A 72,089-nucleotide genomic window follows, 5' to 3' on the forward strand; every position below is an offset into this window, starting at 1 on the left:
GTAAACTTACAACTGCAAGCTCAAAAAGAAGAAACTCTCAACTATTTAAATCTTCAAACTTCAATTCTTCAGCTAAATGTAAACAGAATTTAAATTCTCAAACTTCTGTTAAGATTAGAGAATTGAGAAACAACTCTGATAATAAACTAGATATAATGTAAGCAGTTAAGATTTCTACTTTTTAAAATAGTTATAATCTACTATCTGATGATAGTGATTAGATTCTACTCTATCTCTACTCTCTTTTAGTATGAATATACAACAAAAACAATAAAAAAAGTTTAAAAACTCTTCAAAAATCACATTTATTCAAAATAATGTGAATAGAAACTCAAATTGTATTTATTATTATCTTCAAATTGCATTTGAATAAAAAGTTGATTTTATACTGCTTCAGGAACTGAATTTTGATGCTGTGTAACGTGGCAGAACCGAAGCGGTAGCTAGTCAGCGGCGTCACGTAGAGGTAGTTGTTTGAGAAGTCATATAAGTGTGCTTGACTATCTTACTTGAATAGCAAGCTCATAGACTACAGAATTATTACAAGAATATCTCAGATATGATACTTAATATACTAAGAAGATTGTATGAGAAATGCAGAAACTCTTATATATATTTCAGTAGAAGAAAAACAAATCACTAACTTCTTTAATGAGAAGTCAGTATCTAGCTATTCTATATAGACAATGAGTAAATACTCTTCTCTCATTTCATGAGCAAGAATAGCTGAAGTAATACCTCAGTGATATCTCACTATTAAGAAAGAGTAATCTGCTGACCTTGTATAGAAGTGAGGTTCTTATATTCATTAATCAGATCTTTCTATGATATATCTGAATAATGTTATAGAGTGGTTGAAAACTGGTTTAAATGAAATGAAATTATTCAGGTAAAAGTAATGAGCTATGTGAAACTGCAACAGAGTCTTGATATAGCTGAGAGTATGATAATATTCTTCTCTTTAAGAGTATAGTCTTAATATTCTCAAGATTATCAGATTAGAAATTATCTTTGTTATATAGTAATAGTTACTAACTGATTAATAGCACATATACTGTGTGTGATATAAAGAAATAGATGAGTTTTTCAGCTGACTGCATAGATCTTTCTTTTCTCATCTTTATTCAAATCAAACACATGATAAGTGAGTTTCTTATATATTGATTTGAAATGTGAAAAACATAGTTAATAAGTGACTTACAGATTATTCATTATATTTCATTCTATATATAAAATTCCCTGTAAAAGTGATGTGTTTTAGAGACAAAACTAATAGTAGTGACAGAATTTTTTGAAAAGATCTCTTCTCTCTGTGATATATTTTTCTTCTCTCTCTCTCATCTGTAATAGTAAGTGCATGAGAGCATTATTCTTGAGAGATAATAAGAGGCTTATTCTGATATTTTCTAGTGAATAATAAACATCTTCATGATGCAGCTGCAGTCTTCATGACTGTTAAGAAAGCTTAATTAAAGATGAAGACAGTGATGTCAACAGATCATAGAAGTATCACTCTTATTATCACATCTTCTTCTTCTTCTTTCTCTGCTTCTCTTACAGTCACAGCAGTAGTCACTGTGTCTTACAGTGAGATGTTATCTCTTCTGCTGATCAGTTTGTCTGTATCTGATTCTTTTTCTACTTCTCTTATCACTGTTGTGATGTCACTCTCTTTCTCAGTCAACACAGTAGTGTATGACCTCATGTGATCATTTAGAGAGAACTCTGAGAAGAGCTTGATTCTGAAAACAGTGACTTTACAAAGCTCAATCTGTAGTTTCTCTCTCACAGCATATCTGAGCCCTGCTCAGAATGCTGCTGAGTTAAGTCTGCAGAGTTTCACAGTTTCTTTATCTTCTTTCTATAAGAAGGCTTCAGTGTAGTCTCTGATCAGTATTATTATATATCTGCACTGCACTAAGCAGCTGAAGAAGAAGAGAATCTTATACACTTATCTCTTCTCTCACTTCTATTATTTCTGTTATATCTGTAACAATAACTTCTATCTCTCTGTAAGTATTATCTAGTATCTACTCTATAAGAAGGCATTGTATCAGCTCTGATAAGAAGCTCAGATGCTCAAGCAGTACAGAGTAAGAGTCTTAAAGCTTTAAGTATTGATAGATTTTATCAAGACTGAGAAGATCTCTCTTACTCATCTGTAAAAGAAGACAAAAGTGTGAATCTCTGAGATGAAAAAACATCTCAGAATGACTGACTCTAAGAAGAAGTCAGCTGATGCTACTGTTAAAAGCATCACAGAGATTAATTACTAATTAAAGAGAGTCTCACTTCAATTAAAGCAGATAACTAAGATGCTTTGTAAATTGATAAGTTAATACTTTAAGCATCTCTTATACTCTTCTACAGCATGCTTTTCTACAGTACTACAGTACTAACTTCTCAGCAGATAAAGATATCAGTGTCAGAGACTTTAACAGTGAAGAATGAGTTTGATAAGAATGTAATTATTAATAAGTAGACTCTGATTTCTCTTTTTACTTTTTCAGTGAGCTGCAGCTCTATTAGAATAGCAGCAGTTCACAGATTAATAATATTAATCTTTTTATTAATTTTAAATATTTCTTTTCTCTAACTGCTTCAGGAATTTTACACTTGTATAGTCTCATTAAACTTTTAAAAAACTCTTTGAGAGAAAATAGAAGAAGGATGCTACAGAGTTTATAAGATATCAGCTCATTACTGTGAGATCATCTCTAAAAAAACTCTTTGAGAAAAAATGAGAAGTCTTAAGCAGTATTTCTTACTCAATATCTCTGATATGTAACAAGACAGTCTCTACTAGCTATCTCATAGCTTGCAATCTCTTTCTCAGCATTTTTCAAATACTTAAGTGATTTTCATGAATTCTCTGACAATGAATAATTTTCTCATTTAACAAGATATTGAAGCTTACTGTAATATATTCACTTATTCAGTATTTTCTTCACAAGATATTTAGTATCACTCTCAATCTTAATATTATTCAGCTGAGATAACTTCACTCTGAAGTATTGCTTATAGAGCTTCAAATAGAAAATGTGAAAAACAGAATGAATTGATTTCAATTCTGAGAATAATTTCAACTCATATATCTGCTTACTCATCACTCTTATTACTGAGAAAGATTCTAGTTATCACTCACTGAGCTTCTTACACAGTCTTATTATCTTGATATTATTTGCTGAAAGTAGTATTTAATTCTCTATCAGGAACTTCATTGAAAGATGTTTTCAATTATAGTATTCTGTCTGCTACTTCTGAGCATAGTGAATGCTTTTCACTGTCTTCTTATGAATTTTATTCAAAAGTTTCAATCTCACTTTTACTACTGACATTGAGAAATACTCTATTCTCTGTATCTATTCAATATTCTGACTGTCTATTCCTCTCTTTGAAATATCATGTGCAATGTCACTGACTAACAAAGAATTATATTTATAATAAGTAGAGAAAGAAGATACTTTTAAGATTATATTCTTTACATTATTATATATGAATTCAGCAGTTAGAAGATGTTTGAGTCAATCATTCTAATAATATAAACAGAATACTCAAAGATACTGTTCTAATGTCTGATTCTAATGTTCAGTCTGATCATCTGTCTGCAGATGAAATACAGTACTGAGAAGACATCTTATTATAAGATAATAATAAAAGACTGATCAGTACTTGCTGATGAAGAGAGATTCTCAATCTGTTATTAACAATTTTGAAGCACTGTGATTATAAATGATAATATCTAAAAACAGATCAGTCAATTCAGAGGCTTTAATCTTTTTATAAATAGAAATATATTTAATTATCTTCATGAAGTAGTTAATAATGATCAAAATTGAGTCATATTCTTTGACTCTTATCAACTTCAGTAGATCAACTATGAAATTCATCAATAGATTCTGTTATAAGCTCTTTAAAATAAGTAGTGATATTAACTCATTATATTACTTATACTATGAGATCTTTATTCTTTAATAGATATTACAAGTCTTAACATACTCTTTGATATCTGTTCAGAGTTTATCTCAAATATATTTATATTTTAGAAGCTTCTCAGTCTTCTCTAATCTGAAGTACTCTGTATAGAGATTATTATGATGAATTCTTAATAACTTCTGACATATCACTCTACTACAAGAGATGAAGACTGAATTATTCAGCAGTAGAAATTCATATTCTTCTAGTTATCAGTGACTTGATTTCTTAGCAGCACTGTTCTGCTCAGAGTCTGTCTCTTTCAAGTTCAAACTGAATTCTTTCTTCTTCAACTTCTGAATTCAAGCTGTAGTAGAGATATCTCTCTTCTGTAACTTATCAATGAATTTTAAAAGTAGTCAGATTGAAAGATTGTAGACTATTTCATTCTTTATTAATTCAATAATAGTAAGATATGATATAAGAAGCTCATGATCTTCAGTGTCAGTTCTTTGCAGAGATCTGAGTTTTCTTTCATATTCTATACTGAGTTATGTAGTTGTCTTATCAGTGCTGTTTTCAAGCTTCAGAGAATCTCAACTCTCTGCAGCTAGCTTCTTCTACAGTGATAACAGAGGTTCTTTTATAGAATTCTTCTCTGTATTAATAATATTATAATCAGACTATTTAGACAGTGTGTCTGCAGAATTAAGCTGATCTGAAAAGTATCAGATATAGAAATCATACTTCAAAAGCAGTTTCATTCATCTGGCTTAACATTCTGTCAAGCTCTTTGTTGTCAAGAAGTAATGCAGATTTGTATAATCAGTGAGAACTTGCACTGAGTACTTACTATTCTGAAGATAATGTCATCAGATCTTAAAGAATTCAACAATTACTAATATCTCTTGATTATAAGTATTATATCTTCTCTGTATAAGTGATAACTTCTTGAAGAAGAAGATCACTGATCTTCATTCACAGTATCTTATAGACTCTGTGAATAAGTCTTCTTTTACAGATATTTCATTATCTGTATTCTCAGAGATGATTATTGTCTGATTCTTTCAATATTGAAAGATCTTCAGTGTCAACTGTGAAAAGATTTCACAGATCTCATTCTCAGATGCATCAGTCTTACACTGACTGAGTAGATCAGAGTTAAAGTGATTCAGTATTGTAATATCTATAAAAGCTTATTTCAATTTTACAAACACCTGTGCAGTATCTTGAGTGAGAATAAACAGTTTTATTTTTCTGTCTTTCATACTTCTCTTTAACAGATCTGTAAGAGGAACAGTAATCTGTGAATATGTATAGATGAATTATCTGTAGAAATTCACAAATTCTAGAAATATCTGTATCTTACAGTATATTCACAGCATCAGTCAGTTCTCAATAACAGAGACCAAGCTTCTATTCATTGAAATATTATTCATCTTAATAATAAAATCTAAGAAATCAATCTCCTGCATGTAGAACAAGCATTTTTCAGTATTTGTATAGAGTTAATACTGTCTCAAGCAACTTAACACTTCTCAAACATGAGTATTATGTTCTTTCTTCATTTTCAAGAAGATTAGAATATCATTCAGATATACTATGCAGAAGATGTCAACAAGGCCTTACAATATCTCATTTATATAGGTCTGAAAGATGGCTGAAGCATTACAAAGATTAAAAGATAAAACAAGATATTTAAAATTATTATACTTGATATAAAAAGTTATTTTTCAAATATTGTCTTCATTAACTCTAATTCTATGATAAATATTTTATATATCAATCTTTAAGAATATCTTTGCTTCAGATAATCAATCAATCATCTCATTAATTAATGATAATAAATAGTGATTCTTAATCATCATCTTATTAAGGCCTCTGTAGTCTATGCATAGATGTAGCCTACTATTCTTCTTGAGTATAAAGAGTATAGATATCTCTGTCAGACTCTTTAATAAGTATATTCAGTTCTTTGATTGTGCTTTCTCAAGATATTTACACAGAACATTCAATTCCTTTATAAACAAGTTATAAAGAGATCTGTACAGTGCTGTTACATCATCTTTAAGATGAATCTTATATTATATCTTGATATCAGAAAACTTTGCTGCTTTTCTTTTTAAAAAGACATTTTTATAATCTGTAAAGAGATATCATATTCATCTGTCTTTAATAACAGATACTGCTGCTAATCTTGCAGTAAGAATAATGACTTCTTCATCTGTTTTCAAGTCTCAGTCACCTGCTACACAGTATATTAACTCTATCTTTTTCTCAAGATTCTTCTGATGAAACTCTTCAGATTTCTCTATCACTATCTTTTCATCAGTGAGATAGTAATGTCACATCTGAGTGACTCAGTCAATGAGAGAATTGTTTTCTCTCAATCACAGAAGATCTAGAATGATATTCTCATCTATGATATTGACTGTATAAAGAAGCAGACTGCTCTTCTTAAAGATTTCTTCTAAGTCTGTGATCACACACTTTGTTTGAATTATGTTAAAACAGTGATACTTTATTTCATTAATAAATTTTATATAATTTAACAGATCTATCTTCTTTCAACTCTTTATCAAAGAAAAGAAATAGAATATGAAGTTAGTATTCATCTCAGAGTTAAGTAAATATCTCACTAGTATCTTCTTATTCAGAGTATACATTGTGATCATAATATGAACTCAAAGAAGAATAAGATACAGAACTGAATGAATAACAGCAGAAGTCACTCAGAGTTAAATACTTATAACTCAGTGAACACACAATCTTCTCTGCAGAAGAGAGAGAGAAAGTGCTGAGAGAAGCTTGAGAATAAGAGAGAGTAGTCTCAGTGATGTTATCATCTTTGATTAAAATAATCTCTGACATCAGAGTAACTAAGAACTATTATTAGTATATAAAACTATAAAAAACAGAGATAATAATTACTGAATAAACACTCACTGACCTTAGAATTGTACATATAATTACAATATACACAAGGCTTCTCAGAAAGAGAGAGAGGGACACAGAGAAATACAGAAAGCAGAATACAGTGTATGAACAGTTCATTCTCATAATAATATCTCAGATAAGATATACAAGTCTCACATCTGTGAGTGTAAAAGAGTATAACATCTGCATTCTTATTTCTGAAAATATGAATATCTTTCACCTGTACTATGAAGTTGAATAACAGATATCAGAGAATAGATTAATATAAATCTATTATTCTGAAGAAATTTATTAGAGTAGATATTCTCATAATATTGAACTTTACAGTTATAAAAAGTTTCTTGATATCTATAAATATCATGACTTTGTATATAATAAAACCTATAACAATTTCTTCTAAGAACAAAAAAATCAGTGATAGAAAGAAAAGATGAAAAAGAAAAAGACTTATAATCTTAACACTGTTGAAGAGAAGAGTGATTCTCTGATATAAATGAATAATTATCTCATTATAAATATTTAAAATGAATATAATAATCAGTGTTTATAACTGAGCTTCAGATAGTTGTATTGTACATCATCTTTATATAATAAATTATTCTAGAGATCAGTAAGAAGAATGAAAGTATATATACTGAGAAATATCATTTACTGAGTCTATACAATATCTTCTTGAAATGAGAAGAGCTAGTAATGAAGACAGTGACAGAAGCAGAAGTAGCAGAAGTAGAGATCACAGAAACAGAGGTAGCAGGAGCAGGAGAATCAGACACAGAAATAGGTATAAGAGATTAAGAGAGAGTGACAGAGAAAGGAACAGAGAGAGTAGAGAAGAATACAGAAGACTCAGTTATATATAATACAGACAATTTCTTTATTATTATATTCTTTAAGTTTTCAATCAATGATTCAACATTGAGATGTTCACTATCATTGACAGATACAGATCTGTCAACATATGAAGATTCTATATAAATAAAAACAAACATCAGTATCTGTATTTATATAAAATTATATCAGAAAACATGATCAGAAGCTGCTGAGAAGAAAAACAGTTAAGAGTGTATAAGAAGATAAAGAAGATATATTATTCATAATAATATATTCTGATAATCATTAGAAGATAAACAAGTTCAGTCACATTTTATAATGTATTATACTTACTGTTAATGAACTGTCTGATATGAGCACTACAATAACACTTATTGTGAGAATAAAGAGTCATTGTCAGAAATGTGTATAATGTAATAGATGAATAGATAGAAAGAGTCAAACAGAAGAAGAGATAGAAATCTGAGATGAGATAATAATATTCAATGATGATAATGATAAAGAAGATGATTGAAGAATGAAAAAAGTTAGTGAATAAGTAATGTAATATAGTGAAAGTTTCTTTGTAAGAGTGTACACAGAATGCTCACTGAATCAGAGATAGGCTACACTAATGCAAACACTAGTAGCATGCTAATCCGCATGAAGCTAGAGTATATGTCATGATCATATAAGTGTGACTGAATCTGATGAGGGAGAATGTGATTCAGAAGAATGTACAACTGTTAAATAATAATATAGTCACTTCTGAACACACTTCTCAACATGCTTACAAATGGAAAGAGGTCATAGTAGCCATCAATTAATTTAGCATACAATATATAAGAAGCCGGTGTACGCCTGTAATCGTACAATGGCTCAAGCAACCTTTGAATCACATTTCGATAATGCTTAAATAAGATTTAAAGTCATTTAAAGCAATAAAAATAATTTAAATTGAGAAGTAAAAATCATGATCTCATTTGAAAAATGTGACAAGAGTAGACAGTAAGTGTCACTGAAACAGTATGAAACTACTATCTACTGTTAAAACAGTGTAATAAGATCAGTTGAATTGATAATAAGATTATCAAATATTCTGATTCTGATTTCAAACACGGTCACATGATCAGTCTCTTCTCGATATAGTCAGGCCTGTGAGAGAATCTGTCTACTAAGTTCTTAATTCTCTCAATATACTCTATCTTGAATCAGAACTCACTCAGTTTCTGATCTTAGTAGATCTGTTATTAAAAGAGTTTCTTAATTAAAGTAAACTGTTATAAGCTGTTATAATTAGTTCTAACAGTAATCACTGTTACAAGATTCTTAAAGTAGTAATATTAGTGATGAAAGAATTTCACTATTATAAGAAGCTTCTGATTATAAATGCTATAGTTGATCTCTATAAGTTATATCTTTTATAAGAAAAAGATCACTGAAACTCAGTTCTTATTTAACTGTAGTTATAAGACTATTTCTAAAATTGTAAAGAAGAAAACATCTGTCTTCAATCTGATTAAGAGTAAGAAATCAAAGTGAAACAGTATCACTGTGTTTATAAATATCTGTTTTAATCTTGTAAAGACTCTATAAGCTTCTGAGATAAGAAAGTTCTTACAGCTCATTCTTCTCAATAATCTTTTTATTCTTCATTTACAGAATAACTTCTTTTCATTTTCATTCTTCAGCATATCTGTAAGAATTAAGAAGATTCTTATAAATACAAAGATATATCATCTATAGAAATTCATAAAGCTCAGAAAGATCTGAATCTTGTGAATACTAGTTAGCTACAGTTATAATAGAATAGTTTTAACTTATGAAGATTTTATTTGAATATTATATACAGTAATTATATATTCTAGAGAATTAATTTAGTGAGCACTGAAGTTATACTTTATAAGCTTAATATACAGTTCTATCTTATCTAAGACCTTTAATATAGTTTACACATGCTCAGTGTATTCTTTCTTCTTCATAAAGTATATCATTACTAGACTGGCCGGTGGGACCATGAATTTCACATTTGGTCTCATTTAATCTGATCTCATACATTTCTTGATGTGAGTCTCACCAGGACCAAGTATTAAAAAAATCTGAAAATGGATCATTTCTGAGAGAAATGGTGTGAAAAATGACCAGATTTAATACAAGAACAGTGAAATGAGAGTAATTTCTTAGAATAAACTATGAAAGATGATCATTCTTTCAAAATCAGAATGAGACTGAGACTGAACATTAAATTCAGTCTCATTCAGTTCATTCAGTGATTGCTTATATAATCAGAATTTAGTAATGATTATTGATAATACTCATGAAATAACTAAATACATTCTTGTGTAAGTTTATTCTTCACTTTCTTATAAAAACTACACTTCTCTGATATTCTGTGATCAGAGGTGTTAAACTGGCTGATAATTCTATGTTTTACAATCATGAGTTTCTTAATTATTTCTTCTTATAATTATCTCTGATGATAGTGATAAATATCTCAGCTTAAGTTGAACTTTTACTTCATTCTCATCACTGTTAATAGAATTGTCAGAATATCATACATCATTAGTGTAACAGTTGAATATATACTCTCAACAATTTTTCATAACTCTAGAATTGATTTAACATGTAAATTTGTTGAATCATATTAAAGAGAGTGATTAAATTCAGTTTTATAAGCATATAGTTTTGCCAGATTTTCAGTTATAATCAATATATACAAGTTCTGTTTCAAAGTTAGTATTATAGTTCTATGTGATATAAAGTGTTATCAAAGATTATTACTTACTAGAAAATTATATTTCACTATCTTCATATCTCTAACATCTGCTTGTTCAAATCTCTGATAGTTGACATTATAGTAGTCTCAGGTTAATTTAATATATGAGTCTCATTTCTCCTCTGTTCAATCTTGAGAAGTGTAGATATTAACTTGATAAGAGAGATCTAGTAGAGCTGCTACAGCATAGTACTCTGTAAAATTGTTTAGTTTTGCTGTAATAATATACTAGTTTATCTCTTACAGTAATAATAGTCTTCACTATAGCATCATTTCAGACTGAATTTCTTTTTGAGTGATTCAACTACTTCTCAAGATGAGTAAATAAACTGTTATACACTTATCAGACTGACTGCAGCATTGATGTATAAGTGATTATAACTGTCTTTATTATCTTATAAAACTGAAATAGTAAATTAATTATATATTTCAACTGAGTTCACTTCATATTGAAAAGTTTTAATATCTGAATCTTTTTCTGTGTTGCACTCAATGATTAATCATCTGATACAATTGAAGAGCCTGAATAGTTATTTTATATATTGAACTTCACTGTATTCTAACATTCTGTATCATATTCAGTGATGTGACTGATTTGTTTATTTATTAAATATCATGAAATTATGATTATTATTTAGAGGAGATATAAATCATATTAGTAATGTTTCAAATCTGTGATATTTAAATTATTAGTCAATCTATTCAAAATTAACAGTAGTGTTATCAAAAAGTATTATTAAAAAGGAATATTAAAAAGTATTATTAAAAAATATTATCTTTTGTAAAGTGAATATAAAGATTACTTGAGTAATCACTTTCATCTCATTCTCATCTCAAGAATCAGTTATCTCATTATTCTTCATCTCAATGTTAAGATTCTTTATCAGTGTTTATATCATAAGTTGAATCACATGAGCAATGCAGAGAATATGACCTTGTTTATTATTTCAGAAATACAAAGTTAATTTTTGCTTCAAGCTCTTTATTATAGTGTAGTTATTCACAGCATTATCAGTTATAATTATAAGAAGACTGAGACTAATATCTCAATAGTTGTTTTTAATCACTGTTATTAATATCTCTGCTATATAATCCTCAGTATAACTACTGATCAATGATTTAAATTCAATTAATGTCTCTTGATAAGTTCAGTTTTTATCAATGTAATAATATGTAACTCTTATAAATGTAAGATTGTTTGTATTAGTGTATACATTTACTGTAAGAGACACTCTTTGATGATTCTTCAACTCTGATTCTAGATGTTGTATATTAGCTTTATAGTGTATCTCAAGATTAGACTGAAGATATAATTGATATGAAATATAAAGATTTAAATTAAGTATTTGAAGAAGTGTTCAGAATTCAGAGTTTTTAATTAATTGAAGAGAAAGATTCAGAGATATACACATGTGAAGTAATTGTTTATAAAAGTTATTAAATGAGAGTTATAAAATCAGAGTACTAATATATAATTATTTTTACATAATTTTCTTCAAATTAGAAAGTTAGTGTTATTAAAAATCATTATCTGATAGAGTAACTTATCAGCTCAGTAGTAATTTTCTGATTATTTTTCTTTTATTATCTGCATTCTGATGACTTCAGATGTCAGGAAATTTCATCAGAGTGTGATTCAAAGGTTGCTTGAGTCAGCGTATGATTACAGGTGTACGCCGGCTTCTTATATATTGTACACTAAATTAATTGATGGCTGCTATGACTTCTTTACATTTGTAAGTGTGTTGATAAGCATGTTCAGCAGTGACTGTGTTATTATTCAGCAGTCATACATTCTTCTAAATCACATTTTCTCTCATCAGATTCAGTCACACTCATGTAATCATGACATATATTCTAGCTTCATGCAGATTAGTATGTCACTAGTATTTATATTAGTGTAGTCTATCTCTGATTCAGCTAGTATTCTGTATACACTCTTACAAAGAAACTTTCACTATATTACACTACTTATTCACTTACTTTTTTCATTCTTCAATCATCTTCTTCATCATTATCATTATCAAACATTATCATCTTATCTCAGATTTCTACTTCTTCTTCTGTTTAACTCTTTCTATCTGTTCATCTATCATATTGTATGTGTTTCTGACAATGATCTCTCATTTTCACAATAAGTGTTATCATAGTACTCATATCAGACAGTTTATTAGCAGTAAATATAATATATTGTTAAACATAATCAGACTTATTTATCTTCTAATAATCATTAGAATATATTACTATAAATAATATATCTTCTTTATCTTCTTATATACTCTTGACTGTTTTTCTTCTCAGCAGCTTCTGATTGTGTTTTCTGGCATAATTTTATATGAATACAGATGCTGATGTTTATTTTTATTTATATAGAATCTTTATATGTTGACAGATCTACATCTACTGATAATAGTGAACATCTTAATATTGAATCATTGATTGAAAACTTGAAGAATGTGATAATGAAGAAATTGTCTGTGTCATATGTGACTAGATCTTCTATGTTTGTCTCTATTCTCTCTGTTTCTTTCTCTGCTGCTCTCTCTTAATCTCTTATATCTGTCTCTGTATCTGATTCTCTCACTTCTGCTACTTCTGTTTCTGTGATCTCTACTTCTGCTACTTCTGCTCTTATCACTGTCTTCATTACTAGCTCTTCCTGTTTCAAGAAGATGTTATATAGACTCAGTGAATCACATTTCTCAGTATATACACTCTCATTCTTCTTATCAATTCCTAGAATAATTTATTATATAAAGATAGTGTATGATATAACTATCTGAAGCTTAGTCACAGACACTGATTATTATATTTATTTTAAATATTCATAATAAGACAATTGTTCATTTATATTAGAAAATCATTTCTCTCTCTAACTGTATTGAAATTATAAGTCTTTTTCTTTTTCATCTTTTCTTTTTAATGCTGATTTTTCTGTTCTTAAAAGAAATCATTATAAGTTTTATTATATATAAAGTCATGATATTCACAGATATTAAGAAACTTTTTACAACTGTAAAGTGCAATATTATAGAGATATTCACTCTGATGAATTTCTTCAGAATAATAGATTCATATCAGTCTATTCTCTGACATCTGTTATCTGACTTCATGATACAGATGAAAGATATTCATGTTTTCAGAAATGAGAATGTGAATGTCATACTCTTTTATACCTGTGAATGTGAGGCTTGTACATGTTGTCTGAGATGTTATCATGAAAATGAGCTGTTTATACACTGTGTTCTGCTTTCTGTATTTCTCTGTGTCTCTCTCTCTCTTTCTGAGAAGTCTTGTATGTGTTGTAATTACATGTATAATTCTAAGATCAGTGAGTATTCATTCAGTAATTATTATCCCTGCTTTTTACAGTTTTATATGCTAATAATAGTTCTTAGTTACTTCAGTGTCAGAGATCATTTTAATTAAAAATGATAACACTGCTGAGACTCTTCTCTCTCACTCTCAAGCTTCTTTCAGCACTTTCTCTCTCTTCTCTGCAGAGAAGATTGTGTACATATCAGATTGTAAGTATTCAGCTCTGAGTGACTCTCACTGTTATTCATCTGATTCTGTGTCTTCTTCTTCTTTCATTTCTTCTGTCTCTGTTCTCTCTGTTCTAACTTCTGATTCTGCAGATCTCACACTCTTCTTCACTTTTTCTACACACATGCATACACATTTCTATATTGATATTTCAGTCAATCTTGCAATAAATGATATTAATGTTGTACATAGAGCAGTAGAGAAATCAGAGATATGTACAGTGTTATTATAAGAGTAACTTACAGCTCTCAAATTTCTTACAAATCTCAAGTTTTGAGATTTTCTTTGTTTTTGATGTTTTTCAGGTGATGTGATATTGGAAATAGATTAAATATGTGACATATAAAAATGAATGAGATATATATAATAACATTTGTCTTTTACAGCTGACTCTTATAATTGATAATTAATTCATTTCTCTTTTCTTATGCTTTTTCTTTATCTACTAGTCATCACTCTTACATGATCTCTATATAATATAGTATTCAGTGACTAGATTCAGCAGCTTCTATCTTTTGTAATTCTGTCTCATATATTATACTGTCTCTCTTCACCTGCTCAGATCACTACAGTGAATAGCTTATTAAAACTAATCTCATCTGATCTCTGAGTGTTCTCAGAGATTAAGATGACTTAATCTCATGTATTCACAGATGTTTCAGATGTTTTATTCTCTATTGTCTCTGTAATTGAACTGATATAAACAGTTGAATTCAACTCTGAAATTCTTTTTCTTCTGCAATCTGACTCATGTGTAAGTCTGTCACTTTGAGACTGCTCTTTACTGTGTTACACCTGCTATCTGCAGCATATTATCATACAATCAGCTATAGTCTCATCATTTATTGAAGTATGATATTTATCTGATTTCTTCATTTCTTCTCATTCTTTTCTTATAATTATGAAAAGATCAGATTAAGTGAGATTATCTGATTTATAAGTGTCTATGATTTCTCTTACTTTGTGAGACTTTTCAATTATAAGCTTCTTCTTCTTCAACACTGATGAGAGTGCTGTAAATGATTATAATTCACTCAGATCTTGTATCTTTATCTTTATAAGATGTGAATCATTTATTAAGTTGTATAAGATCTGTTCCTCTGATTCTTTCAATACATATATTCTCAAAGAATGTGATTTAAGTGTTTTATAGAGCTTAAATTATCTAGATTGAAACTTCTTAGAACTCTCATTATATATGAGAACTTATATTCTTATCTTGAGACTTAATTTCTTAACTAGTGAGTCTTGTATTCTTTTCAATTGAATTACTCAGTTCAGAAGTAACTCATTAGCTTTTGTATATATATGACTGATCTCTTTCAATCTTGATTTCACATCTTTAACTGTTGTGTCTGTAACTGTTGTTCCTGCTGTATTTATAATCACTGTTCTCTTTCTCATCTTTTCTGAAGCATTTTTCAGGATGTGTGAATGCAATTCATATAACAAATAGAATAATAAACACTTGAAGACTGTATACTGCTGAATTCATATGACTAATAGTATCTGACTAAGATATTTATCTCATAATCTCATAGACTTACTCACTAGATATTTCATTAGTATATTACTCAAGATTTTATTCAAGTGTTTCATCTTTCTGTTTATTTATGAATAATATGATATTGTTCTACAATGTCTTATCTGTAACTAGCTTATGAAATACCTCATCACTTCTTCTACAAGATTCACATCATTATCAGTTAGAATCTCATGCAGTATTTCATAGTTGATATAGATCTCATTATATAGAAACTTCATTATCATCTTCTCTGTCATCTCTGAAACTGCTTTTATGACTGATCAGTCAGTAGTATAATCAATAGCAGTAATTATTCATTAATTTTCATTTGATATTTATAGCAGTATGTCTATGAGATTCATCTCTTATTATTTAAATAATTGTATTATACACTTTATCTGATGTTGCACTTTCTTGCATTTCAACTCTTTCTTAGATTCTTTCACAATCTGATGATTCAGACACTTGTAAGTGTACATCTGACTATTCTCAGTCATACTTGATCAGTATACTCTTGATTCAAGTACACTCATGAGTTCAGAACTTTCTAAGTGACTGAATTTCTTATGTATATAAGTCATCAAGTCATGTCTAAATAAATGTTCTAGATAGAGAGCTTTCATATATTCTAGATTGTGATAAAGCATAACATCATTTTTCAATTTTCTCAGCTTGAAGTTCAGAAGTATCTCTTCTATCACTTTTGTAAAACACTTACTATCTGATATCTTGTTATTCTCTACGTGAGAGATCATTGCATTCACTCATTCTGATTTCTTATATTCTTTTAGTGCATTTAATGTGAACTTCTCTTATATCTAGTTTACAGAATTCTCACTCATGAAATCAGATCTGTGACTGATTGCATCAGATATCACAGCATTTAATCTCTTTCAGTATTTGATATTAAGATTGTACACTTGAAACTCTGAGATTCAATATACTAAGCATTTGAAAGGTTTCATTATTGATTGTAGATAGACAAGACTCTCATGATTTATAATCACTATTATCATATGCTTATTATCAATATATCTATCTTATAACATCAGTGTATACTTAATTACTAGTAATTTCTTTTCATACACTGAGTAATTGAGCTTAATGCTCAATAGTTTTCTATCATTGTATGTTATCAGATGCAGCTTGCTGTTCTTACTCATCTGCTGAAGAGTATCTCTGATAGCTCATTCAAATGCATCTATTTTAATGTAGAAAGATTTATTGTAATCTGATTAAATAAGCACTGAGAATGTTATTATATATTCTCTCAGTATGAGAAAAGCCTTCTTACACATGATATTTCAGATAATTGAATGAAACTTCTTCTTTCATAGATTTGTATCTATTTCTCTTAAGAGATCTGAGAGTGATGTAGATATTTATATGAAATCCTTGATAAATCTACAGTAATATGAGATCAACTCAAGAAACTATTATATATAATGTACATTTCTTAACTACAGCTAATTCACTATGATATTCAATTTCTTCAGAATGAGATGTCTACAGTCATCACTTATTATATATTCTATAAACTCTAATTCTTCTATTTCAAACACACACTTTGTTGATTTGATGTAGAGCTTATACTCTGTCAGAGTTATAAGTACTTCATTAAGATGCTTCAGATATTCATTATATAAGTTTGAAAAGACTAGAATATCATTGAGATATACAAGACATGAGATTTCATTCTGTTTATAAAGAATTGTATTCATCATCATTTAAAAGATAACAGACACATTTATCAGACTGAATAGTATTATCAGGAATTTGAACTTCTCTTATTACATATTAAATGTAGTTCATGAAACTGACAGTTTATCTATACAGATCTGTCAGTATTCTGAGAGAAGATTGATCTTTAATAGATATTAGATGCTTTCAATCATATTCAACTGTTATTGAATCTGTAACAGTGAATATTTATTCTTGATTATAAGCTTATTGAGTGCTTGATAATTGATACACATTCATCACTTCTTATCTACCTTTTTCACAAGTAGAACTGAAAAGTCTCACATGCTTGATAAGAGTTGTATGAGATCATATTCTAGAAGATCTGTGATCTGACACTTCTGTTTATTGAGATGTGTTTGTGACAGAGAGTATGTATTCTGATTAACTGGTTTCACATCTCTCATGTCAATCTTATATATGAATTCTCATTTCAGCAGCAATTCTGATAAAAGATCTGTTCAGAAGACCTTTTCATACTTCTTCAGAAGCTTCTTTATACACTTGTTCTCTTATATATTCTTTATCTTGATTTTCTTCACTTTCAGATTCTGTATGATATACAGAATACTTTCAGATAAGATCTTATAAATCATTCTTTTTACTTATTAATATGTAAGCAGATTTAACTCTTCTATATCAGAGATGTGAAATGTTCTTCTCATATCAGTTGATAGAATTATATGAACTGTTTTCTTTCTATCAGTTAATTATATATAACATGTACATTATTGAATCTGCAGATTAAACCTTTAAAATCAATTAAGTCTGAGAATAAGATTATATTTCACATTCTACAGCTCTCATACTCAAATATAGCAAGATCATTCTTCAAAGTGCAAGAGAACTCTTACTCTTGCAGATAATATCAAATATTAATTATCAGATAATCTTATATATTGAGAATTCTTCACTCAGCAGATCTCTTTCAGTCTTCAAATTATATAATTATCAATATATTATATAGAAGCTTCTGTATTCACTAACACTTTTACAGTTATCTCTTAATTCTTACTCAAGTGTCTCTTATACATTAATATTTCAGATCTCAAGATATTGAGATAAGTATTTACTTCATCATTCTCATCTGTATCTCATTCAGAAGTCTGCTTTCTCTTGATATTTACAGAATTCAGAGAGTCATTTAATACAAACATCTCTTTCACTTTGAAGACTTTTTATAGAATATCAGTGAGTGTCTTTAAGCTTACTGATTCTGCTAGTTTTTTGACTCTCTTGCTTCTCTTGACTGTACATGCTGTGTGCAATTCTTTGCATCATGATTCTGATATCTGCAGTTGAAGCAAGCTTAATACTCATAATATCAAGATTTTCACTCAGAGAATCTCTTTTTCAGAGAATTCAATGCTTTAATAATGACATTCAGATCTAGATTCATTGCATCTGAGTGTGTGACTTATATTGTAGAAGTCTAATTATCTGTTCTTCACTGAGATATACTCAATTGCAGTATTTTCTATTGTAATTGACTCACTTATTTCTGTACAATGAGAATATTATATACTTCTTTCACTGTATCTGACTATGAGATTAAGCATTTTCATTTCACTCTCAACTTAGATGTAAGACCATGAATGAAGATCTGTAAATAGAAAGATGTTAAAAACTGTTCATTCAATACAAGATAGTATAAACTGAAGTATATAAAGTATGATATAAGATCACTCACTTATCTTCACTTAGTGAAGTGTTTATAGTACTTATCTTATATATTCACTTTCTCAAAGTTGTGCAAGATTTATTTGAAAAACTCATTTTATATTTATAAGAATGAATATCATTCTGAGTCTATAAGATTCATCTTTTCATCAGTCATTTATAATAACTTCACTTTTCTGTGTAGAAATACAGCAGATCTTAAGACTTGTTGAAATTTCATTAACTGTCTGTCTGTAAGTTCACATTTGATCTCATAATATAATTACATCTGACTTAGTCAGCTGATTGCAGCATCATTTTTTCAATCACTATTAAAGCTTAGTAGCTTCAGCAGATCTCTCAGCTTGATATATTTCATACTCAGATTCTCATTCTGCGCAGTGATCTCTGATAATGTGTATGCTTCTGAAGAGGTCATGAATGATTATAATAAGATCTTCAGATTCAGTGTAGTTATCTATCTATGTAAATATTTGATCTCTCACTGCAGGTCTAAGACCTGGTTTTCTCTATTCTTATTAATGATGATGATTGTGTTAATGAAGCTCTTCATAGTGAATGCTTAATCTGCAGTGAATGTCAATTATTATTTAACTTCTGTCTCAGCCTGCCACTATATACACAAGGTCTTAATTTCATTTAGAATTCTTATATATGTACAGAGCTTCAATTTCAATTCAGTGATCTCAGCTACTTTTCTTACTGCTTTAAGTAAATTCTCTGAGAGATTCTGCATATCTTTCAGTTCAGATAGCAGAGAAGAGTATTATTTATATTAACTAGAAAAGATATTCATTTCAGTGATTTCTCATTAATTATACAATGTCTATTATTATATCACTATATCATTATATTGCTATATAATTTCTGTTATCATTATATGACTTCAGTGATAATCACATTTCTCTTTTTATTCTTTCTTTAGATAGAGAGTAAACTTCTTTGAATCTTGTTTATCACTCTTATCTTCTTTCTCACATCTTATCTGTTTATGTATTATATATGATATTCATCTGAATGTGAAGTTTTCTATCTACAAGTGAAGCAGTATTAATCAGATACTCTTCTACTCACTACTCTTTGTATACTATCTTTTGAGATGTTCTAGAACCACACTGATATGATAATCATGAATTACTTTGTAGATGGAATTATCACACTCTGAAGAAGTCTGTGCTTCTCACTGGTTTTTAGACATGCTATCAGATGTGATTCAAAGATTGCTTGAGCCAGTGTATGATTACAGGCGTACGCCGGCTTCTTATATATTATATGCTAAATTAATTGGTGGCTGCTATGACTTCTTTACATTCGTAAGCATGTTGAGAAGTGTGTTCAGAAGCGGCCGCGTTATTATCCGGCGGTCGTACATTCTTCCGAATCACAAGAGCTATAATCAGTTTATAATGAATGTTTCTGAATGAAGTTGTAGTGATTATAGCAGAGAGATAACTCTTCAGTACTCTGTAATACAACCTGTTAATAATTATTTCATAGTTCATCTCAATGTTTGTGTTAAGTTTTTCATAAATTTGATGACCTGGAATCAGATGTAAAGAATAAAGTGATTATTTATTTTAATTGAAAGAGAGTATTCTGTATTGAATTGTAAACAATATAGACTTTGTAATTCACAGTGATTTCTTAAAGAGTTTATAAATCTTCAATAGAAGTGAAAGAAGTGAAAGAAGTGAATTCAGAAGATATAATAAAGATTTAAGAAAGATGATAATTTATTTTTAATAAAGATAATAACTGATCACTGATATATATAAGAAGAATTATTATAAGCAAAAATAATCTTCTTTCTTAGCTTAGTTATAATTTTAGTACTAACTCAGATTGAATATCATTAATGTATAAAAGTAAATAAACAATCTTGATTAATCTCTGTCATATTTCTTAAAATATATTAATATTGTGAAAGAGAGTATTATCAAATTATATTATTAGATAATATTATTAAAAATATATTAATATTATGAATATTAATATTGAAAAAATGTTGATACTTATATATTATAGTGATTTGTGAATCATGATTATTAAATATATATATATATATTATTTCTGACATTCATTACAACTTGTACAATAATTTTTGAAAACTCAAAATTAATTTCAATTATTAATAATTATGAACTTATAACTATATAAAAAGAAAAAAACTTTTTCTACTTATTATCTTTCTTCTCTTTCTTATTCTTCTCATTATTCTTTATAATTCACTTCTTATTCTCATTCTTCTTCTTCTTCTTCTTATCTGAGATAATAATTATCTCAAAATCTCTCTTCACTGTCTTCTCAGAGAAGAGTTTCTGCTACTCTCTCTCAGCCAGGTCAATCTATGCCTCAAAATCTCACATTTTCTGATCTGCTGTCTCAGGTTTCATCTCAGTGATAAGCAGATTGATATACTCAGAGAGCAGAGCTGTCTTCTTAATATTCTGAATTATGAAGTGCATTCAAGATCTGAATAAGATCTCAATTCTCTTCTTCTCTATCAGCTTCTGCTAATCAATTAGAGAACAGAAGTGTTATCAAAAATTGTTATCTTTTAATAAATAAAAAACTTATCAGTTTTGACTTCTTTATCTTCTACTTTAACATCTTCTCAATCTTCTTCTGCTGCTGCTTATTTATAGTAACACTCTTCTTCTCTCTCTCTCTCTTTATCTTGATTTTAAATCATTCTTAAGACTTCTTCTGATCTCACTGCTACTGTATGAGACTCTTCACTATCTTCTTTTTCAATCTCTTATAGACAGCATTATTCACATTATTTCTATACTTAGTTCAGTCTAAATCTATCAGAAGTATTACTTAAAATCATTATTATTCTACTCTCTTACAGAGTCTCTTCAAGGCATTATAATATGTCTTATAATCTATCTTCTCTTACTTGAATACCTTCTTCTTCTCTCTCTTTAATCTGTGATGATACTCATGTGCCTTGATGATCTGCAGAATCACAGAATATTTGAAAAGAAATGATATAATTAATTTCAGTGAGTGTTGAAGAGAGGTAAAGGCAGAAGAGATGATCAGAAATAATATAATAATAGTGATAATAATGATGCTAATGATGATAATGATAGTAATGATAGTAATGATAATAATAATAATAATGACAATAATAATAATAATAATGATAATAATGAAAGAGAGAGTGCATTGAAATATATTACTGACTTATCAAATATAGAGAGACTTAAAGAAAATATTAACAGCTTTCAGAGATGTATAAAAACAGTTACAGTATTGTATAGTAACATTATCTTTATTTAATACATGCACTGTTGATATTCTTTGTATACAGTTATCATATAATCTGTATCAGAGATATATGCAGAAAACAGATCTTTGTTACTAGAATAAATGATTGCAGTAATTCTCTGTTTTCATATTATAAAGATAAGTTATTCTTATTTCTTTCTTCTCTCTTTTCTCTTCTTCAATTAATCACTAATTTCAAGCTGATATGAAAACTATTAAAACACTCTCAGAAACTCTCAAATTGAAGAGTATAGACTAATCAAATTTCAAATATAGAAGAAATCAAACTATCTTCTACAGATTCAATTATTTACTTCTCTCTCAAATAAAACAGTAGTTACATTCTCTTCTTCTCTCTCTCAATCAAATGAAACATGGTCTGTGAAAAGTGAGTATCACATCAGATTATAATGACTAACACAGTCTCAGCACATAGAACTGTATACATGCAGTGTGTGCTGAACTGAGAGACTCTATGAGTTACAAACTGATAACAGTACTTCAGAGAGAGCTGTGCAGTGTGAGAAAGCTGTAACTCTTGATTATATACATAGAGAGTGAATCACTGCAGTAAGTGTATATGCATTGCATGAAAGTAACACTTTTTAATAATACTCAGTCTCTGATATTATGAAAATAGAGTCTCTCTGTGAGATTCATTTTTATCAGAAGTCAAAGAATCTTATATTTTTCAAGATCATCTTCATATGCCTTATCTGTGAAATCAATGAGAGAAATCATCAATTTCAGTGTTCTGTTCTTGATGTTATTCAAGTAACAGCAGAGTTCATCCTGGTCACACTTTTTAAGTGTATATTTTCTAATTATTCACATTTATACAGATATATACTGATTATTTATTAGATAATATTAAGACAATGACTTATTATAGCTGTGTTACTCTCACTGTGAGAGATACATAATTAGTAATAAATATTACAAAGACTCTGAGAAGTAAGTATTTTAAGAATGCTGCAGCTCTGTTAGACTGACCGTCAGAATTATGAATTTCATATTTGATTTCATTTGATCTGGTTTCATACATTTCTTAGCGTGAATCCCGCTGGGACTAGCCATCAAAAAAACATGCAAAGTGACTATATATCAGATCTTAAAATGAAATCATGACTTGAAAAAAATGAGAAAGTGATCTCATTTGATCTCATTTAGTCTCATTCTTGGCATAAAGTTACTATTTTTAGACATTTTAAGGTTTTTTTTATAGACTATTTTTAATTTTTTAAAAAGTAACACTTTTTAATAATGCTCAAATAAGATTTAAAGTCATTTAAAGCAACAAAAATAATTTAAATTGAGAAGTGAAAATCATGATCTCATTTGAAAAATGTGATAAGAGTAGACAGTAAGTCTCACTAAGACAGTATGAGATTACTATCTAATGTTAAAACTGTGTAATGAGATCAGTTGAATTGATAATGAGACTATTAAAAAATCTGACTCTGATCTCAGACACGGTCACACAGTCAGTCTAAACTCTGTAGTCTTGATTTTTTTTTATTTTTATTTTTTATTTTTGTCTTTTTCTTTTCTTTTTTTTTCTTTCTCTTTCTCTTTTTTTTTATTGTGATTTTTTCTTGTTTTTGTTTTATTTTTTGTTTTTTTGTTTTTTTTATATGTTACATTTTTTTTATAATTAAAATTATATGAATTATGATCTGTGGTCAGAAAAGTAATAATATTTAGTAATACTTTCTATTGAATTTTCAACAAATGAGTACTATGTTATGATATTATGTAAGTAAGAAATGATTTCATAATTTCATTTGATATCATTCTCAATAATAAGATCAGAATGAAAATGTAACTAAGAATTCAAACATATTCTTTATCTGAGACTAGATTTTTATTTGAAAAGTGAATCTGAGATCTTTAATATTTGAAATAACATGATTTGAAATCAATGTGATGAACACAAACTATGATCAGAAGTAATGCTTTTAGGTAATGTAATAACTGTAAAGTTTGATCCTAGTCTCAGACACGGTCACACGGTCAGTCTAATTATTACATTATTCAGATATATTATTACAAAGATATTCAGATATGCATAAAGTGTTTTATTAATAAAAGACTGAAATATTACAGAGATATTAGTCAAATCAAAAGACATCACTAAATATTCAAATAATCTCAGTGCAGTTCTAAAGACAGTCTTTCATTCATTTTCAGACTGTATTCACAGCTATGTATATATATTAATTTTATTCAGTTATGTGAATATGACAGCTCTTGTAAGATGATTAATCACATTCTCAATCAGAGATAGAAAATAGTAACTCTTTATAATCTTAAAGTTCAGATTACAGTAGTTTATATACAATTTGAGATCTTTATTCTTCTTTTTTATAAATATCACAGAGGCTTCTGCAGAGATCTGTAAAGAGTAAATAAAGTCATTCTTCAGATTCTTCTTTATATAAGTCTGCAAGACTTCTGTTTCATGATGAGAGAGTTTATAGATTGATTATTAAAAGAGTTTCTACTCTTCTATCAAATCTATTATCAGATTCTTTTCACAGTGAGATGAAAGCTCAGCTGTCTTAGCTGAACTAAATATCTCTGTGAGATCTCAGTATTTCTGTGATATCTGAAGCTCAGTTTTCATGACTGTGAAGTTCTCAGATATTTGCAAAGTTATTACATAGATAAGCTTGTCTAGACTGGCTGCCGGAATTATGAATTTCATGTTTAATCTCATTTAATCTGATCTTATGCATTTCTTGATGTGAATCTCACTAAGACTAATTATTAAAAAAACATGCAAAGTGACTATTCATCAGATCTCAAAATGAAATCATGACTTAGAAAAAATAATAAAGTAATCTCATTTAGTCTCATTTAGTCTGATTCTTAGTATAAAGTTATTATTTTTAGATATTTTAAGATTTTCTTTAGACTACTTTTAATTTTTAAAAGAGTAACACTTTTTCATAATACTCAAATGAGATTTAAAGTCATTTAAAGCAATAAAAAGAATTTAAATTAAGAAGTGAAAATCATGGTTTTATTTGAAAAATGTGATAAGAGTAGATAGTAAGTCTCACTGAGACAGTTTGAGACTACTATCTAATCTTAAAACCATGTAATGATATTAATTAAATTGATAATAAGACTATCAAATATTCTGATTCTAGTTTCAGACACGGTTATATAGTTAGTCTAAGCTTGTCTTCTTTAATTAACTCTACAGTATTAACTGATTCTATTTCTATAAGTAAGTCTGTCAATACTGATCAGAAGTATAAATCTGACTCACAGACAGCTATGTATAGATTATGTCTTTAAAGTTATACAAGTCTTAAGTATATATTATCTGTAATATCTATAATATTTACAGTTTTTGTAAATCTTCTTCAAGTTCTAAAGAGATCTTATAATTCAAAGATAACTTTTATAAGTCTCTCAGTTCTCAGATCTGAGTTCTCACACTCTGCTTATTATAAGAGTAGATTCTCAGTTTTCATCACTCAGCTTATTCACTTTATAAGCTTTAAAGACACTACAGTGATCTGAGATTCTGAGCTCATTAATACTTCTCATACTTATAGAGTAGTAGTATCACAGTGTAATTCCTTCTTATAAGTATATATTTTCATTGAAGAAGTAACAGATTCAGATATCAGCTTTAAGACTCTTAAGAAGACTGTTACTAACTCTGTCTATAACTCTTTAAATTTCTATTTTAGTTTATCTGAACAGTTTATATAAAGATGTTCTGATGTGAAATAGATAAAGTAAAGATTCTTTTTCTTAATCTCTCTATTGTATACTCTATTTATAAGAGCTTATGAAGCTCTCTCTCTCTGCTCAGCAGTCAGATATAAATCTCTCTATATCTTATCATCTTTTTCAAATAAATCTGTTCTCTGTTATTATAACTTTTATAAAACTGATTAATAATCTGCTCTTCACAGATCTATGACTCTTACAGTGATTCATAAGTAATAAATAAGAGTTATCAGTTTCTTCAGAGTTAAAAACTTAGAGTCTTACTCAATGAGCTTATTCTGCATATCTTTATTCAGTCTTTCTATAAATATCATTGTTCAGATCTTGTTTCAGAGCTCTGTTTTCATAGATTTCAATTCATACTATAATTTTATAAAGTATTATAAGTAGTCTTTATCAGATTTCTCATCTCTTTTTCTAATATTGATAATTACAGCTTAGATATTCTCTGTCTCACTTATAAAGTTCTCTAACTTATTCTCTAGATAGATCTTAAGAATAGATTAGTAGAATCTCTCATAATTATTCTCTAGATAATTTAATTAATTTTTGACTTTAATATAGTAAAGATCTATTATTATATAGATAATAGCTTTTTCATCTTTTATATCACACAGCTGAACTTGTAATTCAATTTCAAATACAAACTTATAAAAGCTTTTATAGATTGTAGTTTAATAGATAATCTTAAGTAATCACAGCTTAAGAAAGTTTTTTTTCAGTTCATAGATATCTCTGAAGATTATGTTTAGAGACTCAGTTTAAGAGTGTTTATAAACAGTAAGTATTTCTTATAGAAAAATAGCTTAGTTTTATAAAAGATACTTAAGAATGTTCTTCAGTGAGATTGATTTATTCATAGATTTGAAGAGTTTCTCTGTCACAGATACAGAGTATAATATTTTATAAGTAATTAATAAGTTCTCTGAGACTTCTTTTATAGACATTATTTATAATTTAAGTGACTGCTTCTGAGTGTCTGTAGTAGAGTTCACAGAGATTAAAGTATGTAAGTTTCTAATTCTTTCAGTTATAATAAGTGATTACTGATTGACAGAGTTTGAAATGTAAGAATAAGTACTTACAGATAATTATTCAGATATTTACAGCTTGATATAATATATACTAATAGCTACTAGAAGTATTCACAGTAGAAAAATAAATATAGAGATTAAATATATAATAGTATTCAAGCTGAGTTATGAATAGTATTTATGAACATCAGTCTATATAGTTGTATATAGTCAAGAGCTGCTAACTCTATTAATTATATAAGAGATAGAAATAGAGATAAAGAATCTGTAAGAAGTAAGATTTCTTACATATAAAAAGACTCTAACAGCTGCTAATTAATTTACATATAAGAAGTCAGTATATACTTGTAATCTTACACTTACTTAAGCAATTTTTGAATTATAAAATCTGTCTTTAAAGATTTTATCAAAAGAATTAATATTATGAAAATTGAAAAAAAGAAATAATTAATGAAAATGATAATAAAGATACAGTGAACTAATGAATTTTACTTATATTTTTTAAACTTTGCAGTTATTACTATACAGATATCATTTTTAATAAGAAAATCAGAGTCTGATTAATATAATTAATTATTATTACATTTTTAAAAGAATTGAATATAAGAGAAAGCTCTGAGTAATGACTTATATATTATAGTATAATAAGAGAGAGTGTTAATAATTACTACACTTACTTTAATTATATATTACTTAATCTATTTAATAGTAGCTCAGTTACTAAGCTTAATATATATAATATCAATTCTCTTAAAATATTACAGTGTTTTTTGCATGAAAAAGTCGATTTTTCTATAATAAATAGAGAGATAACAAAGATTATAGAAGTGAAAGAATTGATAAACAAGATAAAAAAGAGATAAAATAATAAGATTAAAGTAGAGATAGAGAGTGAAAGTGATAAAAGTATGATTCGGAAGACGTATGACTATCGGATAATAACGCGGCCGCTTCTGAACTTGCTTACGAATGTAAAGAGGTCATAGCGGCCACTAATTAATTTAGCATAAAATATATAAGAAGCCGGCATACGCCTGTAATCATACACTGAGAAAGCAACCTTTGAATCACATCTAGTAGCATGTCTAAAAACTAGTGAGAAGTGCAGACTTCTTCAGAATGTGATAATTTCATTTATGAAGCAATTTGTAGTTATCATGTCAGTGTGGTTCTAGAATGTCTCAAAAGATAGTATACAAAGAGCAGTGAGCAGAAGAGCATCTGATTAATACTGCTTTGCTTATTAAGGAAAAACTCCACACTCAGATGAATGTCATGTATGTAAATGAATAAGATATGAGAAAGGAAGAGAAGTAGTAAATCAGATTCAAAGAAGATCACTCTTCACTGAGAGAAATAAAAGAAGAATGATCATCATCAGAGTTGTATAATAATAACAGAAATTATATAATAATATAGTAATATAATAATATAGTAATATAACAATAGACATTGTACAATCAATGAGAAATTACTGAAATGAATATCTTCTCTAGTTAATATAAATAATACTCTTCTCTGCTATCTGAACTGAAAGATATACAGAATCTCTCAGAGAGTTTACTCAAAGTAGTAAGAAAAGCAGCTGAAATCACTGAACTGAAATTGAAGCTCTGTATATATACAAGAATTCTAAACAAGATCAAGATCTTGTGTACACAGTGACAGACTGAGACAGAAGTTAAACAATAATTGACATTCACTGCAGATTAAGTATTCACTATGAAGAGTTTCACTGATGCAATCATTATCATCAATAAGAATAGAGAAGATCAGGTCTTAGATCTGCAGTGAGAGATCAAATATTTATATAGATAGACAACTATACAGAATCTGAAGATTTTATTATGATTATTCACAATCTCTTTAGAAGTATACACATCATTGAAGATCACTGTACAGAATGAGAATCTAAGTATGAAATATATTAAGTTAGAAGATTTGTCAGAGTTATCAAGCTTTAATAATGACTGAAAAAATAATGCTGTAATCAGCTGACTAAGTCGGATGCAATTATATTATCAGATTAAATATAAACTCACAGACAGATAGTTAACAGAATTCTAACAAGTCTTAAGATCTGCTGTATTTCTACATGAAAAAGTGAAGTCATTATAAATAGTTAATGAAAAGATGAATCTTGCAGATCTGAAGTGATATTCATTCTCATAAATATGAAATGAGTTTTTCAAATGAATCTTGTATAACTTTGAGAAAGTAAATATATAAGATAAGTGTTATAAACACTTCACTGAGTGTAGACAAGTAGATAATCTTACATTATACTTCATATACTTCAGTTTATACTATCTTATATTAAATAAAGAGCTTTCAACATCTTTCTATTTATAGATCTTCATTCATAGTCTTACATCTGAGTTGAGAGTGAAATGAAAATGCTTAACCTCATAATCAGACATGATAAAAGAAGCATATAATATTCTCATTATACAGAAATAAGTAAGTCAATTGTGACAGAAAATACTGTAATTAAGTATATCTCAGTAGAGAACAGATAATCAGACTTCTATAATACAAGTTACATATCTGAATGCAATAAATCTAGATCTGAATGTCATCACTAAAGCACTGAATCTCTTAAAAAAGGAATTCTCTGAGTGAAAATCTTGATATTATAAGCATCAAGCTTGCTTCAACTGCAGATGCTAAAATCATGATACAAAAGATTACACACAGTGTGCACAGTTAAGAGAAATAAGAAAGTCAAAAAACTAGCAGAATTAGTGAGCTTAGAGACACTTACTAATATTCTATGAAAAGTCTTCAAAGTGAAAGAGATACTTATATTAGATGATTCTCTGAATTCTACAAACACTAAGAGAAAGCAGACTTCTGAATGAGATGTGAGTGAGAATAATGAAGCAGACACTTATCTCAATGTCTTGAGACTCAAAATGTTAATATATAAGAAACACTTGAATAAGAATCAAGAGATGACTGTAAAAGTATTAGCAGACACAGAAGCTTCTATATAATATATTGATAATTATATAATTTGAAGACTGAAAGAGATCTGCTGAGTGAAGAATTTTTGATGTATAAGATTATCTGATAACTGGTATTTGATATTATCTGTAAGAGAAAGAGTTCTCTTGCACTTTGAAGAATGATCTTGCTATATTTGAGTGTGAGAGCTGTAGAATGTGAAATATAATCTTATTCTTAAACTTGATTGATTTCAAAGATTCAATCTGCAGATTCAATGATGTACATGTCATATACAGTTAATTAATAGAAAGAAAACAGTTCATACAATTCTACTAACTGATATGAGAAGGACATTTCACATCTCTGATATAGAAGAGTTAAATCTGCTTACACATTAATAAGCAAAGAGAACAATTTGTAAGACCTTATTCAAAAGCATTCTATATATCATACAGAACCTGGAAGTGAAGGAAATCAAGATAAAGAATATGTAAGAGAACAAGTGTATGAAGAAGCTTCTAAAGAAGTATGAGAAGATCTGCTGAACAGATCTTTTATCAGAATTGCTGCTGAAATGAGAATTCATATATGAGATTGACACAGAGAATGTGAAACCAGTCAATCAGAATGTATACTCTCTGTCACAAACACATCTCAAAGAACAGAAGTATCAGATCACAGATCTTCTAGAACATGATCTCATACAATTCTCATCAAGTGTATAAGACTTTTCAGTTCTATTCATGAAAAAGATAGATGAGAAGTAACAGATGTGTATTAATTATTGAGCACTCAATAAGCTTATAATCAAGAATAAATATTCACTGTCATGAATTCAATAACAGTTGAATATAGTTGAAAACACTCAATATCTATTAAAGATTAATCTTCTCTCAGAATACTGACAGATTCATATAGATAAACTATCAGTCTCACAAACTGCATTTAATATATAATGAGAAAAGTTTGAATTCTGAACAATGTTATTCAGTCTAATAAATACATCTGCTATCTTTCAAATGATGATAAATACAATTCTTTATAAACAGAATGAAATCTCATATCTTGTATATCTCAATGATATTCTAGTCTTTTCAAACTTATATAATGAACATCTGAAGTATCTTGATAAAGTGCTTACAACTCTAGCAGAGTATAAGCTTTATATTAAATCAACAAAGTGTGTGTTTGAAACAGAAGAGTTAAAGTTCATAGAATATGTAATAAGTGATAACTGTATACATCTCATTCTGAAGAAATTGAATATTATAGTAAATTAACTGCAGCTGAGAAATGTACACTATGTATAATAGTTTCTTAAGTTAATCTTATATTACTGCAGATTCATCAAGAATTTCATATAAATATCTACATCACTCTCAGATCTCTTAAGAGAAATAGATATAAATCTGTGAAAGAAGAAGTTTCAGTCAATTATCTGAAATATCACATGCAAAGAGGCTTTTCTCACACTGAGAGAATATATAATAACATTCTCAGTGCTTATTTAATCAGATTGTGATAAACCTTTCTATATTAAGACAGATACATCTGAATAAGCTATCAGAGACACTCTTCTACAGATGAGTAAGAACAGCAAGCTGCACTCAGTAATATATAATAATAGAAAACTATCAGACACTGAGCTCAATTATTCAGTGTATGAAAAGAAATTACTAGTGATTAAGCATACACTGATATTGTAGAATAGATATATTAACAACAGATATATAATAATGATAAACACAGATTATGAAAGTCTTGTCTATCTATAATTAATAATAAAATCTTTCAAATGCTTAGTATGTTAAATCTTAGAGTTTTAAGTGTATAATCTTCATATTAAATACTGAAAGAGATCAGACACTGTGATATCTGATGTAATCAGTTACAGACTCAATTTCATGAGTGAGAGTTCTGTAAATCAGATATAAGAGAAGTTTGTATTAAATACACTGAGAGAGTGTAAGAAATCAGAATGAGTAAACATTATAATCTCTCACTTGAAGAATGACAAGATGTCAGATAACAAGTATCTCATAAGAGTAGTAGAAGAGATGCTTCTGAACTTCAAGCTGAGAAAATTGAAAAATGATGTTGTGCTTTATCATAATCTAGAATATATGAAAGCTCTCTATTTAGAACATTTATTTAGACATGACTTGATGACTTACATGCATAAGAAATTCAGTCACTTAAAAAGTTCTGAACTTATGAGTGTACTTAAATCAAGAGTATACTGGCCAAGTATGACTGAGAACATTCAGATGTATGCTTACAAGTGCTTGAATTATCAGATTATGAAAGAATTTAAGAAAGAATTAGAATGTAAGAAAGTACAATATCAGATAAAGTGTATAATACAACTGTTTAAATGATAAGAGATGAACCTTATAGACATATTATCATGAATGTCAAATGAAAATCAATGAATAATCACTGCTATTGATTACACTACTGACTGACCAGTTATAAAAGCAGTTTCAGAGATAATAGAGAAGATGATGATGAAGTTTCTATATAATAAGATCTATATCAACTATGAAATACTGTATGAGATTCTAACTGATAACAGTGTGAATCTTATAAAAGAAGTAGTGAGACATTTCATGAGCCAGTTATAGATAAGATATTATAGAACAATGTTATATTATTCACAGATGAATAAGAAGATGAAATGCTTAAATGAAATCTTAAGCAACATGCTGATGAAATATCTAGTGAGCAAGCCTATGAGACTATAAGATGAATATCTCAGACAGATGCTATTGACTACACAGATTTAACAGCATGCAGTCTTCAAGTGTTCATTATTCTATCTGTTGTATGAATTGCATCCGCGCATTCTGAAGAATGTTTCAGAAGAGAGAAGAGAGGAAACAGCAGTTACAGATATAACAGTCACAGACATAGAATCAAGATTGAAAGAGATCAGTCATGCATGTGTAAAAGCTAATAAGTTACTTCTGAACTGAGCAATTCAATTGAAAAGAATATGAGACTCACTAGTTAAAGAATCAAGTCTTAAGATAGAAATATGAGTTCTTATACATAATGAGAGTTCTGAGAAGTTTTAACCTAGATGATTTGAGTTATATAAAATACTCAAATCACATTCTCTGAGAATATACACATTGAAAGAATCAGAGGAACAGATCTTATATAACTTAATAAATAATTCATGACTTATGAAAGTAAAGATGTATGATCTGAGTGAATTATAATTATTCATAGCACTATTATCAGTGTTGAAAAAGAAGAGACTTACAATTAAAAAGTCTTATAAAGTAAGAGAAATTATAGATGCTTATAAATCAGATAATCTCACTTATTCTGATCTTTTCATAATTATAAGAAAAGAATGAGAAGTAATAAAGAAATCAGATAAATATCATACTTTAATAAGTGATAAGACTGTAGCTGATTGTATAATAACACACTGCAGACAGTAGATACAATATGACAGAGAGCAGTCTCAAAGCAGCAGACTTGTATATGAGTCAGGTTACAGAAGAAAAAGAAATTCAGAGTTGAATTTGACTGTTTACATCAGTTCAATTACAGAGACAATAGAGGATAAAGCATCTGAAATATTTATAAATACATGAGACTAAGCTATCTTGATCTCTGAGAACACTCAGAGATTGAGTGAGATTAGTTTTAATGAGCTGTTTACTGTAGTGATCTGAGTGAGTGAAGAGAGACAGTATAATATATGAGACAGAATTACAAAAGATGAAAGCTGCTGAATCTAGTCACTAAACACTGTATCATATAGAGATTGTGTAAGAGTAGTGACTAGTAGATAAAGAAAAAGTGTAAGAAAAGAGAAATGAATTAATCATCAACTGTAAGAGTCAGTTATAAAAGATAAATGTTATCATACACATCTCATTCATTTTTATATATCATACATTTAATCTATTTTCAATGCCACACTATCTGAAAAACATTAAAAATAAAGAAAATCTCAAAACTTGAGATCTGTAAGAAATTCAAGAGCTGCAAGCTGCTCTTGTAATAATACTGTATATATCTCTGATTTCTCTATCACTCTGTGTATGACATTAATGTCATTTATCACAAGATTGACTGAAATATCAATATAGAAATGTGTATGCATACATGTAGAAAAATTGAAGAAGAGTGTAAGATCTGCAGAATCAGAAGTTAGAGCAGAAAGAGTAGAGATAGAAGAAATGAAAGAAGAAGAAGATATAGAACTGAATAAATAACAGTAAAAGTCATCTGAGACTGAACACTTATAATCTGATATACACACAACCTTCTCTGCAGAAGAGAAAGAGAAAGTAATAAGAGAAGCTTAAGAGTGAAAGAGAGTAGTCTTGACAGTGTTATTATCTTTGATTAAAATGATCTCTGACACTGAAGCAACTAAGAATTATTATTAGTGTATAAAAATCATAAAATCAGAGATAAGAACAGTTACTGAATGAACACTCACTGATCTTAGAGTTGTATATATAATTATAATATGCACAGGGCTTCTCAGAAAGAGAGAGAGAGACACAGAGAAATGCAGAAAGCAGAATTAGACTGACCGTGTGACCGTGTCTGAAACCAGGACCAGATTTTTTGATAGTTTCATTACCAATTCAACTGATCCCATTACATGGTTTTAACATTAGATAGTAGTCTTATACTGTCTCAGTGAGACTTACTGTCTACTCTTATCACATTTTTCAAATGAGACCATGATTTTCACTTCTCAATTTAAATTATTTTTATTGCTTTAAATGACTTTAAATCTCATTTGAGTGTTACCAAAAAGCGTTACTTTTTAAAAAATTAAAAATAGGCTAAAAAAAACCTTAAAATGTCTAAAAATAGTAACTTTATGTCAAGAATGAGACTAAATGAAACCAAATGAGATCACTTTCTCATTTTTTTCAAGTCATGGTTTCATTTTAAGATCTGATATATAGTCACTTTGCATGTTTTTTTAATAGCTAGTCCCAGCGGGATTCACGCCAAGAAATGTATGAGATCAGATCAAATGGAACCAAATGTGAAATTCATGGTCCCAGCGGCCAGTCTAAGCAGAATACAGTATACAAACAGCTTATTCTTATAACAACATCTTAGACAAGATATACAAGTCTCACATCTGTGAGTGTAAAAGAGTACAATATTCATATTCCTTTTTCTGAAAATATGAATATCTTTTATCTGTATCATGAAGTTGAATAATAGATACTAGAGAATAGACTGATACAGATCTATCATTCTGAAGATATTCATCAGAGTAAATGTACTCATAATATTAAATTTAATAATTATAAAAAGTTTCTTGATATCTGTGAATATCATGACTTCATATATAATAAAACTCATAATGATTTTCTCTAAGAACAGAAAAATCAGTGTCAGAAAGAAAAGATGAAAAAGAAAACAACTTATAATTTTAATACTGTTGAGAGAGAGAGTGATTCTCTGATATAAATAAATAATTGTCTTATTATAAATATTTAAAATGAATATAATAATCAGTGTTCACAACTGAGCTTTAGATAGTTATATTATATACAGTTTTCATACAATAAATTGTTTTAGAAGTTGATAAGAAGAGTGAAAGTATATATACAGAGAAATATAGTTCATTAAGTCTATACAATATCTTCTTGAAACAGAGAGAGCTGATAATGAAAGCAGAGATAACAGAATCAGAGAGAACAGAAGTAGTGAGAGTAGAGATTATAAGAATAGAAATAGCAGAAGTGAAAGAATCAGACACAGAGATAAATATAGAAGATTGAGAGAAAGTGATAGAGAAAGAAACAGAGAGAGCAGAGAGAGACATAGAAGACTCAGTTATACATAGTACAGATAATTTCTTTATTATTATATTCTTCAAGTTCTCAATCAATGATTCAATATTGAGATCATAATTATCAGCAGATGCAGATCTGTTAACATGTGAAGATTCTATATAAATTAAAATATCAGTATCTGTAGATATATAATACAATCAGAAAAACATGATCAGATACTACTGAAGAAAAGAGAATCAGAAATGTATAAGAAGATGAAGAAGATATGTCATTTATAGTAGTACATTCTGATAATTGTTAAAAGATAAACAAGTTCTGATCATATTTCACAATGTATTACACTTACTGCTAATAAACTGCCTGATATAAACACTATGAGAACACTTGTTATAAGAACAGAAAGCTATTATCAGAAATATATACAATGTGATAAATAAACAGATAGAAAGAGTTAAACAGAAGAAGAGATAGAAATCTTGAATAAGATAATAATATTCAATAATGACAATGATGAAGAAGATGATTAAAGAATGAGAAAAGTTAGTGAATGAGAGATGTAATATAGTGAAAGTTTCTTTGTAAGAGTGTACACAGAATACTAGCTGAATCAGAGATAGATTATATAATTATGAAACACTAGTGACAAGCTAATCTGCATGAAGCTAGAGCATACAATATGATTACATAAGTGTGACTGAATCTGATGAGAGAGAATGTAATTCAGAAGAATGTACAATCATCAGATAATAACACAGTCACTTTCAAACTTGCTTACAAATGTAAAGAGGCCATAGCAGCCACTAATTAATTTAGCGTATGATATATAAGAAGCCGGCGTACGCCTGTAATCGTACGCTGAGGAAGCAATCTTTGAATCACAAAAGAAGCTGTAGAGCAGTAAAAACAGTAATAGTAATAAAGAGAGTAAATGTGAAAGAAGTAGTAAAGTTAGTAGAGATGATAGAAATGATAAAAAAGAGATAGAAGTGAAAGAAATGATAGAGATAATAAGAGAAAGAGTGATAAAATCAGAGTAGAAATAAGATAAAAGTAATAGAGAGAGCTGCGGAGCGGTAGAGACAGTGATAATGATAGAGAAAGTAAAGATAAAAGAAGTGATAGAGATGATAGAGACAGTGATGATAGTAAAGAGAATAGAGATAATAGAGATGATAGAGAGAGAGTTAAAGTGAAAGAGATAAAGATATAAAGTGAAAGTAATAAAGAGTGCTACAGAGTGTTACAGATAATGATGATGATAAAGAGAGTACATAATAAGATACTACTACATATTTTTAATAAGATGCATGTAATGTCACATTACAGTATTTTTTACATGAAAAAGTTGGTTTTTCTATAATAAATAGAGAGAAGAGAGAAGAGAGATACAGAGAGCACTATTAAAAGAATTACACCGGTAAAAAGACAGCTAGACAGTGTTACAAATCTTGGCAGAAATTCACACTGTAATTTATACTGAATATTCAGTTCTTGATTATTCATTGTCTTCACTGTCATCTTTTTAATATGTAATCTGCCTGTCAATCTCATCTCACAGTCAGATAAGTATTCTACTTCTTTATCTACTTATACTATCTTTCTTCTCTATATTCATTATCATTTTCTAACTCTATAAACTTTATTAATCATGTTAAATTTTTGTAAGAATAGTATCTTTAATACTACTACTTTTCTGAGTTATTCAGTCAGATTTGAGAGTATCTCTAAGTCATTTATTATGAAGTATAATATGTGATAGTTCAGAATTAAATTCACATTCAATTGCATATTTATATATACAGTTGATTTGACTCTTTGAGATCTGTGTGATTTTCATGATTTCAGTATTTAACTTGTTAAAATAAAGTGATTTAAGAGTCATTATAAGAGCTCTTGTAGCCAGACAATCTCATATAAATAGAATGCAGACTGATTAGAAGCTAAATATAATTACTCATTAAAACATAGTGATATTTCTTAGCTGTATCAATTGAATCTGAGCGGCGCAATTCTTTTGATAGCGCTCTCTGTAGAGAGAAGAGAGATAAATAGAGAGATATCTTTACTAGTAATAATTATGAAAAGTACTTAAATAAAATATTATTAATATAATTCTGATGAGCAGAGAGCTTAATGTCTGACACTGTACTAGATCAATTGAACTTAAGCTTATCTATAAAATGAGAATTCATTGACAGTATCAAGATTCTAATAGAGTTTCTAGAATGTGAGCATGGTCAGGTCTGCAGCTAGATATATAGAACAGAGTTTCAATCTCTCAGAGTCTCAAATCTAATCTATGACATCATTGAAGATGCCATTCCGAATAAGAATAGTCTGCAAGTTTCTGCAAGCTTCCGCAATCTTGTGATATCTCATATCTTCTTTCTATCTGAAATAGCTTGCTCCGTGGCGGGGCCTTGCCACCCCCGCCCAGGGCACGTTACAGTTGTGGTTGTGATAATAATGCTGCGATGAGGCGCGCCAACCACGGATGTGGGGAGCGAAGGCACGTGCACCCCTCCAAACCACTCATCAAGGGCCAAAAGAAAGAATGCGTGCCCAGCGTTCCGACGACGTGTTGCGCAGTTGTAATAAGCAGCGGGTCTTGAGCGGGGGCGGAAGCAGGCGGAAGACAAGCCCTAGGTGAAGCCAAGCTGAGCTAAGTTAAGCTCTAGCAGGGCCAGAATAACGGGCGTGGAATGGGAATGGAGCCACGTTCCATGCGAAGTCTGTTTCACTGAAGCCGGGCCTGGCTCTGGGCGAGATCGTTCTTTGGCCTTCCTTTTTTTATGTTTTCACTTTGTTTTTGCTTTGTTTTTGCTGTGGTAACTGTTACTTACAATGTAGATGTGGGATGATGTTTTTGGCAAGAGAAGCAAGCAAAGAAAGCAAGAAGCCGGAAAACCAGAAAAGAAGAAATAAACGCTGAATTCGACACTGTTTCTTTCTTCTTCTTTCCTGCTTCTCTTTGTCTGCATGGAGGCGGTGGGCTTTGACTCCCTCTCAGGTCAGGGGCCTGCTTGTGCTGTAGCACCAGGACTTCTTTTCGTTTTTATTATTATTTATTTTCGGGAACTGCATGTTTTTTCAGATGATGTGTGGTATATATAACTATATATATATATATGGGGTTGATCATTTTCGTCAGGATAGGATACCATACCGGCAGCAAACCGGATATAGCATCAGCATGATTATTAAAGGGTAAGCTAAATAAATAACTAATGAATAATAATAAATAGACATTGGAATAAAGTAGAAATAAGAATAAACACCAGCAAGCCAGCTAAAACCTTCCTGGCGGTCTGTCTGTTTGTGTTTGTCCCTCCCGCCTCCCGCCGAAATAGTATTCCTCCACTTTAAACCTTCGTCATTCTCCGCCTCTTGGGGCATATTTTCTCTTTTCTTCTTCTCCTCCTCCTCCTCCTCCTCTTGTCTCCCCTCTCCTCTGACTTACTCGTTCCTTAAAAATAAAACAATAATACTCCACTCGCTTTCTTCCGCTCTTACAACACAAATAATCCGCAGCTGGACCGATTCCCTATTGGCGGCAAGCGTACTGGCGTGAGCTCTGTCCTGCGCGGTTGGTTGGGTGCAAGGGCTGAAGAAGTTACTGGGGCTGTTGCATTTTGCATTTTGCATTTTGCGCTGGACGTCTGTAAGTGGCTGCTTTGTTTCTTTTTTCTCTCACTACTTTCCTTTTCTTTTCTTTTTCCATTTTCCCTCCCTGTCAAGTTCCAAGTTTGTTGCCCGATTCCTGCCATGCCTTGCCTGGGCTGCGGTGGACAACTCAGGCGCTTGCCACAGGCACACATACATCGATCTATCTGTACTCCGTACAAACGAGAGAGATACGGTCAGTCACCGTCACACTCTACTTCTCCCCTTGATGCCTCCTCCTCTCCTTATTATTATTATTAGCCTTTCTGTTGTTCGTCTATGACGTCGTCGGTGACATCTGTCCTGGCTATTCATTCCCCTGTGTCTGCTGGTGTGCTGTCCCCACAGAGAGGGGGGGAGAGAGAGAGAGAGAGAGAGAGAGAGAGAGAGAGAGCTTCAGCGCTCGCCCTGTCACCCCCGTCACATATTTCTACCCTCACTTTTTCCTCGTCCAGCCGATTGGAAGATCCTCCTCGCTCTCCAGTTCGTGCTTCATGTCAATCAATGCTGCTTGTTCCCGCTGGGCAACTCTGCAGATCCCGTTGACTTTTAAGAAATCGCTGACCTCCTGGATCCATCCAGCCTCTCGCTCTCCCACTTCTTCTCGCTCGTCTTTAAATACAATCACCCCAATCTCTGCCGCTGTCATCGTCTCCATCTCCGTCAAGCTAGTATTTCTGAGATTTAGGCCCTGACACTTCTACATCAATGAGTGTTGCCTCCCCTTTTCATATTCCTTGAGCAAGCCGTCGAATCCAATCCTGCTGCCAAAAGCCTACGTTAGCGCACGAAAACCACCATCCATCCATCTTAGTGTAACGGAGACTACAACAAGCAACATCCACCGCTCTGGTTCTTTGTCAGTCAGGGTTATAAGAAACATCCCACCGTGAAAACAGGAACCCCACGCTCTGTTTTTCTGTTTTTGTTATTAGTCTTGCTCGCAACTGGCAGCAACACATACACAAAAAAAAAAAAAAAAAAACACATTGACCAACTCCTCACATTACCCGTTGGGCTCCCATCCACCCACCGCCACGTATTTTATCGCGTGTCCGGCTTATCGCCCGCGCACGTTCGTTCTCTCCTGCTACGAAGTAACAACGAATCGCACTCACTCAACTTCGTACACACAAGACGTTTACATCATGCTATAAAGCCTTTATTTAAAAAGAGGAGAAATACTACTTCAAGACTATGGTTCTTCTATCGCAGCTTTTTGAAACAGACAGACGCGAATGCTCGGAACGAAGCATGGAATCAAGCCAACCCCCTCCCTACGCTAGCCCCTCACCTCAGTCTCCCCAGTCTGTCGCGTCATCCAACCCGGGTTCGCCCGCTGTATCTCTCTTCTCCGCAAGAGCCCATAACAGATTCCCCAGCTCCGCGTCTTCGTTAGCCTCTTCTCCTGGCTTGGGGAGCCTTATAGAAGGATATAGCACTATGAAGACCCCGCTGACCGACGTCAAAGAGGACCCACTTGAGCTCGATACGAGTCTGGTTGACGGAAGCCCTTATTTTGGTGAGCCCTACTGTCGTTCGCAAACTGGGGACAACAAGCATTGTTTTCCGTCTTCTAACATCTCTGGTGAAATTGTAGCGCACTTCAACCAGGTTCACGCGGACGATGGCTATTCCGCAGTGCTGGAATACGATCTTTCAGACGACGTGGTGGAAAAGCCGAGCTCACCCAAGAAGCGAAAGTCGGATGGCAGCACAGCTACATCCTTTCGCGGCATCTCTCGCTTAAGCAACCGATTTACTTCCATGTCGTCGAAATGGAAACACAAGCAAGGAATAGATACGGCAGTCTTGGAAAAATATGATGAATCGCTGAGATCGCGTGCAAATTCTGCAACGTCGACGTTGGTGAGCCCGACAGTTAGCTCACTCTCCATCCGACAAGGCCACACATCCCCCTCTCCAGCAAGAACAGCTTTTGAAGATCGGTTACATGAGAGTGGTATTCATCCCATAGACATCGACATGGCCAATCGACAGGGTATAATAGACACAGAGCCAAAGGCAACCACACCTTTACTGCCACCTTTGATGGTGAACCTTCCGAATCGGGATAACATATCGCCCACACAGTCACCACTACAGTCCCCCTCCGTAGCTGATGTGACTGACAGCAACTCGCACCCAAATACAACCCACAACTCCCTCGACGCTTCCAGAGCGACATGCCTACCTTCACCACCGCTATCCAAACAGGCCTCTGTATCATCCATCAGTCGACAATTGGCAGGAGCCAGAACTCAGGTTCAAGATCTCTCCCCAGTCGCAATGCCAGAGACGGATGACGAGTGGTCCGACAAGCTAGGCCATGCGAATTTCACCATCCGACCTGAACCCTATCTCCCCACCTCCCGAACGCTCGAAGCCTTCGAGGAGCACAGGAACAATTGGGCGCTTGCCCGCTGCAATTACGCGAAACATCTCACTCGCATTGCAGAGCACTACGGCGCAACATCCAACATCTACCGGCTCACGGAGGAGAAATGGGATTCGGTGGAGGCTGGATGGAGAGGGAACCACAACGAACTCGTCGCAGGTTTGGAAGACGGCAGAGGTAATCCTGTCAGCTTGCTACACAAACCGGACATCTCCAGCGTCGAAGCCATCAAAATCCCACAGCTGGACGATAAAAGCAAGTTTCCTGACCGTGGTGATGAGGATATTGTTGGACCAATGTCTGTGGCGCCTGTTCTTCAACGATCTTCGTATCCGTCGGGCAAATCGTTACGGAAGAGAACGTTCTTTAAGTTCTTGCAAGATCTGTTCACCCCTGGGATAAAAGCCTGACAGACGTCGATAAAGCTGCGCTGGCCATCATCCCATCCTGTGACCTTGTATCATAATTGGTTGCCATTTCCCCGTCGCCTTTTTGTTCGGATTTCAATTTTCATTTATTACTTTCTTCTGTTTCTCACATACATACAAGTCCCGCTCTCGCTTCTCGTTGATTCAAATGTCCCCTTCTCTTCCTTGTACAAACTAATCTATCCACATGCCTTCTTTTATTTCGTTGGCTTTATCCCTCAATTGTCAAGTGAAGTGTTTTCACAACACGACATCGTCGACTTTTGGGGAATAGCCGTGATTTCGTCCCTTCGTCCTTTCCATTCCTTACAGCTCATTACCATGCGACGACCGATCATGTTGGACGATGAATGATGACGCTCCTTTATAATGCTGCTTTTGCTAGAGATACCCACCTTTTACGCTCCTTTTATTATTAGACACACATACACAGTGAGAGGGAGACGTTCCCCTATTGATTCACCCTAGACCATATTTTATGCCCTATAATTATAATTCATTTATTACACCGCTTATATCTAGACCTCTTCTTTACATTTATATATCCGTCCTGCTTTTCTGCACAATTTACTATACGAGCTATTTTTCAGTACTTTTTATTTTTATTTTTTATCGATAGATAGTTGTTTTTGCACCCCACCCCATACCATTGTGAGAGACGCCTTGCGCTCACGCTAAAAAGGGCCTACCTGCCTTCTTATTTTTTAAAAATGTTAATTTTCTATATAATGAGGTGACTGCGAAGCGATGAATTTCGGATTCGGCTGCTGAAGAGAATGATGAGAGGGACCAGAGGGTAAGGAAATACCCGAAGAGCTCGAGCTGCAGCTTGTTCCAAGGAATCATATCATCCCTCTTTCCCCTTCCTTTTCCCTCATTGAACCCAATCACGCCAAATGGGCATGGGCGGGGTTGGTTTGCACTCCATTCCCATACTGATATCTCGCGGGTGCCTCGGACAGTTGGGTTTATTACACCAGACGGATGGGATGAATGGTATACATATATTGGTTAGAATTTCCTATAGACCCGGTTTCAGTCTACCTATCTCATCTCCCAATGTTCTATATATCATCGCGCGCGGTGTGTGCACTTTCGTCTTCCCTTATTTTTTTATTTTTTTTTTCTGCATCATTTCTTTTTCATGCCGAATACCACCAACCATCAACCAACCAACCATCCCGCCCAACACATACATGTACATATCTTCAAAAGTGTTTCCCCCCCACTACTCCCACCCCAAGATGCCTGCGTCTAATCCATAATAACTCTATTCTGGCCGCTCGATATTATCTATTAACCCATCCGCTCTGCCTTACTTTGCCACTCAGCCACTGACGCTCAACCCAACCCTCAACTTTGTCCTCCCAACATGTTTCATCATAGACATAGACCATACAGGGCTCTTTATTTTATTTCGCTGATTCATTCATTCATTCGCTAATTTGGAAAAAGAGGGCTCTTGGAAACGGTGAGAAAAGGGGTAAGTGAGGAGGAAGCTGTTGGGAGTGGTGAGTGTTTTTATTGTGGGAGTCTGGTGTGGGGCGTGTTGGGTGGAGGTTGCTTGTTGGTTAGAGGTATTGAGGCTTTGCAAATGATGATGAGATGATTAGATAGTACATCTGAATCATGATGAGTGAATGGATGAATATATGTCATGATTTGTGAGTTACTATTTATAGAGTATCACATACGAACAATATTGTGGCGGATGTACGGAGTATTGCTTCCGAAAACAGAATTTTCTCAGCCCCCCTCTGAAAATTAGTAGCAAGAAAAATCAAAATATCCATGTTTCTCTAGAATCATTCAATTATCATTCAATACATATCTTGCTTACTTTTACCATCAATATGCTATTTTAACTCAGTGATTTCATTGGTAATAAAATTATACATCTTTTTTAATGAAGGTATTTTCAGAGTAGTTGAATTGCTGCTACATGACTTTTAATAAAGAGCTTGCAATCACTGACTATATGAATCAGCAACTGTAAGCAAGTATGAGCAGAAGCAGTTGACTTACAGAGAGACAATTATACATCTCTTTTAATTACTGCTTCACTCAAGTAAATGTTTGTAATCTGATAGAGTAGCTGTGTAACTAGAAAATGAGATCTACATACAAGATTAAAAGTGTTTTATACTGAAGATTTCACAGAAGACTGATAATAATTGAAAGATAAAATAAAAATAAAAGAAACAGTAAAATGTGAAAAATATAAAGCTTGCTTAATTGAAAAAATTACTAGCTTATGAAAAGTTATATAGTGAAAGAATTAAGAAGTCAGAATATATAACTTAACACTCTCACTTATCAGAGTAATTATATATAATATTACATATAAAATTCATCTTTAAATCACATGCAGATATAAAAACAACTGAAATAAAAAAAAATCAGTTATAAAATTTATTATTTTTTTTATCTTTTTATTTCTTTATCTTAATATTCTTCTTTTAATATATATATTTCAATAATTTAAGTGATTTAATAAACTCACCTGCTATGTTTTTTTTTGATAGATGAAATATATTAAATAGATATTTTATTCTTACAGACAAGATTCTGAAGAATATGAAAATAGATTTTTATATACATTAATCAGTGTGAATTACTTCAGAAGAAAATAGATTTATAACAGATTTATTATCAGTATAAATTGTATAAATAAAATTATTAACTAAGATGAGAATGAAGTAATTATCAGTATTTAAATTATTAAAATAAAATGAAATAAATTCAATATTTTTTAAAAGCTTGTGTAAATAGATAAGCTTATAAACAGTTTCAGAAAATATAATATATTCAGTTTTAATTAATAATTTAAAAATTTCAGTTTGTCAACAGCTTTATTATATAACAGATTTATCTTTTATATATATAATATAGCTGATAATTGAATAGAATTCTGAATCTCTATTAACTCAATTAATATCAGTATATATTATAAATTTAATATCAGTATCTCTGTAAAATATTATATCTTTATTAATTAAGTTTTATAAATATTGAAATGTATATAATTATTTAAATACAGCTCAGTTCTTTAAATTATATATTAATACTCTGATTTCAAAACTCTTATCTGATAACATCTGTGAATAATTACTTTGTATATATATATCTCTGAATTTATAACAGGCCTACGCTGAATAGATCAGTATAATATATAGGTCTTATAATACAAAAGTGAAAAATATTAAAGAAGGAAAAAAGAGAAAGTACAGAAATCAGTGATCAGAGTGAATATTTATACATGTACATAGTAAAGCTTCAGAGTGAAAGAATAGAAATTTCATGAGTCTTTCAGCTGAGAATTGATAACTGAGAATTGAAGCTTTCAGTGAAATCTATGAAGTGTAATAGAATAGTCTATATAATTGATTAAGTGCAGTCTGTTATATTAATCTCTTCTTTTCAGAAGTGATATAGAGTTGTGAGTGTATAGTTCTTATTAATCAAGAGCTGCTGTCTCAGATAACACAGAGCTCAGAGTCTAGATTAGATGATTATAACTGACTCATTTCATAAGATATTATCAGTTATAGCTGTAAGATCTCTTATCAAGAATATCTTCAATCTTCTATTCAAGTTTATTATTTTCTTTTATGATTTCTGACAGCTGTCTGTTGAAAGTCAGTTAAGAAGAAAATGAATCAGTGACAGCATGATGAAGTAAGCTTATATAGAAGATATTATGAATCTCTGATAATATGTCAAGACAGTAGTTATAACTGTCTAGAACTTCTATCACTTTATACTTGATATAATGATGATTCAGTGTACAAGATGAGTATATAATCTGTATATTCTTAAGATTCAATCATATCAGATCTTCTATCTTATATTACTCAGTGAGATCTCAGTAGACATTGATTCAATCTTCTTAATCTTGTTTAGCACTTACTATGAAGGCTTCAGCTCAGTCATAAGTATCTCAGAGCTTTATTACTATATTATCAGCAATCTGAATCAGACTGTAAGAATTTGATATAAACTGTGTAATCTTTAGAAGATTTAACACTTTCATGTGATAATCATGTGTAAGAAAGAACAGGCTTATATCTATTAAAACAGTATCTTGATTATTGATAGTAATCTCTATATATAGAAGAAGATCATATCAATCATTCTGTGAATAATTATAGAACTTATACAGATAGTTCTTTACAGTCTGAATTATTCATTCTAATGCATTATCAGTCTCAGAGTGATAGACAGTTAACAAACAGTGTATAATCTTGAGAACTTGACAGATTCTTGTTCAGAGAGTACTCATGAATTGATGACTCTGATTCAAGACTATAGATCTCAGTAATTCATATATCTGATAGAACAGACTCTGTAGAAAGACTTCAGTGACTTATTCAATATTTATCTTATTATAAGATTTCAATATTATATCTTTGCTTAATTAGTTTACAATAATCAGAATGTTACTACAACTCTTACTCTCAGAGAGATTAATAGTGAAGTTAATTACTACATCTCATCAGATTCTATCAGAGATATTAAGTGATTTCAGTAGATCTTTTCTACAGTTCTTTTACAAGATAATAAAAGAATAACAGTTGCAGTTTCAGATAAAATATCTGATACTATTTAATATCTCAGATCAGTAGAACTCTTAAAAGATCATTTGATACAATTGCTTATAATCTGAATAATCAGTTATATACAAATCATGCATCTCTTACATTATTCAGATGTGTAAGAGTTCAGAGTAAGAGACTTCATATCATTCACAGAATTACAGAGTGTTATTGTTATCAATTAAGTATTCTGAGATGTCAATTCTTATATGTAGTTCTGAGAGGAATCAGAGTGCTTCTTGATATACTGCTTCAGTGAGCACTTGAAGAAGTTCATCAGTTTAAGCTATTATATACTACAATTCATTCAGTGTAGATTCAGAAGAAGTTGAGATATCAGTATCAGTGTTAATATCAGTGACAGTTCAGAGAAGAAATGTTCTAATTAGAGAAGTATATATAGTATCATGAATTGTTTCATCTTGATTAACTAATATCTTCAGATTTAAGAGCTGATGTTCTCAGTTCATTCAATAGATATCTGTTACATTGAAAGACATATCTTACTCTTGTCATGAGAGAGCATCTATCATTGAGTTCTGACTGCTGAGATGATAGTGTATAGTAAAATGAAAACAGTTTAATAGCTTAAATCATTATATCTGACATTTGATAGGCTTGTAGATAATTGTGAAATGCTTGAGATTCTTATAATCTGTGATTATCTCAAATTTGAAGATACTTCAGAGTTTAGAATCTCATTCTTCTAGACAGTATATAATTGTGAGAAGTTTCTTATCATAGATCTTATAATTGCATTCAGTGAGACTCAGTTTCTTAGACATGAAGATATATAATTGTAAGACATCTTTATTATCATATTATAATATAGCTTCTTCTATGATATAGTCAGAGAAGTCAGCTTCAATAACTGTCTTATGATCAGAATCAAATATTATCAATAGAGAGATATTAATGAATATTCTCTTTATCTATATAAATGCAGCTTCAGCATCTGCTGATCACTGAAATACTGAGTTCTTCTTGATAAGTTCTGTAAGTGATCTTACAATATCTGAGAAGTTTTGTATAAATCACTGATAGAAGTTAGTAAATTCAATGAAGCTTTGTACATCTTTCACAGTATATAAAGCTTTTCATTCAAGAATGACAGAGATCTTCTCAGAATTCATTTAAATCTTCTTATCAGCTTTTATAATAAAATCTAAGTATTTTGTACTCTTGACTTTGAAATCACACTTATTAATATCTATTAATAGTTCTGCTTCTTGTAATTATTGTAATACTCTCTGTATATATTTCTGATATTTCTTTCTGAATTCATCAGTGAAGATGAGAATTTTATTTAGATATACAGATACAAACTTATTAAGAAAATCTCAGAGTGCTCAGTTGATATACTTCTGAAATATACTGAGAGTGTTAATCAGGTTCAAAGAGTGTGACTATCATTTCAAAGAAATTATAATATGTTCAGAATGCTGTAAGTTATTCATCTTCTTTTAGTGATATAATCTTATTAAACATAGCAATAATATCTAGCTTTATAAATCATTGAGCTTGTCTGATACATGCTAGAGTTTCATTAATAAGAGATAAGAAATAACAATCTTTCTTTATCAATCTATTCAGATCTTGATAGTTTACACAGAATTAAAGTTCTTTATTTGATTTCTTTGTAAAGAGAATAGAAGCTGCAGTGAAAGAGTTACTAATATGTATAAATCTCTTATTTAATAGATTATTAAGTGTCTTCTGAAGAAGAAGAAGTTCATCTTGAGACATATTGTAAAGAGAGTCTTCTGATGACTTGAGATTCTTATTATTCTTCTTTTCTAACTTAATACTATGATTCACTTCTGAGTCTTGTAAGAGAGGTATATTTATAATGTTATCTTATCAGAAGATATCTAGATATTCATGATATTATTAGAAGAGTTTTGTATAACAATCTATTATTGTAGTACAGAATAACTTCTCTAGAGTGTTCTTAATATCAGTCAGACTGATGGAATAGATTGCTATATAATTCTACTATTAATGACTTTATCAGTAGTCTCATTGATGACTTCTTTTTCAGAGTATTTCATAATTATTAACAGAGATCTGTGTAAGATTCATAGTCTTGTAAATATTATCTTCATGAATTCTATCACTGTTAGAGAATATTAAGCTTCTATTTTAAGCATTTAATAAGATGTCTTATTCAGATAGTCAGACAAGTTCTAGTATAAGATTATAGTCAAGATTATCAACTTTATATATATAAGCAGCTTCACATTGATATTGTAAGAATAAGTGCTCGCAGGCGATTATTCAAGTGTTTGCAGCTTGACGTGATATGTACTGTTAACTACTAGAAGTATTCATGATAGAAAGATAAAATATAGAGATCAAATGTATAATAGTATTCAAGCTGAGTTATGAATAGTATTCATAAACTTCAGTCTATATAGTTATGTGTAGTCAAGAGTCACTAGCTCTATTAATTACATGAAAGATAGAAATAGAGATAAAGAATCTATAAGAAGCAGGATTTCTTACATATCTTTTCCTCTCTAAGACTTTGTTCATGAAGTCTTTCACTGAGTGACTTTATAGAATCAGCTCAGCACTGCAGTGATACTCACTAAAAATTCTTCATATTTATAAAAAATCTCAGTGAGGAAAAATCTCTTGTTATTATAAAGAAAAAAGAGTCTGTTACTCAGTTTCTTATTCTATAAGATTCTTTATAATTTATAGATTCTTCTTTAACTATTACACAGATTTATCTTGCATCTTTCATACAGAAGAGTTTCAGTTGACTCTTAATTATTTTCATAAAATTCATATATAATTATTACACAGATCTGTCTCATAAATGAATTACTCTCTATGAGATCACTCTCATTAAAAAGAAGTATTTATAAGTTAATCTTTCACTTATTCTTATAAATCATTGTTCTTTGATATTATAGAATTGTGAGAAATTTTTCATTCTTTTATTAACTCTGTAGAATTGTAGAATCAAGATATCTATAATCTATAATCACTCTTTATAGTTATATAGAAAGATTCAGATCTGTAATTCATAATCACTTTTATTTACTAGAGTAATCTGACTGTTCTGTGAGATTACTCACAGTGTAAGTAAATCTCTTTAAAGTAGTATAAATATCTCAGATCTGTCTGTAAAATCTTATCTTTTTTTTTCTTTTTCTATAACAGCTTCTATCTCTATAAACTGTGAGTATTCTTATTTATTCATAAAGTGTTTTCACTCAGATAATAGAGAGAGAGTATTTCTAATAATATCTGTATATTAATTCAAGAACTTCTCAAGAATAAAAAATTTTTCAATTTTAATATCTTTATAAACAATGTCTGACTGCTGCTGAGCTTCTTATGAGTGTTCTCATAACTTCTCTAATCACTTTTTACTGGCTGATGAAGCAGAGACACTGCTGTTCACAATCATATCTTCATTCTTCTCAGCCCTGTCATCACACCCGATCTTCAGGTCAGCAGCTAACTCCATGCCTCTCTCAGACCAGTCTCTGACTTCAAGCAGTGTAGTCCCTCTCTTTGCTGTAAGTCTTCTCACAAGTAATTCCTTACAGATTCTAGCTGACAGTTCTTGCAAAGCTTCTGATGTTGTCAGTGTCTCCTGCAGCTTCACAGGCCTGCCCCGGTGGCCGAATGGTTAATGCGGCCACCCGGTAGCGCCTTGGCGTGGGAAACCAAGGCGCGTGGGTTTGAAACCCGCAGGGGATACATTAAATCCGGAACTCAAGCACCTCAGGTTCCTAATAAATACAGAGGTGTACAAATCACTTCAATGAATTGCTCTATGTTCCTAGGCTGGGAAGTTATTATCACATGTATCTAATTGTCACTTCTTTGTATTTTCCTATGTTCTTGTTATCTTGGTGTGATCTCAACACCTGTATTTCCTCCTGTATAATCAACACTTGACCTGTATTTAACATCATGCAAGGACTCATTATAAGCTCCGCTTGCATATGAGTATAATGAAAGAATAATAATAATAATAATAATAATAATAATAGCTTCACAGGCCTATGATCACTCTCTCTCTGCCCGCACAATCTCTGATCAGGCATATACAAATATGCCTAGGTTTTCTATCAATAATTCTCATGCCATGGTGCATTTCTGCAATCTCATTGTCAATGAGAGATGAGTTCTCAGATACCTGCAAAATCTGAGTAATTAAGACAATACAAATGTCATGAATTTGTGACAGAAGTTAATCTGAATAGATAAGCCTTCTCTTCACATCTCAATTGTTTTCAGACTGAATACTTCAGCATAACTGAGAAAGCAGACACAGCTTTATAAGAGATATCTGATCACATATACAGATAGTCAGCTCTTAAGACTCTGTTATAACTGTATATATTCTGATATTCAGCTTCTCTGAAGTCTGTGCATTTCTGATAATCTTTATATCAAATACAACAATTGTCTATATCATAGATATAATACTCTCTACTTCTTTGAAGAGAGAAATTGATAGTTATGAGAAGATTAAGTATTATAAGTATTGAGAATATAAGTTTAAGTTTTCTTTATTTTTTCTTTATTAATCTCTAAATTATGTTCATAATTCTGTTTATTTTCTTGTTTTTTAGCTTTAATAAGAGTATGATTTCTTCTTTTCTTATATACACTACAGACTGTTCATCTTAGTAGAAACTTATTATCTTATAAACTAGAACTTATAAATGACAGTATTAATATCTTTATTATAATCAGATTCTTAGTAAAGATCATATCATTTTAACTTATCAGAATTCACAGTATAAAAGTTATATCTCAGCTTCTGCAGATATCTTATCTATCTGAATAATTCTCAAGTGAACTTATTCATCTTATCAGAATATTCTTATCACTGAATCTTAAATCAGAGCTTATAATCTCACTTCTCTGAATTAATAATCTCTTTAATCTGATATTCTCTTTCACTCTCTAATACTTTGTAAACAGAGTGATGAGTCACAGAGTTCTCTTCTGAGAATTTCTTATATTTATGAAGTAAAGAGATATGAAAAATATTGTATATCTATAACTCAGATAACAGTTTCAATTTATAGAACTGTAAACTAACTTTCTTCATAATCTTACAAAGCTCTGTTTACAGAAGATTCAGCTTCTTACTAGATCTTTATATAGTAATATTTTCTAGACTCAGTCAGACTCTATTATCTTTCTTAAAACTCTTTATAATATACTTGAAGTTATAGTATCTCTTCTGATACTCTTGAGTCTTTCTCAAGAATTTGCAGGCTTTCTCTCAGATCTTCTGAATTCTCTCAGTCTGTTCATAAGCATTATCATACTCTATAGTGTACTCTTGTAAGTTCATCAAGATTATTCATGAATAAGTCTCAGTGAGTATTTCAAAGAGAATTTTATCTATACTAACATACTTTGAGTTGTTATATATGAACTTCATAAGTGATAATCAATACACTTAGTTATTCTGATTATAATTGATAAAGTATTATAGATACTGTTTTAATATACTTATCAGACATTCTGTCTGATTATCTATCTGTTAATAAAAAGTCATACTTAAATCTCATGAGATCTTCAGTATAGTTATCAGATCAGATCAGAACTCTTCTGTAAAGATTAATCTTCTATCTAAGATAATATTTATAGATAATTCATGCAATCAGATTATATTATAGACAAAGATATAAGTTAAATTCTTTAACTTCAAGTTCTTACAGATGAGTATAAAGTGTGTCATCTTAGTAAAGTAATTCACTATTATCAGCACACTGTTAAAGCAGGCATTATATATATTCTTACTTTCAGAGAGGCTTACAAGAGCATTCATTTCTAGCTGTTCTCAAGATTCTCATAGAATGAGTAGAGAAGTAAGTTCTTTATATAATCTGAACTACACTATCTGTGAACTCTGATAAACAGCACAAGAATTCACTATCTTCTTTATAAGTTCTTATATCTTCAGTCAGAAGTATTTTCTTACAAGTAACTCATGAGTTCTAGTATCTGTAAAATGACTCACTAGAGAAGAGTCATGATATCTTTTAATAAGTTCTATGTATAGAAACTTAGTCATAGATATATAAATCTGACTCTCTCTTTATAAGAGATTATTTAAGTCTCTTTAATTCTTTATTTCTACAGAGTTGATCTCTGCTGTAAGCAGTTTCTGAATATACTGAGTATATTCATTCTTCAGTTATAGTTCAGACAATCTGAATAGAAGATCTTATAAAGACTTATACTCTGTTTTCTCTTACATCAGATCTTTCACAGTACTTCTCAAAGTCTGCAAACTCTTCAGATTATAAGTACTCTCTTCAAGAATTCTTGCAGAGATTCTCAGAGTGTTAACTCTTAGTGTTATAGAAAGTAGTTGTATAGATTTCTTCTCTTTCTCTTTTCTCTTCTCTTACAGAAGATTGAAAGACTCTTCAGTCAATCTCTTCATAATACTCAGTCTGAGCATTTTATAAAGCTTTTCTGCCTTCTCTAGTCTCTCTATATCTGTCACTCTGATCTTCTTAACATAGTCTGATCTATGAGAGAGTTTATTCACTGAGTTCTTAGTTCTCTTAATATATTCTATCTTGAATCAGAACTCACTCAGTCTCTGAGCTCAGTGAATCTGTTATTATAAGAGTTTCTTGATTGAAGTAAACTATTATAAGCTGTTATAATTAGTTCTAACAGTAATCACTGTTATAAGACTCTTAAAGTAGTGATATTAGTAATGAAAGAATTTCACTATTGTAAGAAGCTTCTGATTATAAATGTTATAGTTAATCTTTATAAGTTGTATCTTCTATGAGAAAAAGATCACTGAAACCCAGTTCTTATTTAACTGTAGTTATGAGACTATTTCTGAAATTATAAAGAAGAAGACATCTGTCTTCAATCTGATTGAGAGTAAGAGATTAAAGTGGAATAGCATCACTGTATCTGTAAATACCTGTTTCAATCTTACAAAGATCTCATAAGCTTCTGAGATAAGAAAGTTCTCACAGTTCTCTCTTCTTAACAATCTTTTCATTCTCTATTTATAGAATGACTTCTTCTTATTTTCATTCTTCAGTATGTCTGTAAGAGTCAAGAAGATTCTTACAAATGCAAAGATAAATCATCTATAGAAATTCATAAAGCTTAGAAAGATCTGAATCTCATAAATACTAGTTAACTTCAGTCATGATAGAATAGTCTCAATCTATGAAGATTTTATCTGAATATCATCTACAGTGATTACATATTCTAGGAAATTAATTCAGTGAGTACTGAAGTTGTACTTTGTAAGCTTAATATACAGTTCTGTCTCATCTAAGATCTTTAATATACTTTGCACATGCTCAGTGTGTTCTTTCTTCTTTATAAAGTACATCATCACATCATTCAGATATATTATTATGAAGATATTCAGATATATACAAAGTGTTTTATTAATGAAAGACTGAAATACTGTGAGAGTATTAGTCAGATCAAAAGACATCACTAGATATTTAAATAATCTCAGTGCAGTTTTAAAGACAGTCTTTTATTTATTCTCAGACTGTATTCACAGCTGTGTATATATATTAATCATATTCAGTTGTGTGAATATGACAGCTTCTGTAAGATAATTGATCATATTCTCAATCAGAGACAGAGAATAGCAGCTTCTTATAGTCTTGAAGTTCAGATTATAATAGTCTACATACAATCTGAGATCTTCATTCTTCTTCTTTATAAATATCACAGAGGCTCTCACAGAGATCTGTAAAGATTAAATGAAGTCATTCTTCAGATTCTTCTTCACATAGACCTGTAAGACCTCTGTCTCATGATGAGAGAGCTTATAGATTAGTTTTCAGAAGAGTTTCTGCTCTTCTATCAAATCTATTATCAGATTCTTCTCATAATGAGAGAAAAGCTCAGCTGTCTTTACTGAACTGAACATCTATATAAGATCTCAGTATTTCTCTGATATCTAAAGCTCAGTTTTCATGACTGCAAGATTCTCAGACACTTACAAAGTTATTATATAGATAAGCTTATCTTCTCTAATCAACTCTGCAGTATTAACTGATTCTATCTCTATAAGTGAGTCTGTCAACACTGATCAGAAGTATAAACCTGACTTATAAACAGCTATATGCAGATTGTGTCTTTGAAGTTATACAAGTCTTAAGTATATATCATCTGTGATATCTATAATAATCACAGTTTCTGCAAATCTTCTTCAGATTTCAGAGAGATCTTGTAATTCAAAGATGACTCTTATAAGTCTCTCAGCTCTCAGATCTGAGTTCTCACACTCTGCTTATTATAAGAGCAGATTCTCAGTTTTCATCTTTCAGCTCATTCACTTCATGAGCTTTAGAGACACTACAGTGACCTGAGATTCTGAGTTTATCAATACTTTTCATACTTGTAGAACAGCAGTACTGCAGTATAATCTCTTCTCATAAGCAAGCATTTTCATCAGAGAAACAACAGATTCAGATGTCAGCTTCAAGACTCTTAAGAAGGCTGTTACTGACTCTGTTCACAACTTCTCAAATTTCTATTTTGATTTATTCAGACAGTTTGTGTGAAGATATTCTGATTTAGAATAGATGAAGCAGAGTCTCTTTTTCTTAATCTCTTTATTATATACTCTGTTTACAGAAGCTTGTAAAGCTCTCTCTCTCTGCTTAGTAGTCAGACATAAATCTCTCTGTGTCTTGTCATCTTTTTCTGATAAATCTGTTCTCTATTATTCTGGCTCTTACAGAGTCAGTCAGTGATCTGCTCTTTACAGATCTGTGACTCTCATAGTAATCTATAAGTAATGAATGAGAGTTATCAGTTTCTTCAGAATCAAGAACTTAGAGTCTTACTCAATGAGCTTATTCTGTATATCTTTATTCAGCTTCTTTATAAATATCATCATTCAGGTCTTATTTCAGATGTCTGTTTTCACAGATCTTAATTCATATCACAATTTCATAAAGTACTGTGAGTAGTCTTTATCAGATTTCTTACCTCTTTTTCTAATATTGATAATTACAGCTCAGATATTCTCTGTTCAGCTCACAGAGTCTCTCAACTTATTCTCTAGATAGATCTTGAGAATAGATTAGTAGAATCTCTCATAATTATTCTCTAGATAATTCAGTCAGTTCTTGACTTCAGTGTAATAGAGATCTGTTATTATATAGATAACAGCTTCTTCATCTTTTATATTACATAGTCAGGCTTGTAAGTCAATTTCAAATACAAACTCACAAAAGCTTTTATAGATTATGATTTGATAAGTAATCTTAAGTAATCACAGCTTAAGAAAGTTTCTTTTCAGTTTGCAGGTATCTCTGAAGATTATGTCTAGAGACTCAGTTTAAGAATGTTTATAGACAGTAAGCATTTCTTGTAGAAAAATAGCTTAATCTTATAAAAGATACTCAAGAATGTTCTTCACTGAGATTGATTCATTTGTGAGTTTGAAGAGTTTCTCTATCACAGATGCAGAGAATAATATTCTATAAGTGATTGATAAGTTCTCTGAGACTTCTTTTATAAAAGCTATTCATGGTTCAGATGACTGCTTCTGAGTGTCTGTAGTAGAGTTTACAGAGATTGAAGTATATGAGTTTCTAGTTCTTTCAGTCATAATGAGTGATTGCTAACTGACAGAGCTTGAAATGTAAGAATAAGTGCTCACAGGTGATTATTCAGGTGTTTGCAGCTTGATATAATATGTACTATTAACTACTAGAAGTATTCACAGTAGAAAGATAAAATATAGAGATTAAATGTATAATAGTATTCAAGCTGAGTTATGAATAGTATTCATGAACTCCAGTCTATATAGTTGTGTGTAGCCAAGGGCCGCTAGCCCTATTGATTACGCGAGAGATAGGAATAGGGGTAAAGGATCCGCGAGGAGCGGGATTTCTTACAGATATTCTCTGATATTTATGTTTAGTTTCACTATGTAATAAGTGTGAATGTCTTTTGAATCATCAAATTCTGTAAGAAGTCAGAGTTTTAACAAGAAGATACACTGAAGGTTATAACATCTTAGAACTGAAGATTTAATTATTGTATAGTGACATAAATTACTATCTATCATAGCTTTTATATTATATATATTATCAATCACAGTAGATATAAGAATTACATTCATTATCATTTTCTCTTCAAATTATTATTATTCAATCTCTTCAAGCTTCTGTTTATGAATTTAAACAGAAGCTAATCTTTTCTTTGTTTTATTAGAATGTTCTCATAGTTATCTTCTGAATCTTTCTTCAATGTAATGTGATTGACATAAACTGTCAGTATTAATCTTTCTTTTGAATAAGAAGATACATAGACTAATTAGCAGCTGAAAGTAATATATTCTGATTGATTATAATTAATGCATATCTCTCATTGATATTAATTAGTGACTTCTTCAGAAGTGATCTCAGAGACTTGAAAGCCTGTTCAGATAATGAAAACTCTTGCTTATACATAGATATTTAAGTTCACTCAATTCATAGCATCTGTATTGTCATTCTTCAGTGCAGATATATAAGTGACTAAGGTGTAATATCTTCTATCACTGTTCTGTATACTCTTGAGCTTGATCAGACAGTCATTTAATGTTCAGAGTTATATGCAGAAGTCTTTATAAGTTAGATCTTTATTTACACTTATAAGAGTCTGTAAGAGTTTGAAAGTTAATACTTTCTTAAGCATACTAATCTTCATTCAATTCTCTCAAGATTTATCACCTGCTTCTAGAATCTTGATATTGAAATCAGAAATGAATATTATGAGAGAAGTATTTCTCTGTCAGACACTCTGTAATCAATCTAATACCTTCTACTGTGTAGCAGTATCTTTGAACAGAATATTAAGATGTCTGATAATATTATCAGATGTATATAATACTAGTTCACATGTCTCTATTTATAAATGAAACTTCTGTTTTATATGATCTTTCAATCGACTGTTGATACATCAATCTTGATTAGTTAATGAACTGATGATATCTTTATTCACACTTAGTTTCATAAGTATTTCTAATCTTTATAATGAATAGAGAGTGAGATCAGAAGTATTAAAATATGTGAAAGTGTCTAGACATTTCTTCAGTACTTATATTATATTCATATCTGATTCAGTCAGTGTTGAAATTACCTGTGCAGAGGTTTCTTATTGAGATAATTATTGAATTTCTTTATATTAACATTGTTAAGTCACATGTATATCAGCTATCTGTTGCTGTTATAATTTTAATATTACTTAGAGTCACTGTAATACTGTATCTATACTCACATTCAAGAGTTCTCTTATATTATTAATAGACATAGCTGTATCATTTATCAGATATGTAATATCTGTGAAATCAGAAGAAATATAATTGTATGAATATCTTATATATCTAAGATATTAAAACTCTCAAGTCTTTCACTGATATTCTCTTATAAGATCTTTGTTCTCTTTGTAAGATCTTGTTGAGCCTCGGTGACTGAATAGTTAATGCGGCCACCTGGTAGCACCTTGGCATGGAAAATCAAGACACGTGGGTTCGAAACCCGCATAAGATACATTAAATTCAGAACTCAAGCATCTCAGGTTTTCAATAAATACAGAGGTGTACAAATCACTTCAATGAATCACTCTATGTTTCTGAGCTGAGAAGTTATTATCACATGTATTTAATTGTCACTTCTTTGTATTTTTCTATGTTCTTGTTATCTTGGCATGATCTTAACACCTGTATTTCCTTCTGTATAATTAACACTTAACCTGTATTTAACATCACGCAAGGACTTATCATAAGCTCCGCTTGCATATGAGTATAATGAAAGAATAATAATAATAATAATAATAAGATCTTATTACAGAGTCAGAGTGACTGATAAGTAAGCTTCTATTTAAAGACTCAGTATTCACTTAACTGATTAAGACTCAGTGTTCACTTAAATGTTTAATTATTTCTCTATTTCTTACATGTTGTTACATGGTTGAATATCTCAATAAGTAATCATTTCTAATAAGAAGACAATGAATGTGAATAATCATTTCTAATAAGAAGATAATAAAGATTTTTCAAGTATAAGAGATTCATGCTGAATAGATCAGTATAATATATAGATCTTATAATACAAAAGTGAAAAATATTAGAGAAGGAAAAAAGAGAAAGTACAGAAATCAGTGATTGAGATAAATATTTATATATATATGCAGTGAAGCTTCAGAGTAGAAGAATAGAAATTCTGTATATATAATAAAGCTTCAGAGTGAAAGAATAGAAATTCTATGAGTTTTTCAGCTGAGAATTAGTGAGTTAGTGACTGAGAATCAGAGCTTTCAGCGGAATCTATGAAGTGTAATAAAATAGTCTATATAATTGATCAGGCGCAGCTCATCACAGAATTTTTCTCTTTATTAATTGAAAATTCTAAATTCTGAATACTTTTTTAAATACTTAATTCAAATTTTTATATTTCATATCAATTCTGTCTTCAATTCACTCTTAAAATATACTACAAAGACAATATACAATATTTAAAATCAGAGTTAAAAAATTATAAAAAAGTATCTCTTACAATGAATGTATAAATTAACATAAATAATCTTATATTTAAAAACTTATATATTATTATATTGACAAAAATTGAATTTATTAAGAAATATTAATTAAATTTAAATTATTGATCAGTAGTTATACTGATAATTATATAACAGAGATATTAATAACTGTAATTAAAAATAATTATTAAAATATTAATCTCAGTTTTCTTATAATTATAAATTTATAATTAATAATACTGAGAATAACTATATTATAATAAAAAGCGTGAAATAAAAACTGACTTTGTATTTTTAAAATAATAAATAAAATGTAAGAAATTCTACTTCTTATAGATTCTTTATCTCTATTTCTGTAATAGGTTTACGTCAAATGAATCTGTATTAAGATATAGCCTATAGGTCTTATATAACAAAAGTGAAAAACATTAGAGAAGGAAAAAAAGAGAGAAAGTGTAAGAATCAGTGATTGAAGTGAATATTTATACATGTGTAAGATGAAGCTTCAGAGTAGAAGAATAGACACTTCATAAGTTTCCTACTAAGAATCAGTGACTGAGAATCAGAGCTTTCAGCAGAGAATTAGTAATTGAGAATCAGAGCTTTCAGCAGAAATTTATAAAGTGTAATAAAATAATCTATTAATCAGATGTAGTCTGCTACATTAGTCTCTCTTTTTGAAAAGTGAGGTTTGAGTGACAGAGTTGCAGATATGTAGTTTTCATCAGTCAAGAGCTGCTGTTTCAAATAACACAGAGCTCAGAGTTCAAATTAAATAATTATAACTGACTCATTTTATAAGATATTATTAACTGCAGCTGCAGAGTTAAACTAGCTGCTGTGATCATGAATTTCACATTTGATCTCATTTGACCTAATCTCATACATTTCTTGGCATGAATTCTGCTGAAACTAATCATTAAAAAAACATGCAAAGTGACTATATATCAGATCTCAAAATGAAACCATGACTTAGAAAAAATAAGAAAGTGATTTCATTTAGTTCTATTTAGTCTCATTCTTAGCATAAAGTGACTATTTTTAGACATTTTAAGGTTTTTTTTGAACTATTTTTAATTTTTTAAAAAGTAACGCTTTTTGATAACACTTAAATAAGATTTAAAGTCATTTAAAGTAATAAAAATAATTTGAATTGAGAAGTGAAAATCATGGTCTTATTTGAAAAATGTGACAAGAGTAGACAGTAAGTTTCACTGAAACAGTATGAGACTACTATCTAATGTTAAAACCGTGTAATGAGATTAATCAAATTGGTAATGAGATCATCAAATATTCTGGTCCTGATCTCAGACACGGTCACACGGTCAATCTATGCAGAGTCTTTTATCAAGAATATCTTCAATCTTTCATTCAAGTTCATTATCTTCTTCTATGATTTCTGATAGTTATTAGTCAGAAGTAAGTTGAGAAGAGAATATGTCAGTAACAGCGCAGCAGAGCAAGCTTGTATAAAACACATTATAAATCTCTGATGAAGTATTAAGACAGTAGTTATAACTGTCTAGAACTTCTGTTATCTTGTATTTAGTATAATGATAATTCAATGTATGAGATGAGTATGTGATCTGTATATTTTTAAGATTCAATTCTACAAGATCTTCTATCTTATACTGCTTAGTAAGATCTTATAAGACATTGACTTGATTCTCTTAATCTTATTTAGTACTTATCATGAAGACTTCTACTCAGTTACAGGTGTCTCAGAGCTCTATTACTATATTATCAGTGATCTGAATTGAACTGCAAGAGTTCAGTGTGAACTGTGTAATCTCTAGAAGATTCAACATCTTCATGTGATAACTGTGTGTAAGAAAGAATGAGCTTACACCTGTTAAAACAGCATCTCAGTCATTAATAGTGATCTTTGTGTGTAGAAGAAGATCATTTCAATCATCTTATAAATAATTGTAGAACTTATAAAGATAATTCTTTACAGTCTGAATTATTTATTCTGATGTATTATCAGTCTCAGAGTAATAAGCAGTTAATAAACAGTGTACAATCTTGAGAACTTGACAGATTCTTATTCAGAGAGCACTTATGAATTAGCAGTCTTAGTCAGATATCATAGATCTCAATAAATTATGCATCTGATAGAACAGACACTGTAAGAAAGCTACAGTAATCTGTTCCGCATTTATCTTATTATAAGATTTCAATATTACATCTTTACTCAATCAGTCAATGATAATCAGAACAGTCTTATAACTCTTACTCTCAGATAAATTGACAGTGAAGTCAATAACTATATCTTACTAGATGCTATCAGAGATATTAAGTGATTTCAGTAGATCTTTTCTATAATTCTTTCATAAGGTAATAGAAGAACAATAATTAGAGTTTCAGACAAAGTGTCTGATACTATTCAATATCTCAGGTCAGTAGAACTCTCAAGAGATTATTTAATATAGTTGTTTTCCACCTGAATAACTGATTATATATGAATCATGCATCTCTTGCATTATTCAGATATGTAAGAGTTCAGACTGAGAGACTCAGTATTGTTCACAGAATTGCAGAGTGTTATTGTCATTGATTGAGTATTCTGAGATGTCAGTTCTTATATGTAGTTCTGAAGAGAATCAGAATACTTCTTGATATACTGCTTTGATAAGTATTTGAAGAAGTTCATCAGTTTGAGGTGTTATATATCACAGCTTGTTCAGTGTAGATTTGAAAGAAGTGAAGTTATTAGTAAAAGTTTGAAGAGAAAGTATTCAAATCAGAGATGTGTGTATAGTGCCATGAGATATTTCATTATAATTAACTAGTATTTTCAGATTCAAGAGCTGATGCTCTCAGTTTATTCAGCAGATGTCCGTTATATTGAAAGATATATCTTACTTTCATTATAAGAGAGCATCTGTCATAGAGTTCTGACTGCTGTGATGATAGTGTATTATGAAATAAAAACAGCTTAATAATTCAGATCAGCACATCTGCTGTTCAGTAAGCTTATAAGAGATTATGAAATACTTGAGATTCTTATAATCTATGATTATCTCAATTTTAAAGACACTTTGAAGTTCAGAGTCTCATTTCTCTAGATAGTGTACTATTGTGAGAAGTTTCTTATCATAGATCTCATAATTGCACTCATGAGACTCAGTTTCTTAGACATGAAGATACACAGTTGTAAGACATCTTTATTATTATATTGTAATATAGCTTCTTCTATAACATAGTTAGAGAAGTCAGCTGCAACAACTGTTTCATAATCAGAGTTAAATGTTATTAATAGAGAGGTATTAATGAACATCTTCTTTATTTATATGAATATAGCTTCAGTGTCTATTAATCATTGAAATACTGAGTTCTTCTTAATAAGTTTTGTAAGTGATCTAGCAATATCTGAGAAGTTTTATATAAATCATTGATAAAAGTTAGTCAATTCAATAAAGCTTTGTATATCTTTCACAGTGTGTGAAGCGTCTCATTCAAGAATAGCAGAAACTTTCTCAGAGTTTATTCAAATCCTCTTACCAGCTTCTATAATGAAACCTAGATATTTCATACTCTTGACTTCAAAATCACACTTATGTATATCTATTAGTAGTTCTGCTTAGACTGACTGTGTGACCGTGTCTGAGATCAGGACTAGAATATTTGATAATCTCATTATCAATTTAATTGATCTCATTACACAGTTTTAAGATTAAATAGTAGTTTCATACTATTTCAGTGAGACTTACAGTCTACTCTTGTCACATTTTTTAAATAAGATTATGATTTTCACTTCTCAATTTAAATTCTTTTTATTGCTTTAAATGACTTTAAATCTCATTTGAGTGTTATCAAAAAGTTATTATTATTATTATTCTTCAATTATAGATGTATGCAGTCAGAGACTATGATATCTACCCTGAGAACTTTTAGTTCTCAGGGTTTTTCCTATATCTATAAAGTTAACTATTATACATTCATCAATTTCAGATATGCAAAATCAGAAAATTTCAGCTCAGAATATAAAAACTGTTTACAAATTGCAGTATTTTAACATCTTCTGATAATTTGAAACCATTTGACATGACAAAAGAAAAGAGAACACAGTCTTAAAGATAGACACATTAAATAGATAGATAGAAAAGAATAGAAAGAAAAAAATAAAGTAAAATAAAGAGAGACTGTAATGAAATAAATTATTAAAAGATAGTATATAGCTGTTTTAACAGACTATATCTGATCAATTTCCTTCTCTTCATATTCAGATATTTCTGAATTCAGTCATTTTCTTATAGCTGCTTGAGTTTCTGATAGAAAGTCTATTAAGTATTTAATTCCTGTCTCAGTTGAGAATAAGAAGCTTATATTTAATTAATTTAGATTATACTTCTCTTTCAATCTGACTCTGAGACTGTTGTATAATGCACAGTATATTATAATATACTCAGAATTCTCATTTGCATTGCAGAATGAGCATTCTATTAAATCAAATCTATTATCAAATCTTTATATATAAGATTTAAAATAGTCATATTCTAATTTCAGCTGTATTATAGATGAGAATATTTTCTTTTTATATTTAATTGAATAAGATTTTCACTTAGATTTTGTTTCAAATCTTGAATAATGTATACTCTTCTTTTGTTTCTGCCAGCTTTCATTTCACTTGTCTAAATAAGATTCTTTTATTTTTCTCTTTATAAAAGATCAGAACACAATTTTTTGAATAGATCTGCTTAATTCTGAATCTTTTTTTACAGCTGAATCAGTCAATTCATTGTTATGAATATTTATATAAGCAGGAACTTAGTGCAGATAAATTATCAGCTTTGATATTCTTCTCTTTTGAATTTTTAAAATGAAGTTTAAGATCATTTCAAGATTCATTTGATTATTATGAATCTGACTATTTCTAAGTCTTTTTAAAGCAGCTTAACTATCAGAGAATATTCATGTCTCTTTCAAACTATTTTCTCTTTTATGAGACTACGGGCGCTAGCCATCTACAGAATGCATCTTAAGCTAATTACATTTAATTCTCTATAATTAACTGATCATCATGTCTGTTCTCTCAGGCCAGTCACTAATTTCCAGAGATGTTAGTTAATGACTGTCACTGCTCACTTGATAATGTACACATCAAGCTTTCAATTGCTGATCTCAGTCTCATTAGATGTTCATAGATCTATCAATCAGCTGTTGTGACCTTATTCTGTGTTAGAGACTAATCATAGACTTGATGACTGCAGTTCTCTCTGTCAGTATTAGAGCTTAACAGTGAGCTTACAGACTCTAGCCTAGACTGACTGTGTGACCGTGTCTGAGACCAGGATCAAACTTTACAGTTATCATGTTGCCTAAAAGCATTACTTCTGATCATGATTTGTGTTCATCACATTGATCTCAAATCATGTTATTTCAAATATTAAAGGTTTCAGATTCACTTTTCAAATAAAAATCTAGTCTCAGATAAAGAATATGTTTGAATTCTTAGTCACATTTTCATTCTGATCTCATTATTGAGAATGATATCAAATGAGATTATGAAATCATTTCTCACTTACATAATATCATAACATAGTGCTTATTTGTTGAAAATTCAACAGAGAGCATTATCAAATATCATTACTTTTCTTAACACAGATTATAATTCATATAATTTTAATTATGAAAAAAATATAAAATACAAAAAAAAACAAAAAACAAAAAACAAAAACAAAAACAAGAAAAAATCACAATAAAAAAAGAAAAAAAAAAAGAGAAAGAAAAAAAAAAAAGAAAAGAAAAAGAAAAAAATAAAAAATAAAAATAAAAAAAATCAAGATCACAGAGCTGTAGTACTCTTAAAATACTCACTTCTCAGAGTCTTCATAATATTTATCATCAACTGTGTATCTCTCACAGTGAGAGTAACACAGCTGTGATAAGTCATTATCTTAATATCATCTAACAAATAATCAGTATATATCTGTATAAATGTGAATAATTAGAAAATATACACTTAAAAAGTGTGGCCAGAGTGGACTCTGCTGTCACTTGAATGACATCAAGAATAGAATGCTGAAATTGATGATTTCTCTCATTAATTTCACAGACAAGACATGTGAAGATGATCTTGAGAAATATAAGATCTCTCAACTTCTGATAAAAATGAATCTCATGAAGAGACTCTATTTTCATGATATCAGAGACTGAGTGTTATTAAAAAGTGTTACTTTCATGCAATGCATATATACTTACTGTGATGATTCATTCTCTGCACATGTAACTGAGAGTTGTGACTTTTTCACACTGCACAGCTCTCTCTGAGATGCTGCTGTCAGTTTGTAACTCACACAGTCTCTCAGTTCAGTACACACTGTGTGTATGCAGCTCTGTGTGCTGAGACTGTGTTGATCATTATAATCTGATGTGATACTCACTTTTCACAGGCCATGTTTTGTTTGAGAGAGAGAGAAAAGATGCAACTGTTGTTTTATTAAGAGAAGAATGAATAATTAGTATTATTGAATATAATTTGATTCATCTGTATTTAAAATTTGATTAGTCTATACTCTTTAATTTGAGAGTTTCTAAGAGTGTTTTAATAGTTTTCATACCAGCTTGAACTTAGTGATGAGTTGAAGAAGAAGAGAAAAGAGAGAAGAAAGAAATGAGAATAACTTATCTTTATAATATGAAAACAGAGAATTGCTGCAATCATTCTTTCTAGTAACAAAGATCTGTTTTCTGTATATATCTCTGATATAGATTATATGATAAATGCATACAAAGAATATTAATAGTGTATGCATTGAATGAAGATAATGTTGCTATATAACACTGTAGCTGTTTCTGTACATCTTTGAAAGCTGTTAATAGTTTCTTTGTCTCTTTATGTTTGATAAGTCAATAATATATTCTGATGCACTCTTTCTTTCATCATCATCATTATCATCATTATCATTATCATCATCATTATCATCATCATCATTATCATTATCATTATCATTATCATTATATCATTGCCTGTCTTTATCTCTCTCTTAACACTTATTAAAATCAATTATGTCATTTCTCTTCAAATATTCTGCAGTTCTGTGAATCATCAAGGCGCGTGAGTGCCATCACAGATTGAAGAGAGAGAAGAAGAAGGTGTTCAAGCATGAGAAGACAGATTATAAGACATGTTATAATACCTTGAAGAGGCTCTGTAAGAGAGCAGAATGATAACAATTTTAAGTAACACTTCTGATAGATTTAGACTGAACTAAGTATAGAAATAATGCAGATGATACTGTCTGTGAGAGATTGAAAAAGAAGATAGTGAAGAGTCTTATACAGCAGTGATAGAATCAGAAGAAGTTCTGAGAATGATTTGAGATCAAGATGAAGAAAGAGAGAGAGAAGAAGAGTATTACTGTAAATAAGCAGCAGTAGAAGAAGATTAAGAAGGTATTAAAGCAGGAGATAAAGAAGTCAAAACTGATAAGTTTTTTATTAAGAGATAATGATTTTTGATAATACTTCTGTTCTCTAATTGATTAGCAGAAGCTGATAGAGAAGAAGGAGATTAAGGCCTTGTTCAGGTCTTGAATGCACTTCATGATTCAGGACATTGAGAAGACAGCTCTGCTCTCTGAGCATGTCAATCTGCTTGCTGCTAAGATGAAACCTGAGACAGCAGATCAGCAAATGTGGGATTTTGAGATGCAGGTTGACCTGGCTGAGAGAGAGTAGTGAGAATCCTTCTCTGAGAAGGCAGCAGAGAGAGATTTTAAGATGATTATCATCTTAGATGAGAAGAAGAAGAAGAAGAATGAGAATGAGAAGTGAATTGTAAAGAATGATAAGAAGAATGAGAAAGAGAAGAAAGATAATAAGTAGAAAAAGTTTTTTTCTTTTTATATTAGTTAGTTATAAGTTTGTAACTATTAGTTAATAATTGAAATTAATTTTGAGTTTTCAAAAATTATTGTACAAGTTGTAATCAATTATCAATATCAGGAATAATATATATATATATGTTCAACTATCATGTCATGCCATTATAATGTATAAGTATCAACATTTTTTCAACATTAATATTCACAATATTAATATATTTTTAATGATATCATCTGATAATGTAATTTGATAACACTCTCTTTCATAATATTAATATATTTCAAGAAATATGACAGAGATTAATCAAGATTATTTGTTTACTTTTATACATTGATGATATTCAATCTGAGTTAGTACTAAAATTATAACTAAGCTAAGAAAGAAGATTATTTTCTCTTATATTAATTCTTCTTACACACATCAGTAATCAGTTATTGAAAATAAATTATCATCTTTCTTAAATTATTATCATGTCTTCTGAATTCACTTCTTTCACTTCTTTTACTTCTATTGAAGATTCACAAACTCTTTAAGAAATCACTATAAATTATAAAGTCTATGTTATTTACAATTCAATACAGAATGCTTTCTTTCAATCATAATAAATGATTACTTTATTCTTCACATCTGATTCCAGGTTATAAAATTTATGAAAAACTCAACACAAACACTGAGATGAACTATGAAATAATTATTAACAGATTGTATTGCAGATTACTGAAGAGTTCTCTCTCTGCTACAATCACTATAACTTCATTCAGAAACATTCATCATGAACTGATCATGACTCTGAAGAAATTTTCTGATATCTGAAGTCATCAGAATGCAGACAATAAAAGAAAAATAATCAGAAAATTACTACTGAGCTGATAAGTTACTCTATCAGATAATGATTTTTGATAATACTAACTTTCTAATTTGAAGAAAATCATGTGAAAATGATCATATATTAGTACTCTGATTTCACAACTCTCATCTGATAACTTCTGTGAACAATTACTTTACATGTGTATATCTCTGAATCTTTCTCTTTAATTAATTGAAAACTCTGAATTCTGAACACTTCTTCAAATGCTTAATTCAAATCTTCATATTTCACATCAATTCTGTCTTCAGTTCAATCTTGAGATATACTACAAAGTTAATATACAACATCTAGAATCAGAGTTGAAGAATCATTGAAGAGTGTCTCTCACAGTGAATACATGAACTAGTACAAACAATCTTGCATTTATGAGAGTTACATGTTATTATATTGATGAGAACTGAACTTATTAAGAGACATTAATTGAATTTGAATCATTGATCAGTAGTTATACTGAGGATTATATGGCAGAGATATTAATGACTGTGATTAAAAATGACTATTGAGATATTAGTCTCAGTCTTCTTACAATTATAACTGACAATGCTGCAAATAACTACACTATGATGAATAGCTTAGAGCAAAAATTGGCTTTGCATTTCTGAAATGATAAACAAGGTCATATTCTCTGCATTGCTCATGTGGTTCAACTTGTGATGCAAACACTGATAAAGAATCTTAACATTGAGATGAAGAATAATGAGATGACTGGTTCTTGAGATGAGAATGAGATGAAAGTGATTACTCAAGTAACTTTTACATTCACTTTATAAAAGATAATGTTTTTTGATAACACTTTTTAATATTGCTTTTTGATAATGCTTTTTGATAACACTACTGTTAATTTTGAATAGATTGACTAATAATTTAAATATTACAGATTTGAAACATTGTTAATGTGATTTGTATCTTCTCTAAACAATAACAATGATTTCATGATATTCAATAAATAAACAAATCAGTCACATCACTGAATATGATACAGAATATTAAAATATGATGAAGTTCAACATATGAGATGACTGTTCAGACTCTTCAATTGCATCAGATAATTGATCATTGAGTGTAACACTCTGATCAGAAAAAGATTCAGACATTGAAACTTTCTGATATAAAGTGAACTCAGTTGAAATATGTGATTGATTTACTGTTTCAGTTTTATAAGATAACAAAGACAGTCTCAATCACTTGTACACTAATACTGCAGTCAGTCTGATGAGTGTATAACAGTTTATTTACTTATCTTGAGAAGCAGTTGAATCACTCAAAAAGAAATTCAGTCTGAGATAATACTATAGTGCAGGCTATTATTGCTGTAAGAGAGAAACTGGCATATTACTACAGCAAAACTGAACAATCTTTTGCAGAGTACTATACTGTAGCAGCTCTACTAGATCTCTCTTATTAAATTAACATCTACACATCTCAAGATTGAACAGAGAAGGAATAAGACTTGTATGTTAAATTAGTCTGAGACTACTACAATGTCAACTATCAGAGATTTGAATGAGCAGATGTTAGAGATGTAGAGACAGTGAAATACAATTCTCTAGTAAGTAATGATCTTTGATAACACTTCATATCACATAGAACTATAATACTAACTTTGAAACAGAACTTGCATACATTGATTGCAACTGAAAATCAGATAAAATTACATACTTATAAAACTGAATTTGACTACTATCTTCAAGATGATTCAACAAATTTACATGCTAAATCAATTCTAGAGTTATGAAAAATTGTTAAGAGTACATATTCAACTATTGTACTGATGATGTGTGATATTCTGATAATTTCATTGACAGGGGTGAGAATGAAGTGAAAGTTCAACTCAAGTTGAGATATTTATCACTATTATCAGAGACAATTACAAGAAGAAACAATCAAGAAACTCATGATTATAAAACATGAAATTATCAGATAGTGTAATACCTCTGATCACAGTATATCAGAGAAGTGTAGTTTTCATGAGAAAGTGAAGAATAAACTTACACAAGAATGTATTTAGTTGTTTCATGAGCATTATCAATAATCATTACCAAATTCTGATTATATAAGCAATCACTGAATGAACTGAATGAGACTGAATTTGATCTTTAGTCTCAGTCTCATTCTGATTTTGAAAGAATGATCATCTTTCACAGTTTATTCTGAGAAATTACTCTCATTTCACTGTTCTTGAATTAAATCTGGTCATTTTTCACACTATTTCTCTCAGAAATGGTTCATTTTCAGATTTTTTTGAGACTTGGTCCTGGTGGGACTCATGTCAAGAAATGTATGAGATCAGACCAAATGAGACCAAATGTGAAATTCATGGTCCCGGCGGCCAGTTTACTCTAGCCTATCAGAGTGCTCTGTCTAGAGTCTAGATACACATCTAAACCTGCTAGTTAGATTATTTTCAAAATCATTCTCTGTATTTAAGAGAAAGCTAGGCTCTGATAACAGCTCTAGTTAGAGACTTGCTTAAGTAGTGTATAATCACTACATTAAACTTGACTCTATATTATTAGAATCTTGACAAGTGTACAGTAGAATAGTGAAACATTGACATCTCATATCAACTCTGATGAGTGTTCACAGAATCTCACTTAACTAGTGACTTGACTTACAGTAGAGAGTTCTACCTCACATCAAGTCTTACTAATTAGGCGCAGCCTTTATTACATGAGAGCTTTCATGAGTAAGAAGTGACAGATGTCAGCAGTGGGATTTGAACTCACGCACCTCTAATGTGTGCAGTCTTAATTACCAGTCTTATCAACTGAGCCACACTGGCGTTATCAAAAAGTGTTACTTTTTAAAAAAATTAAAAATAGTCTAAAAAAAACCTTAAAATGTCTAAAAATAGTAACCTTATACCAAGAATGTGACTAAATAAGACTAAATGAAGTCACTTTCCTATTTTTTCTAAGTCATGATTTTATTTTGAGCTCTGATGAATAGTTACTTTGCATGTTTTTTTGAGACTTAGTCTCAGTGAGATTCATGCTAAGAAAAGTATAAAATCAAATTAAATGAGACTAAATATAAAATTTATAATCTCAGTGACCAGTTTAGTTCTGCTTCTTATAGTCATTATTATTATTATTATTCTTCAATTATACATATATACAGTCAGAGACTATGATATCTATCTGAGAACTTTTAGTTCTCAGAGTTTTTTCTATATCTATAAAGTCAACTATTATACATTTATCAATTTCAGATATGTAAAATCAGAAAATTCCAGCTCAGAATACAAAAACTGTTTATAAATTACAGTATTTCAACCCCTTCTGATACTTTGAAATTATTTGAAAATATCATAACAAAGGAAAAGAGAACATAGTCTTAAAGATAAACACATTAAATAGATAGATAGAAAAGAATAGAAAGAAAAAAATAAAGTAAAATAAAGAGAGACTGTAATGAAATAAATTATTAAAAGATAGTATATAGCTGTTTTAACAGACTATATCTAATCAATTTTCATCACTTCATATTCAGATACTTCTGAATTCTGTCATTTTCTTATAGCTGCTTGAGTTTCAGATAGAAAGTCTATTAAGTATTTAATTCCTGTCTCAGTTGAGAATAAGAACCTTATATTTAATTAATTTAAATCATACTTCTTCTTCAATCTGACTGGGAGACTATTGTATAATACACAATGTATTATAATATACTCAGGATTTTCATTTGTATTGCAGAATGAGTATTCTGTTGAATTGAATCTATCATTAAATCTTTGTATATAGGATTTGAAATACTCATGTTCTAGTTTCAGCTGAATTATAGATGAGAATATTTTCTTTTTACATTTAATTGAATAAGATTTTCACTTTGATTTTATCTTAAATTTTGAATAATGTATACTCTTCTTTTATTTCTGTCAGCTTTCATTTCACTTATTTAAATAAGATTCTTTTATCTTTCTCTTTATGAAAGATCAGGACACTGTTTTTTGAATAGATCTGCTTAATTCTAAACTCTTTTTTGCTGCTGAATCAGCCAATTCATTGTCATGAATATTCATATAAGCAGGAACTCAGTGTAGATGAATTATCAGTTTT

The 72,089-nt window shown here is 30.1% G+C and overlaps 3 protein-coding genes across 3 annotated transcripts; 1 reads left to right on the forward strand and 2 right to left on the reverse strand.

The window, feature by feature from the left end:
• Positions 1 to 37,957: 37,957 nt before the first annotated feature.
• On the reverse strand, positions 37,958 to 38,771 carry BDBG_16609 (uncharacterized protein). Its single transcript, XM_031724530.1, has 2 exons — positions 38,574 to 38,771; positions 37,958 to 38,514 (listed from the first exon to the last, which is right to left on the reverse strand). Exons 1-2 carry the CDS (start codon positions 38,709 to 38,711, stop codon positions 38,398 to 38,400), a joined length of 255 nt encoding a protein of 84 aa, XP_031577167.1. The 5' UTR covers positions 38,712 to 38,771; the 3' UTR covers positions 37,958 to 38,397.
• Positions 38,772 to 39,829: 1,058 nt separating this feature from the next.
• Positions 39,830 to 40,042, reverse strand: BDBG_16610 (uncharacterized protein; the record flags this gene model as incomplete). The annotated part of the gene is made up of 1 exon (XM_031724531.1): positions 39,830 to 40,042. The coding sequence occupies one exon, from the start codon at positions 40,040 to 40,042 to the stop codon at positions 39,830 to 39,832; it is 213 nt and encodes a 70-aa protein (XP_031577168.1).
• Positions 40,043 to 40,348: 306 nt separating this feature from the next.
• Positions 40,349 to 44,071, forward strand: BDBG_02576 (uncharacterized protein). The gene is made up of 2 exons (XM_002627859.2): positions 40,349 to 40,915; positions 40,994 to 44,071. Exons 1-2 carry the CDS (start codon positions 40,591 to 40,593, stop codon positions 42,199 to 42,201), a joined length of 1,533 nt encoding a protein of 510 aa, XP_002627905.2. The 5' UTR covers positions 40,349 to 40,590; the 3' UTR covers positions 42,202 to 44,071.
• Positions 44,072 to 72,089: the final 28,018 nt, after the last annotated feature.

The sequence above is a fragment of the Blastomyces gilchristii genome, assembly GCF_000003855.2.
Source record: "Blastomyces gilchristii SLH14081 genomic scaffold supercont1.3, whole genome shotgun sequence".
Lineage (NCBI taxonomy): Eukaryota > Fungi > Ascomycota > Eurotiomycetes > Onygenales > Ajellomycetaceae > Blastomyces > Blastomyces gilchristii.

Bases quoted from the DNA above. Each gene is read 5' to 3' on its own strand.
- BDBG_16609 (XM_031724530.1), bottom strand. From the start codon at position 38,711: ATGCAGACAAAGAGAAGCAGGAAAGAAGAAGAAAGAAACAGTGTCGAA. The intron at 38,515-38,573 runs GTAAGTAACAGT...ACATAAAAAAAG, and splicing joins CATCATCCCACATCTACATT to GAAGGCCAAAGAACGATCTC.
- BDBG_02576 (XM_002627859.2), top strand. From the start codon at position 40,591: ATGGTTCTTCTATCGCAGCTTTTTGAAACAGACAGACGCGAATGCTCG. The intron at 40,916-40,993 runs GTGAGCCCTACT...GTGAAATTGTAG, and splicing joins TGACGGAAGCCCTTATTTTG to CGCACTTCAACCAGGTTCAC.